This window comes from Theobroma umbraticum, unplaced genomic scaffold (genome assembly GCF_002168275.2).
Source record: "Theobroma umbraticum cultivar Fairchild unplaced genomic scaffold, ASM216827v3 scaffold_55.0, whole genome shotgun sequence".
Classification (NCBI taxonomy): domain Eukaryota; kingdom Viridiplantae; phylum Streptophyta; class Magnoliopsida; order Malvales; family Malvaceae; genus Theobroma; species Theobroma umbraticum.
This window is the reverse complement of record NW_018397270.1, coordinates 1947650-2018838: the sequence shown is the minus strand read 5'-3', so window position 1 is coordinate 2018838 and position 71189 is coordinate 1947650. Positions and strand designations below refer to the sequence as shown.

Below are 71189 nucleotides of genomic sequence, written 5' to 3'. Positions count from 1 at the left end.
ACCCTTTTTCAGTTTAAACATCTTCTATCTATATATTAGGCATATCTATTGATAGATTTGATTATCTATCGATAGATGTTCATCAAATTTTAAATGTTTGGGTTTCTAGGTTGATCTATCGATACATGAAGAACATATATCGATAGATACACTCCAAAATACAATTTTAAGTCCAAAAATAATCCTTTTGACCCTAAAAAGACTTCAACTCCAAAATGAATTTTTGTGTTCAATAAAATATTGATTCCTAAAGTTAAAGTGCTTTTATAAACACGTCTAGAAACATTAAATCACTAGCTTACCAACTCGGGTTACGATTCTAACCTTTATCTAAGAATGAGGTTTTACATCATGTCACATTAACATACTACATTATCATCTACTAGGAAATGTCAACATGATGCATTAGCATAATGTAACATAAAATCACAAGTAACATTTTGGCTAATAACAATTAATCACCAATTGTTATAAAGGCTTGTTTGATTCAAAGTGAAAGTATAAAAACTTGATAGAAGATAATAAAAGAATAAACATTTATTTGAATTTTTTTAACTCGTTGAACGGCTCTTTTAGGTATTATGCTTTTATCTTCTTATTTTTTCTTCCATATGATTGTGATTTTAGGTTAATTTCTTTTTACTATTTTTTTGGAAATTATGTTTATTTTTAATTTTTAATTTTTATTCTAATGAAATGGTATAAGTAAACTGGTTTTATTTTAGAGAAACGTTTGAATTTGAAAAGCTATTTGTATATATACATATATATATATATATTGTTTGTGCTATACAATATGTATGTTTTTTATATAAATTATCTTTGATAAAATAAAAGTTAATCATGCAAAGCACTGACCCATAAAAATGTGGTGATTTTTAAAACTAAATGTAAATTTAAGGATAAAAATATATTATAATTCACCCAAACTTTAAAGCATGACCCATGACATGTGCATTCTACTCATTCTTTTTTTTTGTAATTAAGAGAAGGGAGATTCGAACCTTATTCTTTAGACACTGGGATAATGCACCAACTAATGAGCCAAATGCTCGGATGCATTTTACTCATTATTTATGCTTGAAAAATTCCACATTAAATAATTAATTTATGACATACTGTTTAAAAAAACCTCAAAATTATTAAAAAAATTTAAATAAATCTTTATTTTTTATTACATTTAATCTAATCCTTATACTTTTATTATTAAATAATTACCATTAGTTAAAAAATAACTTTTCATTTTATATCCATATGATACTGACGTAACATTGACGTGGAGGGTAAAAAATGCTACATAGACATGTTATCATGTTAAATTAGCTTATCATATCAGCATCAATTATAATATATCAATATATCACATCATTACCAATTATATTATGTTAATATATCACATTAGCATCGCGCAGCATAAAATGTCAAATGGTATTTTGATTAAGTCAATTATTAATTATAAAAATTTATTTGACTTAAAATAAAAGTATAAAGATTTATTTAAATTTTCTTAAATAGTTTAGGAACTTATTTGAGTATTATGCCTTAATTTATTTTCAATTTATAAAGATTAAAAATTATATATTTTTTTAATTTTTTAATTTTTTGAAAATATTTATTTGCTTTTATAGTTATTTTTTATTTTTTCTATTAAAGTAAAAAGTAAATAATACAAATAATAACCAAACATAATCATAATTATTTTTGGCCAATAAACATAATCCTAATTAACATTAGCATCGTAGCATTTGACTTTAAAGGAGGAATCCCTTTCAGTGTTGTACCATTGAAAAGCACAAAAGTTGGGACATGCACGGGAGACGGGGAGTGCCCAACACAAACCCAAGCATAAACCCCGGATATTCGGGAGCATGCGCTGGCTTTGGGCCAAAATTTTACACTTTAAATTATTATTGTCATAATTCTTGTTTATTTTGATTACTTTATGGTAAATCAATTAGGGTTTTTATAATAAGAAAAAAAATGCAAACCCTCTCCATATTTGATAGAAAATACACTTAATTACTAAGTTAATTTTAAATGACAAAACAAATATATCATTTGTTAATTATTTCCTTTTTTATTTCTTTTTTTCCTTTTATCCAAGATTTTTTAATTACAAACTTATGAAATTTAGTTATTTGTGATATTTAATTTGTTTTAAATTTTGATTAATTTATTTTCTAATTCAATTCCATTTTAAATAATTTACACTTATCTTTAATTCAATTATATATTAAGTTTAAGACATAGTGTTCAATTATGTTTAGTTACAAAAAGTTTATTATCATTAATTTGAAAAAAAAAAGGGTTTACTGGTAAAGAAATTGATTAAAACAAAAAAAAATTGAAATGAAAAAAAAAGGACATATTTTTCAAATTAATAGAGGTAAGTTTATTGAGAAAGAAAAGTTTATTATCAATAAAATCTCATATATCTTAATTGAATTATATATAATTTTATGTATTTAATACATAATTGATTAAAATTCAATTTGATAATTATTTAAGATGATATTGAAATGAATTAAATCTTTGAAACCAAAATTATAACTAAATAAATTTTACACTATTGTCTACTCGATCTAATTGAGGGCAAGAAAGATACTAAAAATAGTAACTTAACAATCCTCTTGTCCTTTTTTGGGTTGGTGATGATTTTGACCCATCAACAGCTTTGACCAAATGAAGCATGGCTTTTGCTGGTCTTTTGACTAGGATGGACACAAATCAGCAACAATGATATTATAAATATTAATATTTTTATAATATTTATAATTTTTTATTATAAATTTAAAAAATAAAACTATATTTTAAAAATATATATTTTAATTGAATCGTTTTAATTGTGTTAATCATGTAAATAAATCATGTCATATAAACCATGCATGTTTATTAAACTTACCATTAACATAATTAAATTAATCATGTTGTGTTCATAATTATCCGTATAATTTTTAATATCTTATTTATCCACATAACTTTTAATATCTTATGTTTGCTCCTCAAAATCAAAACACAAATTGCAAAGTCCAGTTACCCATATAAACTCTTAATATCAAGATTAAGATACAAAAACACAAATTCGAATTGCAAGATATAAATCAAAAACTAACCTTGGGATGATTGAAAGAAATAAACAGTATGTTAAACCAAAGAAGGCCCCCAGAAAATAAAATATTTAGACATTACTTCTCAGATAATTTCCACTACATCCAACATATCCTAAATACAACAAGCTAGCCACAATTCTGGTTCAATGGACTACTGCTACTAGGGAAAATACTGTAGAAAGCCCTCAACTTTCCATTCTCTTTTCCTAGTTCTAACTAAGAAAATTTTGTTAGGATGATAAACACACTGATTGAATCTGTATGTCATTGAGCAGATGAATCAGCTTCAAGTAATTTAATCAACAAACTGGAAAATGGCAATCAAGGCCATCAACCTAATCCAAACCATCTGCTATCATATCAGTCAATCAATAATTATAGAAAGCATGTTTTTATCATCCCAGATGAAAATTAGTAGCAACACTGAAGTTTTAATGAAAAATAGAGGGGTCTTTCTGCAGCTAACTGTCCATTAAACCAGCCTTGTTAACCATTCCCTACAGCTATCAACAAGGGAAAAGGATGGGCAATGGATCTCTTTGCAATTTCCCATCACATAAATCTAGTTTTTTCATCTTTTCTTCACACCAAAACAACTGCTCTTTACTCATCCTTGCCATTCTAAGAACCCTGGATACAATTTTGATGTCGATGAGGGCAAACAACAAAGGAACATCCTCACGTGTTTGTGGCCACGATTTCTTCTTCCACCCTCTTCTTTTTTTACGCAATTCCTTTAGCTTCATCCCTTTCTGCAGATAGAAATGAAAACATTGTAGAACATCAACCAATCATCAGAAGTCACAATGAGCAGATCCATATGGACAGTTTTTTGAACAGTACACAGCAGGCCATCCTATCTAGTAAATAGTGGGAGATATGAGATCACCATCTTTAAGTCAATACTTAACAAAAAAGAGATCGCTATCTTTAAGTCAATACATAACAAAAAAACATGAACATCTTCAAAGAGTAGCAAGTGTGATCTAAGATTAGCCTCCAAGAGTTCAACAGTAATATAGCAGGTGACAATTGGTAAGAGTGATGTTTGTATCAAACAAGACATGATTATTGTGCCAACTTGGAATCCAAATATTATTGGTTTAAAATAAAGCTTAAATGTAATTGAAAGTTTAGTCCTTTCTTATTGGAAACAGAAGGTAGAAAATTAAGACATTCTAGTAGTCTAGCATAATTGGTTAACTTTTTTTTTATAGGTTTTCATCACCTCAAGTAATGCAGCTAATAGGCAATAACCAGCCAATCCAACAACATACTAAAATGTTCAAATAGCTTTATGATTTCAAATAAAATAGCATTTTCTGTATACTCATTAGATTATCAAAGCAAGCCAAGCAAATGAGCTATTAATAATCAAGGGGCAGGAATCCATTTGCAACTCTTATAGAGCAAAATAATCAACAGAACTAGTGAAAAGTGCCGTAATGTGGGCAATCATGCATATCAAAGATAATGCCATATAATCAAGTTGTAACCTATAAAGTTGAAATGGTTAGTATAGCATAAGGTTACCTTCATTAATAAAGATTGAACTTGTTGAAGAGGAGTAGCCATTGGGTTCTGGTTTCCAAACAAGTTAAGAACGCTACTATGTTTTTTCTTGTCCATTTTTACAAACAGCTGGAATGTCAGGATTGAGCTCTCAATAATCCTGATGATATCAGGGGCATGGACCAAATAATTTGATTCCTCTTCCACCTTTTCCTTATGATCTGAACCTGAAAAGATTCATGGAAGATATGACCTTTAAAGTAAAAGCAAATAGAACCAATCCCAGTAAGTACTTCATTGTTCAGTTAAACAGAAAAAATAAAGAAGATTTATTCACAGAACTTGAACTGAGCCTAGTTTCAGTGCGTTAACTGAAAAATAAAACCATTATTAAGCCACAAAAAAAAAAAAATTAGTAAAGAATATCCAAGTTTCCTTATTTTCCCTCCATCAATCCTCTATGATATACCTTGTATGTTTGGAATTTGAAGCAGCTTAGGCAAAATATTCCTAGCACGGGCATAAATTTCAGCTCTGAGACCTTCCTGAAAAGGTTCATTTTCAATGAACCTTTGCAATAAGACCTGGAACTGTTGGAGGTGCTGGGCACTCTGGTTGTAACAGGTGGGATTCTCCGGTTGGCGTAAAACTATCTGGCAGAGTTGAGTGTATTGGCAATGAAGTGCCTCCCAAGTTAAGCAAATTTGAGCTACATATGCTGTTTCAAGATCCTGATATGGGTTATTCATTCGCTGCTGCAGGTGCTCAGTTTCTTCATCAGGTTCTTCAATCTTCTTCAAGGAAAGGCATCGCAGGGGGGATGCAAGCTTCTTAGATGCAGATTTAGGTGATGGAGTTGAATGATTTGTGAAGCCTGTAAGACAATTGATTATTTGCCTTAAAAATTAAGATTAAATTGTAACAAGGAGACTACAAAGCCAACACTAAAGGAAAGGTGACAATGTTTCAAACAACAATACCTCTACCCACCCACCAACAACAAAAAGAAATAATGTTTAAGCCCCAACGATCCTACAGATAGTACTTAGTCCTTTAGCACCTAAGAGCAAAATTGGGACACCAAGAAAGCTGTTAAGGCAGATTTGTTCAGCAGTGGGCTAGCCTGAATTTCCAAGTTCTCCTCTTATGTCTGAAACAGTCATTTGCTCCTTTCTGCCATCATACACTGATAACTTGCCCATTTATGGCAAAACGCAAAAAAAGGATTCTCTCCTTTCAAAGAGATGGCACTTCTTAAGAGTGGAAATATTATATTCCAAAGCAGTAGCCCACTCTTCCTTAATATGGAATTATATTATAGCCATGGGCAGAACAAATCACCTTCTAGTTCTGCATATTTGGAATAAGCTTCCCTAGATAAGAACAGAGAAGATTTACCCTGTCAAACCAAATTCTTTCCAACATTAAATTACTGCACTTAAAACTTGAAAGTATACAGCACAAACTAGTTAAGGGAGATAATGTCCTTAGATTTATAAAGTGGAGACGTTAAAAGAGTAATCTTTCCATTATAAACACAAAATGATACACCCTCTTCTTAAGTGTTTTAACTAAATTATTTGGTTCCCATCAAGTTCAACCAAGACCATGTTGAACAAGCATCAAAACTGCGGAAAACATCAAACTAGGAGCCCTAGGATGGGTGCTTGACAGCAAGAGGTGAAACATGAAGGTCTAGGAGGGAAAAATAAAAAATACGGCCAGCAAATGGTATTCATCATTTAATGCATCAACCGGTGCTGTATGATTACTTGAACAGAACAACATCTCACATTTTACTATCATCAATAAACTTAAAGCCTGTAGGAAAGGAGAAAAGAGGGAGAACAGTGGAAACCTCTGTAAGGACAGAAAAAAGACTCCCAACTAAAATCTTGCACCTATCCCTACTCACAACACTTGAGTGAAGCATCAAAAAGCATACGCATTGAGTTCCAGGAAAACTCTTTTTGATCAAAGGAAATAGAAATCAACAACTCACCAATCAGGTCAAGAAGCCTGATTCTGAGTCCAATCACGTAGCATTGACTAACACTCAATCTAATTGCATACCTCAAAAGTTCATTCGGTTCAATATTTGGATTTTTTTTTTCTCAAGTAACTTGAAGGAGACTCAAATCACAAACAGATGAGATATATAAACCCTGAGTCACAGCCCCATTTCCCACTAAGACTCCCTAAATTGCTAATCGTGCAAGGGAAGTGCAAAAGAAAGACACTTCTAACTAAAAATTTCAGAACCCAATCAGGCAACGATATGTCTCCTTAAAATGCAGCTAACAGGATTCCCCCGTTGAATCCAAAAGCACTAAAAGCTCGCAAAGCAACAGCTTCCTCACGGTGCAAAATTTGACAATGCAAGAGAGATGATGAAAACATTTACCAGCTTCCTTGAGCTGCTGTGCAATCATCCGATCAAAGAAAAGCATACGCTCACCGTACTTTTCATAAACAGCATCAAAACCACCCCACCATTGTCTACCTTCTGCTTCCACATCCCTCCACTCACTAGAGCTAGTCTCACCAGCCTCCTCTTCCTCGTCCTCAGGGAACGACTCCTCTTCTTCTTCAGGAATCAACACCATAAAACTGTTTCTTCTTAGTTCTTTCAATCTCCTTTTCACCTCATTTGTTATAAATTCGTCATCATCATCCTCAACTTCAGCTGCAGCGTCAGCTTCAGATGATTTATTTAAGTCATTGTCACCAGCAGCAGCACCCTCAGTAGCAACATTCTCATTCTTCAGTTCTTCTGGATGCGGCACAGGCTTATCCTCCAAATCCTTTTCAGGGTCTGGCTTGTGGGCTTTCCTAAACTTCTTAACTTTCAAGAAATCCATCTGCTACACTTTTTCTGCTGCCAAATAAGCTTTTCTTTCCTCACTTTAGAAATTAGATTCTTTGATATATTAAATTAGACTTGTAGATCCCACAATCAAACCAAGATCTTCAGAAAGTAACTTTCAACTAGTGAACAATATTCTTATTCCAGCAAATGTACCTTCTTTTGTCTCAAAATTTTTGGCTAGACAAATGGCAGATCTCCAAGCAAAATGCCAAGAGCAGAACCAGTAAATTGAGCCCAAAATCTCCTTCGATGGCGACTGTTAAAATCCAGGCCCTTTGAACCTATTTGAAGCAAGCATATGATGCACAAGACATCCGGAAGATCTAACCTTACACAAGAAAAAAAAAATCTGACTGGAGCAGCCCAAGTTTTCAACCGGAGAGGTGCTTTCAATGCAATGGACACATAACCAGAAGCTCTAAACAGGAAAAAGTAGGATCATTTCTCCCTCAAAACCTACTAAAGCAGCACTGCAGCAGAAAGTGAACAAAATCCTTAACAGTGAGGCCATTGAAAGTACATTTCTTTCCAGAACCATTCACTTCAAAACTTGGACTAAACCCTTAAAAACTCCCAAGGATTTGTGATCCCCTTACCATTTAAGCATGCCAAAACAGATTACCAGGCAACAAACCCAAGACTCTTCTAAGATGGCTCTTTTACTAAAACCTCAGCAAGAACATGTACAGTGATCAAAACCCCTCCGAAAAAGGCAAACACTGCCTCACAAGTTTTTTTTTATTTCAGCATTTCACTACTTAAAAAAAAAGAAAGCAGATTTCTATAACCGACATTACACTTGTAGAAGAAAGTGTCGAAATGGGAAAAACCCCACAAGGTCTACCAAAACAAAAGATGCTTAAAAAAGCAACCAAATCAACTAGCGTTTTTAACTTTTTAAACTACCCAAAAGCTCATTTTCCATTAAAATAAGCAAGACCCAAAAGAAATCTGTTAACAGTTAGACAATTTTTCAAGAATGTGAATGATTCAACCAAAGGTTTCTTCAGTGCAATGTAAGGGGAAACCCTGCCTGGTTGAAAGAAATGAAAAAAAGAAACACCCTTCTTGACTGCTGAGGACAGAAGAGTGACTTTGTTGGGAATAATGAAAGGTCTAATAAATGTCAAGCATTCAAATATTAATTAATTAATTATAAAAATTAATGTTATTTTGCCCTTTTTAAGAAAAACAAAAGATTTGGGCTTATTGAAAAATTAATAGAAAAAAAAGAAAGAAAGAGAGAGATAGCACGAGAACCAATGGAAACAGTAAGCATCGTACAGAGAATATTGTCAGAAGTGAGAAGGCAAAGCACTTACTTCCTCCGTCTCTGCAAACAAAACCAAACCAAACCCCGCCAAATATGGGGTTTTTGATTTGTGCGCTTCTGTTTTTTTCACTTTTTCCCCATTTTGCCCTTCCATTTCTTTTTTTTTGAAAATCTTTTCTTCCTTCTCTGTTCCCTTTAATTTTTATTATTTTTAAATTCAATAACTCGTACTTGATTAAAAGATTTTGTGTTCGTTTAACGTGCCAGCTCGACGCGCTACGCCTACCCCTGCACAGCCCGTGGAGTCAGGGGGGTATGGCCTAACCTGACCCATCGACGACCCTCGTCTGCGGTCACGTGCCAAGCCAGGCTCATATTTGTGTGGAAATTTAAACGGGTCGGACACTAAGATTCAGGTAGGAAATTTTAAAACTAGTCCGTTAGCCCGTTGACAGCCTTATTTATCATATATAATTTGTTCATTTTAGTTCATTTAAATTTAATAATTGACCATTCAAGTAGAAATTTCAACAAGGAAATTATTAGAACAAAATGGATTTCACCGTTTTGAGGATGTTAATGGCACAAGTATCACCTCTAATTTCTATGAGTCCAAATTTTAATCAAACTCAAATGTTTTTGCCATTTAAGACAAAATGTGGAGTTGTCACTCAATTTTTATATCGAAATTGAGTATCGGTTATATAAGTTTTAAGGTTACAAGTACATTGTTACTAGAAAACTTAGATCAAAGATTTAAATACCAAGTAAAAAAAAAAAGAATTAAAGATTCTAACCTTATCTAAAATAATAGAGTTTTTACTGTTTCACTTTGGATTGACTCAATTCGAAATCAAAATCAAATAGTACATCTCGCATTTAAATAATATGTCATGCAATTATGAATAAATGGTATCTCATATTATCATGCATGCATCTAATATGATATCTGAGCCGACAATCTTGGATGACTTATTGACCATTAGAATGATGCAAAAATAATAAAATGAAATATGTTATAAAACATTAAATAGTTAGCTATACTAATAAAAATAATTTGAAAAAAAAATCCAAATATACAAATTGGACATGGCATACAAAATTATAAAAATATTCTTAGAGTTGCATGGCAGACCAGAAAGCAAAAATGTACTTAGAATTTCACAGCATATTTGATGATATAACTAAATATATATATGACATAATGAAATCATTACTAGAACTATATGACATAGCATACATGTTTCTTGAATTATATGATATGGTGTAGACATTTCCTAAACTACATGGCATAGTATAGATATTTCCTAAGTTATATGGCATGTTTTATGTCATGGCATTGCAAACTTTGATACCAACATTATTAAAATAGTCTTAAAAAAAACATTATTAAAAATAGCCCTATTATCATACAAGCTATATGATATCCTATTTATATGGCATACCATTATTATGGTGGTCCTAACCACAATATGCCTTTTTTTGTTTTTGAAAAGCCTAACCTTGCTACGATATTATGCAAATTATGCGTTTATGTGATAAATGACCATATGGACAAATTGTGTCCTAGATTTTCATGATATAGTGTGGATTTTACTAGGATAAATATGCTACTATTATGAATTTCACATCAATAAGAGATAGAATAAGTTTTGTATTAATAAATAAGGACCTTCTTTTAACTAACACATATATCTTTTAAATTGAAAATATAAGTAATATCAAAACAGACTCAAATATTCAATAATGTGAAATTCTCATGAGAGATATCAGAATCTCACATAAATAAAAAATAAAATAAAATATTTTTTTATTTTTTGGATTAGAAAAATAGATTCATAACACAACAAATTAACCCTTTATCAAAGATCATTCCACTTGTATATTTTGAATTAAAGAAACAACTCATAAACTAGTAATTCGAAGGATGAAGGGGATTTTTTGTGCCCATCCTCCACCTTCACATGTACAAATTCTCCATGCAAAACCCTTTGAGCCTATACATTTAAGCCTTCTCTTCACCAAGCTTTTAGACTAAATACATTGTGCACTATCATAGCTCATTGTAGATTCATCCTGTTTTTTTATCAGATCATCAAGTTTATTGAAAAGAAAGGATTAAATATTCTTTGTTGTCAAAGGACAAGTTGCAACATGTGCACAATACATTAGCTGGATAAATATTATTTTAAATTTATTCTTTTTGTTTTTATTAGTATTATATATAATATTGTTCAACTAAAAGTTATTTGGAAAAAAAGGTGATCTTATTAGCAGAGGTGAGCAATTAAATGATCTGATGATCGATTCGATATATCATATTTAAATTGAAAAAATCAATCAAAATTGATTAAATATAAAAAAAGATTGAATCAACCACACATAAACATAGATAAAAAAGGATCAAAATTTTATTTTATTTATGTAAATCACAACATTAAAATTGCTAAACTTTATTTATAATTATAAAATATGAAATAAAAATTAATAATAAAAATATATATTTTCTATAAATTTAAAAATAAAAACTAGAATTCCAACAAACGCCATACCTGTAGTTTCAAGATTGGGAAGGTGCAAATCAACTCTTGCTAATTCAAATATATATAATAATAAAACAGCTCTTTCAATTGTGTTAAAACAATAAAAAAATTACATGACAAAGAACGATTGGTACACCATATCGGCAACTTCTGTTAAGGTGATATATACTTTTTAAGTTTCACTTTTATCAATCACAAAAGGCCAAGGATACAAAACACTATTTAAGGGAAATGGTAGGCTACACAGATATGGATTACAACTTCAAAGCAGCAATTGCTTCAGGTTTAAAATCAACCCTTAGACTCAAAACTCTCCTAACCTCGGCAGGGGTCAATCTCCAGGTCATAGGTCCAGAGTTCTCACCCCAGAAATCCAGGATCTCCGAAACCTTTTCCAAGTTGAGGATGGTTGCCATTTGAGTAAGACGAGCAAATTTGTCTCTCACAGTCCGCTGCGTCATCCCAGAGAAATGGCTCACCAAAGCTCTTGTATCCCTGTCAAGCTGAAGGCCTCCAAGCTGACTAAACTTTTTCTGCATCATAATCACTTCCAGCCTCTTCACAATGAAGTCGATCACCAAATGAACAAATGAATCATAGTTGTTAGCAGTCATTAGGGATTGGATCCAAGCCACGTTGATTTCAACAGCATGAAGAAGCCTCTGTACCCATGGATCATTCACCTCATTATCAGCATATTCAGACTCTGATAGTTCATAGCTGATGGTTGCTGCATTGTCTAATACAGAACGGATTCGAGGTGTTACAGTTGCCACAAGTTGTTCCATACCAGCATTCAGGGCTTGCTTGAAAGTGTTGCTCAAGTCAGCCAACTCAGACAAACAAGATTTCACCTTTTCCCTCACAGCTGGTGCAGGAAACACCTGAGGAGAATGAACACTGCATATTTAACACTTGGGTAACAGGATATGTACAGAGAACAGATTACAACACATACGCAGCACCAGGAGAAGCCAAGTTGAGTGTACTAGTAGCAGCAAAAACTACTACAGAAATTTACACACTACTATGGCAGGAGCGGCCAAGAAAGCCAAGCAAATTATTAAAAGACGCTTTAGGTTTTAAACAGAAAATGACAGAAAGAAAGCAGGCATCGTAAAAAGAAAATAATATTTTTTTTTTCAAAAAAGGAACAAAGGACAATGACTTTTAGCAGAGTGCAGTTGTTACTAAAAGAATGAAATACTTACGGGAAAAGAGAGGCAAATTCTTTTATGAGAAACCCTGAATTAATCATGAGAAAGTATTACAGTAACTGGATAATCCTTATCATGTTATAGTGATTACTTTTAGTACAATAAAATGAATACAACTTCTACCTAAGCTAGAAATAAGACCAATCTGAATACCTCTATTCCCAAATTAAACATAAGGACTGCAGGACTATCAAATAGGAATGATCAATCAGTTAGATAATTGTTTATGGTAACTTGTTCAATAATTATAGATCTGAGGTTGTTTCTTTGAGGGTATTAGGTTGTCTTCTAAGAAAATTTTCTCTAGAAACTAAAAGAGGGGAAAAGGGGAAACCCGCGACATGTGAAAGCAACGGTCGAAGACCACTAATGTCATGAGGGACTGCTAAACTGTTTTATTGCAGCCGTTCATGCCACTCACAGCCTATTTGCATTGGAGAAACGTGATTTGCAAAAGGAAGGATGGAGTGAGAAATCAATTGAGAGAGAGGGGTATTTTCTGAAAAGTTGGCATGCTTTTAAAAAAAGAGAAGAGAAAGCTCCTCTCTAGAACTTTTCTTTTAGGTTTTTTTTTTTTTAATTTTGTTCTTTAAAAACCAACTACTTATTTTTTGTAAGAGCTTCTCAAAATCCTGTTTGGTCTCATTTCTGCTTTTAAGAGGTGGATAAGCTGAAATAAAGCCAAGCCAAATAGTTACTAAGAATGTAATTCAATTTCATAGAGAGATAATGAGTAAAAACAGATGCAGAAGCTGCCACTTCTGTGAAATAGGTGATGCTCCTGTTATTTAATAGCGTGGTTAAAACTATAGATAGTAACTTTGATGATTGAGATATTGAGAATTTCTTCAGCCTACCAAACTTGAGAATTGCACTCTGTAGTTGACTGAGATATTTCAAAAATCTGTGTTACAGAGTTGAGTAATAGAATTTAAATCTTAATTAGTTTTCTGCAATAGCGTTTAGAAACCTTCTATATTTCACACCACTCAATGGCAGGTACGATGCCTCAAAAGCCTGTGAGGTGTAACAATCTCTAATTGAATTCCTATATGCAACTGAGAACTTCATGGGAGGAGGATCAGCAATATAGACCACAAATGGCAATAAACTGTACCAGGCTACCAGCTTGTTTATGCAGAAATCTGTCATCTTCCACTGATTCCAGAGACTTAGGAATCCATAATTTTGTTAGGATGGCTGAGGTAGTTTTGCTCCAAGATCATTCTATAAAGAGTGTATGAATGGTCTAACCTAGGGCTTGGTTCTGATGGTTCACCCACCCCACTTCGGCGGAGAACTTCCCGCAAGGGCTGGGGCTCTAGGCCCAGCTCCTGCATATCCCCAGATGTCAGCCTAGCACTTAACATAGCAAACTCCCTACGCATTCCGTTCATTTTCTCAAAACATCAGTTCCTACAAACACAACAAAATCCCTCTATTTGCTGCTAAGTGATGTAAATCTTAATTCATTAAGGGAGGAATAATAATGATCCTCCATGAATTTTATTTTAACAGTTCTTTTCCTCTTTTTTCTGCCTGTCTGAGTCTCTAAGAACCTAGTCTCTTAATCTTAGCCTTCTTAAACTGTAATGCTTCTATGCATTATGGAGAACCATCAATGTTGCACAACTCCTAAAACTGGAAAGAAATAAGCTATTTACTTTTAAAAAAAAAAGTAAACAACAATCTAGGAAATTCCCTACCATGCAGCAGGTAATAAAAATATAAGCATTTTGATGCATGAGCAAAAAACATCAACGAAAAGCAACTAAACCACTGACCTCAGCACACTGCTCTTCAATTTCATGTTTTAGTTTCAGAACATACTCACTGCTCAGATCTATATTATTCAGGGCTGTAGCTATCTCGGTCCCAGTCTTTTGAACAGCAACACCACCCAAGAACAACCTTGCCCCAAGATTCGGTTCTCTTATTTTCTGTTGCAAAGCTTCATAGTATTCATTATTCAGCAAACTACTAGCACCACTCAGTACTGCAACCACAGAGCTAATACTTGAAGTAGAAATTGCCCTTCGCAAACAGCTTTGCAAAACATAAAACACATCATCCACCATTGAAGTAGTAAGGCTATCAGGTACATGCTCATCTATCCGTATCGCTTTCCTCACATTTTCCACCATAAAGAATCCCTCTAAAATCACATAAAACCCAGTAACATCTTGAGCAACTTTGCTAAAGCTTCCAGTCCGAAAAGCTTTTGTGGCCCGTGGGACTAAATCCGGCTCCACAGTAGTCATCCCCTTGATCTTCGAAACCATATATTCTGTGTAATCTTCACCAAGTTGCATCAACGACAATATTTCTTCTAAATACAACTCAATCTCTCTGGGATTGGGTCCTTCCGGTGCTCCAACAGCTAACAAATTATTATTCTGGGCATTGATCTCAGACGACAACTTAGCCAATTTTCTATATTCCATATATTTTTTCAAGATCAAAGAACCCCTTGAATCACATTCCTCTTGTAACTCAAAAATAGCATACACCACTCCATCTTCTCCACAGAGACTCCTTAAAATCTCATCATTTTCCTCAACAGCCAACACGATATCTTTAAACAAATTAGTCAAACACCCAACAAAATTGACCTGATTATTCTGATTCTGTCCATGACCTTGTTCCATCAACTCAACCAAATGCTCATACTCTGACCTAGATCTCATCCCAATCACTTTCTTCAAATACCCAACATAAACTTGCAACCCTTCTTCCTCAAGCCCCAACGGCGAATAAAGCTTTATAAATCTGACAATTGTAGGATGATCCCTCTGATCCACTGCTGCCATTAATTTTTTCTTTACGATCCCTTCCAGTTGCTTCTTTGACGCTAACAACTGTTCCCTTTGGTCCGATCCGGAATCCTTAAACTTATTATCAATCTCCAAAAATGTCCTCACACACTCGGTGGCTGACTCGTAATCTTCAGCGTCGAGAGCGCTTTTCACGCCGTCGATGCAATTTCCTCTCTCTACAATGGCGTCAATGCGGAGGAGCGTGGAGTTGACGCGTGACTGAGCGAGGTCGAGCTCGCGGACCTTGCTGCTGACTTGGTCGGCGAGGTCGCAGGAGGAGGTTATGTTGGAGAGCATGTGGTCGGATTCGGCCTTGACAATGTCGAGAACGTCGGCGGATCTTTGGAGGTTGTTGAGGTTCTTGTCGAGGTCAGAGCGTTGGGAGAGGAGGGTGTCGAGGTCGACATCGAGGGCCCGTTGGTAAGCGATGCACTCGTGGAGGAGACGCGTCATGGCTCCGACGTCGGTAAGGGAGCGGACATGGTCGAGCGCCTCGGGAGTCCCGAATTTGATGGACGATGTGAAGGTGTCATCGTGCTGCTCCGTTGATTCCGGGGTTTTGGGGACGGAGCCGTTCGGGGTCGACGGCATTTCCTTCTTTAAAAAAGAATAATTGCAAGCAAACAGAGATTCAGATTCAGATTCAGATTTAAGGTTTTAGCGGTTTTAAAGATTTTTCACGGCGAGCGAGAGCAACTCGAAGAGAGGCAGACTTATGCAGCACTCACCTCCTGCCAAAATTAAAATGAAAATAATTTTGTTTTAATATTTTTATATATTATTTATTCTCTCATTCTATTCTATTAATATTTAATATAACAATTTTATGTTTTATATTTAGTTTTCACTTGGCCTAACTTATTAAAAAAAATTTCAAAAAATTACTAAATTAGATTTTTCTATACTCACATTTTACCTTTCGATAACACAAAAAGCTATAAGAACAATTACATTTTTTTTCAAAGTCATCTTTTTATTTGGTTTAATTTTTTTCTTTTTTTTTCCTTTCTTTAGATTGCTGGCTATGGAGGATGGGGTGAATTTTTTTTCTATTTATTTAATTTATTTTATTACTTTTACTTAGTATAAAATTATTTTATTGATACCTTTCATAATAATAGTTATAATTTTATTTAGTAAAATTGAATCTTTATTTTTTTGTCTTTTATTTATTAAAAAAATTAAAATATTATCAAATAGTTTTTTACTTCTTACAAAATTTATGTACTAAAATTTACAAAGACTATTTTAAATTTTTAGCTCTACTTAACAACATTTAAGTTAGGGATAAGAAATCAGAAGAGAAGATGAAACAAAGTAGGTCACTTAATTTAATTGAGCAAATCTCTTGTGATAGATGGCCCAACTTCCCTTAGAAAGAGTAAGCAACGAGAAACTCCAAGTCCGAGCTAAGGACCAAATGGAAATTAGGTGAAATGATATAGGAAGTCATCTGAATCAGCTTAGAAATTTGCTTTTAAGTTGTTTACCCAATGTAGAGGTTCTTCTAATAAAGAGAAAGGAATTGTTGCAATAAGCATAAACTAAGATGCATTAGAGGTGGTAGAAAAGAAGATTGGAATAGTCATTAAGTGTTAAGTACTTTGTGCTATGAGATAAGGGGTACAAGTTAGGTAAAAGGTAGAGAAAGTGTGATGGTGGAGCTCGAGAATATGATTAAATGTGATGGTGGAGCTCGAGAATATGATAGCGAAAAAGTGAGAATGAGAGTATTTGGGAAGTGTAGACACTATCTATTCTATCTTTATCTTTATTTTTATTTTTATTTATTTATTCTGTTTATTTTATTTTATAGGCTTTTTGGGTTATTTTACTCTGTTGGTGTCATGGTTCATAACCCAATGAGAACTTGGGTTTGGACCTTTGGTTGAGGTCTAAAAAACAGATCTGATGAACATTAAAATTACAAATTCAGATCAAACTAAACAAATACATTTAGATTTAATAAATTGGGATTAAGACTAGATAAGCTTCAGAACATTCTAGATTCAAAAGAACAAAAAATTCAAAAAATAATAATAAAATTGAAAAAACACAAAATAATGAAAACGGTTCAGCAGGGTGCATTTTGCATCGTGCTTAGAACCAACCACCCTAGCATATGCTGAGCATAAGTGGCACCCTGGAAGAAAATAAAAGGGGCAAATTCGAGAAAAAGAAGGAAAAGAAGCAAAAAAATATATAGGAAAAAATAACAAGGACAAAGGGGAGATTTAGGGGGAAGAGGAGCTGTAGTAAAAAAAAAAACCCTAAAAGAAAAAAATTCTAGCTCTCTAGCAATCATCTACCTTAGCCATAAGAGAAAAACAAAAGAGAAAAAAATCAATAAAAATGGAGAATTTCTAACCTTCAACAATAGATAAATCCTTTTAGATAGTATTTTGTTGTTGTATTATGTGGCATGTTTCTCCTCCGATCTATTGGGAATCCATCTACATTGATTGTAGTTCTTGTCTGAAAGCATTTTAGATAGTATTTTGAACAAAATCCTTTAACCATGCATGAAGAATTTGACCATGCAGGATCACATGGTCTATGGATCATAAATTTTTCTACAACTAGGTAGACAACAACGTCTGCAAGTTTGTCAGGCAACTCGATTGATATAATTTTGTCAACATTTTCAGATAATGAGCTTTTATGATCATGATGAAGCCAAAGGAGGATATGCACATGTGGGAACTCTCGTTTTTGGAATTCAATGGTATAAATAACTGGATTATGAAAAGTTAATAATTATTAATTAGTATACAAACATTTAAAGTTGTGCAAGCAGTGTTAAATGTTTGACTGATATAAAATTTTAAATAAAAGTTGAATAGAGTTATCTTACTAGTTATGGCAAGACCAAAATGTTTGTTCTTCATCAAATCATCAATTAAATAAAGGAGTTTCAGCTTGAAAACTTTTGATCTTATATCAAGTCTATCTTTTGGTTTTTTATTTAGAATTAAGCTTAATGTAGCTTGAATTTCTTTCCATTTAGCATTTCATGTGAATGTGATAAAAAGATCAAGACAACTATAATATTTACAGATAGCCATGGAATCCTAGTAATCTTGCAATAAATATCTAGTACCATTAGTAAAACTTGAAGGTAGTATTACATGTTTACCTATAGTGTTTGCATTATTATCTCCTATACAATTTAGATTTTAAATTTTTCTGATTATTTCTTTTGTATAGCAATCTTTCTTCTTCTATAATTGCATATGCATCAACTATAAATTGTTTGAATAGCCTACCACCTTTCAACAGTGTATTTCTAAAAGTTGATCGTTGTTTAACTGGTTGTTTCCTTACTATTGAATGCACATAACTTATATCAATTATACAACCATCTTCGCCATAAGGGAAAAAAAGAAGATATTGCATAGCCATAAAATAAAGGTGTAATTCGCTTATTCATTTAAAGCCTTCAACAATATGATCAACTATTATGTCTCAATAGTGATCATATTCTCCTAAATCACTTATTATAAAAGCAACAGTTTCAGAAGCTGTGGGTGGTTTATAGTTTAGCTGTGAATCATTTCGAGATGCTATAAATCTAAGTTGAAGGGAGGCAAAATTCGTGGTTGTTAATTTATCCCTAACCATTCTAAAGACTTTCACAATTTGATTATTACCATCAAGTATTTTCGTGAAACCTTTGACAATAGATAAATCGACGGTATTGTTGTTGTTATCATTTTGAAAAATTTCTAACCTATATGAGATTTCATTTTCAGGATCATAAAAGTATAGTTAAGCAAACTTAGGTTTCTTGCCAAGTATGTGTAATAGAGAACCTATCTTATGATGAATTTGACCATTGATTTTAAAGATGTAAAAACCTGGTCTATTGTTTATTGACTTGTAGACTTGACCTCCTAATGAAGTCAATTGAAACATACTATTATACATTATGTTAACCTTAAATTTAAGTCCTTTTGAATTTGCATTATCATTAAGCAAATTATCTAAAAAGAAGGTGTTTCCCTAGAAACAAGTATTTGTACTATGCCTTCTTAGTAATAAAGACTAAAAGTTAGAATTTATTTTCATTTGAAATATTAGTCCTTTCTTCATACCACATGTAAGCCAAGCAAAAAGGACATATATAATTAGATCTTCTGAAGTAAATAGCGGTGTAACAATTTCCTATTATATGCATCATGAACAAAATTGAAGATTTGTCAATACTCATATTCGTAAAAACATATTAGAATGATTTATTACATAGTCTTAGTCATTTCTTTAAACTTATGAAATTGTATATTGTTGTTTCTGTTAGGCGGTAAGTGAGTTTGGCCCATATAGTCATCAAATTGCTAAGCAAGATCTTTGATGTGATCTTCATAAATTAGTGCACAGGACATCTTAATCGAATATTAGGTACATTATAATTGTTGATTTAATTAACAATCAAGTAAATGAATGATAACACATTATTTGTAATTTAAAAGAAGAAAAGTTTACCAATAATATTGGCATTAAAAGGAATTGTTAAACCAATTGGGGAAAATAAAAAATCAGTAGGTTGATAAGTTAAAGAGAAATTGTTAGTAATCAACCCAACATTACGTGGAAGATAATTATTGGAACTGATTGCAAAATTGATTTGTCTTGGATTGGAAACAATGTTTGGTGAACCCAGATCGAAGCCAATTCTAATAAGTTCAGCTAAAGTTATTTCAAACTCACCCTCAACATTTGTAGTTGAGTGAACTATCACATGCTTGCCAATTGGCACATTAATAGCATTGAATGTGTGATTAAATTGTTGGGAATGAGAAGATGATTGAGAATTTTTAGTTGTCACAATACTTATTTCATTTGGTTGAGGTAAACAATGACTACCTTGCCCAGTAGATGGAATGTTATGGTCAAATATAAATCTATAAGAGTTAAAATCTTTTTTGAGTTTTGAAATTTTTTTAGCTCTCAATATTTTTAACTTATTATCTATATTTTGCTTGACTTGATTCACTTTTTCTATCACTACAAATCAACCTTAAATTGAATTGTCAAACGAAAATACATAAAATAATGTAGGAAAGAACTATAGATAACCAATTAAGTAAACATGTATTTTCACCAAATAGAAAATTGTAACAAAAATTATAATAACTTGCAATAAGTAAAGCAAGCAATTAAAAAGAAAATTAATAAATGAATTGAACGGAGGAGAGAATAATATGTTATAAGTAAAAAGGAAAGTAAACGAAAGTACTTTACAATATGTGCTGCTAATCTATACTGACGTTGGATACTAAATGAACAAACTGACTAGAACACAATAAACAAAAACCAAATCACATTAAGATGAAGATAGGAGCATTTGAGTTTAAGCAACCTTTTTAAAAAAATTGTGAGAAGTGTGAAATTTTAGTCAAATAATATTTTCATATTACATCAAAGGCTAGTAGTGTTGTATAAAATACATAAAAGTAGATATACAGATATTAAATGTCAATTAGTTAGATTGGTTCAATTAAAGTATTACATACGAATTGACATGGAATTCTTAACATGTAATTTCTTTGATTCAATGCTAATTGGTTTAATTACGACCAATAATTACTAAAGTTCAGTAAACAAACTTAAAGAGATTAAATATAGAAACAAAAATTTTATGCCTTTCTAATGAGAACCTTTTTAAAGGTTCAATTACAAAATATATCATGAGAATAAATAAATAATATATAATAAGCACTAAACAAAAAATTTCAAGAGTAAGCAAAATACATAGCTTTTGTCATATTAATAATCAAAATATAGTGTTTGGAAATGAACATGAAAACTTTAATGAGTAGTTAGGTAATTCATTTATTTTGTTATACATCACAATTATAATAGGGTTTTATAGTGTTTTGTAACATTTAGGGTTTTGAGTTAGTATAAATTGTATTTAAAAAAAAATTCATACATGATGTGAACAAAACAGATACAAAACAAAAAATGTAAAATGAGACACAAACTTTCAAGAAATCATAAAACATTATGTTATGTGTAATAGTTGATTATTTACATATAAATTAAAGTAGGAATTGAGCATGTTGCCTAAAAGAGCAAATTCAAAAGTAACAAAAATATAGCTCAATTTTAATAGACATATAGAACAAACATAAATAGTTATACAAATTTAAAAAAAATTAAATGATGAAGCAAGTATTTTCTGCTTTGACAAATAGATCCATTTTGAAGGGTCAGTTAATATAAAAAAATTATAAAAATAAATAAATATTACATAGTAAACAGTAAACATAAATTTTCAATAGCAACAAAGAACGAGTGATTAAACATAAACCTTTAGTCATATGCATTATTTATAACTTTGAAAATATGTACAAAAAGTTTGACAAGTACCTAGGTAATCTATTATTTATAACTTTTTATTGATTAAGGCTACTAATGTGATAAGACAATCAAATAACAAAAAGTTTTACCATTTTGGTCTTCTCTTTTGGTTAAGTTGTCATTGTCAATTGAAATTGGCAATTTTCTACCATGAATGAATGACATAAAAAAAAATCTAAAGACTTGATTACATGATAACATGCTTTGCTTTTCAAATAATCTAACATCAAACACTCAATATATAGTCACCTCTACTTTTATTCTATTATAGATAAAAACTAAAATTTCACTTTATCTTATCTTATAGAATTTAGGGTTTAGGATTAAGGGTAATTTGAATATTTTAAAATAAAGATAATCAATCATGGAACGCATGAAACACAAACTTCAAGAAAACATGTATGTTCATTAAAAAGAAATTTCCCACCAATATCATAATAATTTGCATAAGAAAAATCTATAAACATTGATTTCAAAAATGGAAATCAATAAAGTTTCAAAACATTAAAGGCAAATAATACATTGCAATCAAAAAGGAAAATGACAAAAAACCTTTACAAAATCTGTTGATAGCTTATCTCAATGTTGAATCATAAATCATAGGAGTTGTTGCCAAATAATAAACACAAACACAAAAGACATTGAACTGAAAATTCATGTTAGAGGCATTATTTGTGTCACCAAGACATTTAATCAAAATAGGATTCTAGCAGACATTGTGAATGTTATCTGACTAAGGAATAGTATCATATTTTCCATCCATGTTAAAACAAATGGTTCTATATAGCACATTTGGACTATTGATACATATGCAATATAATTACTGTATGTGAGACAAACAAAATGTTTGGATATGATATGCAAAACAATTTGCATATCAAAAGCATAAAGACGTTTTACAAATACAAAAGATACAATCGAATGATTAAATAAAGCATGAAACAAACATATCTAAAAAAAGCAAACAATTAAATTTAAAAGTCAACGTGGTTACTTTTATAAGGCAAAATGATCAATTTTGGATAAAATCTAGTGCCAAAGTTAAGTTCACTTGAATAAGCAATTGCTTTATCCAAGTTCGCTATAGAAGAAAAATGAGAAATAAATTAATGACAAAACACATAAAAATTAAGAAGGCATAATAGATAAACCAAATCAATAATAATTGCTGTGCAAAAGAACACCATCCCATGTTGCCATTCAATATCGTAATAACCACATTGACAATAACAAACCAACGGCTACCCTAAACCCAATCTAATACATTTTAATGTACTTTATTTAAAAATTTCTTTCATCAAATATCTCCACACATGTATAACACAAGCAAAATAAAATTTGTACCTATAAAAAGAAAATGTGTTTCTATTTATTTATTTGTATGCACCAATTTAGTTAAGTCATTAATCATACTATTATATTTATATGCTTACAGATTAAAAAGTTATATGCATAAATAAAAAATGTGCATTAGCCATCATTGAAGAAAATAAAAAATATTGGTTAGTGACAATGTCCATGTCTCATGATGTCCATTCACACTTAATTTGGCAAATAAATTGTTTCTACTCCGTCAATGTTTATCACATCTATCCAAAGGTTCGCTTTTCTATTGGCTTTCAAAATTAAAACATGTTCACACTTACATAGATAAATTCTTCTAACTTGATAATTCAAAATTCTTACACAGTCGACTTCACTAAATCAACAATTTCCATTTATTAGATCACATAGATAAACCCACAACAAATATTTTTTATTTATGAAAAACCTTGAATTGACAATGAAACTAATTACAAAACCTACTAATATTGAAAAAGAAAAAAACAAAAAAAAAGACAAATATGACAAATAAAGAATAACAAAGGAAATAATGAAAATAAGAATGCAATAAATGTTACAAACCAAACTAATCTATCTACAACTATGACTTAAAACACACACTAAAGGGAAAACTATGTGAAACAGAACTAAATCACCCAAGAGAAAAGAAGCAACGTCCACCTCTAAAACATAAAACTAATAAGATAAACATACAAATGGTGGACAACTTAAGATATAGAGGAGCAAGGAGAGAAAGAAACGAATCCTGTAAATGGGGTTCTTGTAATGAGAATAGGAAGTGTTGCAAACAAGTAAGGGAAGTACCAGAGGTGACAGAGAGGAAGATTGGAATAGTTCCTGAAGCACTAAATGTTGTGGTAGGTGGAAGAGAATAAGAAGAAAATAAGTGTTTTGAGTGAAAATGGGCTAAGGAGAAAAACAATGAGTCTGAGTCCAGTAGTTCTGAAAGTCTCCTTTTTGAGTTGTGAAGGCTCTATATATATAATGTCAAAAATAAAAGTTATAAGAAAAAGTTTTAATACACATAATGAATGATATCATTAAGGAGAGTTTTAATATTAGGTAACCGTTACTGAGAGTTAATGTTGAATAATGGTTAAAAACTTATTATATGACCATTGAAATAATTATATTTAATAAAACTTGTTCTCAAGTAGGAGCTAATAAAGAAAAGATATACGTGAACAAGTACAAGAGAGGAAGCTATACATGAACAGGTACAAGAGAAAAAGTTGTACGTAAACAAGTATAAGAGAACAAGAAAAAAGTAAAAAACACTTGTACTCCAGGAAAAGGTTAAGAGAGATCTCTTAACTACCTCCATATCTGAACCATCAAGCCAAACTCTCTGAAACATCTTAATACGAAAGCAACTTATAAATCCTGCCACCCATTCCGGATTACTTTCACTGTTATCTGTATGAAATTGTTACTTTATACAAAATAGTTATTCTACTTGTATTAATTGTTCTACATAGAGTAATGCTCTACTTATTATAGTTGTTCTGCGTGAAGTAGCGCTTCCCTTATAATGGTTGTTCTCATTATTCTTTATATAATGTTATGCGATAAAATAATTTTTTAGAGAATAAGTATTAACCAAAATCGACTATCTACATTTTACCTCATGTATAAGAATTCATTGTTAAAATTAATTCTTATGTATTAATTTAAAAAGTTTTATTTTGTACTATAACGTATTATACTTTATCACTTTGAGTAATAATGCCATTTGAGCAATATCACCTTAGACAGTAACACCCTAGCCACTAATGCTTTAGGTAATAACATATTACTGTTTTGTGTAAGATGTAATGTCAATATTTTTTTTGTAATATTTGATTGATTACGTAATAATTTTCCATATAAATAAGATTTTCAAGATATATTTTTTTGTAGTATTTGATTGATTACATAATAATAATTTTTCATATAAATAAGATTTTCAAGATACAAATAATAATAGTCAATCTTTTTCATAAAAAACCCTGATTCTTTGTGCTTTATAAATATGAAACTACTATGAACAGTTTTCTACATTCAGATTCAAAGTAAAGCAAAATAAAATTCAGAACAAAATTGGTTCTTTTGAGAAAAATTCAGCAAGTAAGTTTTTCTTCTTCTTATAATTTCTTGTTTGATTTGTTCTCTTTTTTTTTTCAAGAAAAATGAATTTCTTTTACTTGTCGCCCCCTGCATGAATATTTTTTAATTAAAATACAAGAGAAAAAAATTATGTATGAGATGATTATATATATATATATATACATTGAAACAAATAAATAAATTATTTGGTTGTAGAACAAAAATCACAACGCAAAAATATTTATATTTCAAAGGAAAAAAAACTGTTGAGTTTTTTATTTATGCAAGTTGCAGTTTTTAGTTTTTTATACAAAAAAAGACAGTTTTTTTTTTGTTTGTAGCAAAAGGTGTAAGTCGTAATTATTTTTTTTAAATTGTGCCTCTATTATATTATTCTATTTTTTTTAGTGAAGCTCGCGGCGCTTTGTCGCAAGCTTTTTTTAGTGTGGTGAGCTTTTTTTGAATGAAGCTCACGGCACATGCCGTGAGCCTTTTTAAGTAAAGTGCCGCGAGCTTCTTTTCTTTTTACTTTATAATTATTATATATATTTTTAAATATTATGTATATATTATTTTTATTTGTTTTATTATTATTTTTATTTGTTTTATTATTATTTTTTTAGTTTTATTCATTGATTTTATTATATATTAATAATATGTCATTTTGTTATTTCATTTTGTTATGTTTTATTATTATTATATATATTTTTTAATTGACAAATATATAAATAATAAAGTTTATTGCACATGAATACTTATCTATTTTCTTATGATCATGTTTGTAGGCTTTTTTTCCATCTTCCCTTATGCTTAGGATGCGTTTTCCTCCGAAGATCCATTATGGTGAGCTTGGAAAAGCTGCAACAAGGAAGAAGACCACTGCACATAAAAGAAAGAATAATGATTCCAAATTAGTTGCTCCTAAGAAAATTAGAGTAGGAAAGAGTGGTGAAGTTTCTTTTATCCCTAAAATTAGGAAGATAAAATTATTAAAGAACAAGGAGAAGATTGTTGACAAACATCCTCTGGGCCTGTTGGATATGATTGGGATCGTCTATGCTCAGAAACACCTCATCATAAAAGAAGTGGTATTCTAGGACTATCTATTATGAAGTTCAGATTTGAACGTGGTGAGTTTCCCCTTTCTGCTACTAAGTTAGGCTATAATTCTCAATTTGTTTATGGTTGGGATGAGTGAGTAAATAAGGTGTTAAAGAATCCTATTTATGTTAAACTTCTCTCGTTTGTTGGGATACTTGATGCTATACGTATCGCTTCTAAGCTCAATATTCCTAAAGAAAAGAGGATGGATGTATGGCATGCTATTTTTGCAAGGTGGAGCACTTTTTCTCATACTATGATTACAGCATGGGAGGAATTTACCTTCACTTTGGAAGATGTCTGTGTTCTCTTGGAACTTCCTTGTATAGGAAAGCATGATTTTTACTCTATTAAACTTTCTAAAGAAGAGGTATGTATTCGAGACTTTTTCTTTGATCTCTTTAAAAGTTCGAGTAAAACTTCGAAGGTTGCACGATTCTCCAACTGGATAGAGATTTTTTATAAAAAATTCAATACTAAATGAATTGAAATTGGTTCTCTTGAGTACCCAGACCATAAGCATGAGTAAGTAGCTTTAGTAATTTTTTGGTTAGCACGACACATATTCCTAAGGTGTCCATATCATGGTATTTCTTCAGTAGTTGTTCTTTTAGCAATAAAAATTGTTACTGGAATACGTTTTCCTCTTGCTCCACTTTATTTAGGATCTCTATATAAGAGATTAGACTTGTACCAACTAAAAACTGTTGAGTTAGCTGGGCGTTACAGAGTTTTGACTTATGTGAATGCTTCCTTCATTCAGATGTACTTATAGGAAAGGTTTGGTACTTGCGCTCCTATGCCTAATGCATATCCTTTTGCATCTTTTTCTGTGATTAATCCTTTATTCAGAAACAACTATAGAGCTTAGGCATGGCATGATCGACTACCAAGAGGTAATGTTCTTGAAGTGATGCATGTTACAAAAGAATTCAATCCCAGATCTTATGTGCAGCCTATAAATGGATTTGGTGATCTGGCAATTTATTATGACCTTTATCCTGTACAGTCTAGAAGAATGAGCTTACAAGGTGTCAACTTTTATATATGGGTTCATAGCTCCTAATTGCCTTCTACGATTGAGAGTTCTAGTGCTAGTGGAGATAGAAACTTTGTTCTGTCGAAGTGTATTCTCCTTATAGAGTGGCACGTCAATTTGGATTTGACCAACCAGCTCCACCTAACTTTTTTCATCTATTAGCTTTTCTTCTTGTGTTTTTTCATTTCTCACGAGAAGACTTCTACTCCATTCAGATAAACTTAAGAATTGTACTATCCTACCTTTTGATAGAGTTGGTATCCATACTTCTGGATGGTTTGCTTATTGGAGAGAGTGTCTTAAAGCATGAAAATTTTTTATTGTGCCATTAACTAATCCTATAGCTCATCTTTACACTCATCATGTGAGGAATAATGATATACCTTGTGCTTGATTCATCTTAAAAAAAAGAAATGTATAACTAAAGAAGAAGATACTGCACCTTGTGTTTCTACTCGTCCAACAAAAGGTAAACACGTCTATCAAAAAGTAAGTTTATTTTTTTTACATTTTTTTATTTTTTTATTTTATTTTTTTATAAATAAATTTTTATATTTTCTCATTTATTTTATTTAAGGAGAATCAACTACACGAATAGAACCTAATTTAGTTGAAGAGGAAGAAACTTCTAAAGTAGAGATTGAGGAAGAATCATGTAACTCTGAATGTAGTGATGAATCTGATGATGAATCAGTTGATGTTGATAATGTTGAAGTTGAGAGTGAGTTAACTCCTTTTGAAGATTTCATTGATTTGGATGTTCTATTTCCAAATCATGTTCAGAGCTCCACTATGAACCAGGTATAAACATATCACTAATTGATTTTGTTCCATTTTTTTTCTTTTTGAAATTAAGATTGTTCTTACTCTTCAGGCTATTCGAGACGAGGTTGTTCCTGACACTGAGACTATTTTGCCGTTGAAGTTGTTCTTGAGGCTACTTCAAATGTTGAGGTTATTTATGCTGTTGGAGTTGATACTGATGGTGCTAAAGCTACTCTAATTAATCCTTATGCTAATGGTGCTAGAGCTACTCTATTAATCCTCATGCTTCCTCCTCCCAGGTTCCAGAACACAGAGATGCCGGTAGTGCTTTTAGCACTCAAGTAGCACATACTGAACAAAGTGGTAAGAAAGTTGTCTTTCATGGTTTTCAAGTTTCATTAGAGTACGTGGAATACTTGGAGCATGTTTTCAACATAGAGGGAGAGTTTTGGAGTACTTCCTTTATGAAGAATATAGACGTCATTTGCTTAATGATGGAAGTGTTGGATAGAGCTTTAGCCATTTTCCATGCTCCATTAATGAATACTTCTTCAAAGGAATTGCAACAGATGTTACAGGATATTGATGATGCTTGTAACTTTGGATTCAAGCTTGACTGCCTCAGTGATTATAGATCTAAAGCCAAGAATTTCCTCAATAAGTCTTTTTTAGAAAATGAGCTAAAAGATATTGCAGCCAAGATAGCTTCCCTGAAAGAATGTGAAACTGAAGTACGAGAACAATTAAATATATTTACTAATAATAACTCTTCGTTATGGAGCATGTAATTGGCTAGTCTTTTGCTTTTCCTTTATTATTTTTTTTTGAAAACTCATTCGAGCTAGTACTTCACTATTAATATGTCATATTTCTTTTTCTTTTGCAATAATAATAATAATGTTATACACTTGTTGCGTACTTATTCACATTTCATATTATTGTATGTGGCCAAAGGATAACTCTCAACTTTTCATCAAGGAGACTAACTCTAACTTGATATGAAAGAGATTATTTCATTCTTTTAAATAAGCAAGCGTAAGAGCTGCGACCAATTTATGAGTATTAACCTAAGGCCAAAGATGAGCGATGAAGCTTGCGATCAATAACATAATATCATTACAGCCAAATCATGAGTGATAAAGCTAGTGGCTGAAACGTTAATGATAAATTATGGTCAAAGATTGAGCGATATAGCTTGCAACTAATAATATAATATCATTACAGCCAAATCATGAGAGATAAAGCTAGTGGCTGAAACGTTAATGATAAATTATGGTCAAAGATTGAGCGATATAGCTTGCAACTAATAATATAATATCATTACAGCCAAATCATGAGAGATAAAGCTAGTGGCTGAAATGTTAATGATAAATTATGGTCAAAGATTGAGCAATATAGCTTACGACCAATAATATAATATAATTGCAGCCAAGATATAAGCAATGAAGCTAGCAGTTAAAATAGTAAAACTCAACAAATATAAAGGCGGTGATGCTGCGGCTATAATGCTTTTCATTACGAAGAAGTAAAACATGTATTTTGTATATAACAAAGAGTGGAGTTAGAATCTCATACATGATATTTCTTTATATATTGAAAATTGATTGGAGTAGTGATGGCATTGTTTTTGGGATTTATTAATTTGCAATATCCACTCTCATTCACCTCGTGGACAATATATGGTCCTTCCCATTTTGGACTGAATTTAGAAGTTGGGGTTCCTCTTGTAATATGTTTAGCTACACAAAGTACTAGATCACCCTTTTCAAAATTTCTCTTTTTCAATAGCTTGTCATAAGCTCTACTCAACCTCCTTTGATAAACTGATAAGTTCTTCTTTGCTTTATCTCTTCTTTCCTCTAGCGCTTCCAATTCTAACATCCGTAAACTATCATTATCCAATTCAGCATCTAAAGCTAATCTTGTAGATGGAGCTAGAATTTTCGCAGGTAGTACAGCCTCTCTCCCATATATTAGTGAAAAAGGATTTGCTTTAGTAGGTCCATACTTGGAAGTCCTATATGCCCATAATGCTACTGGAAGTGCATCATGCCACATCTTTGGTTTTTCATGCACCATTTTACTAAGCATTTTAAGTAAAGTCTTATTAGTAGCTTTAGCTTGACTATTTCCTTTCGGGTAGTAAAGAGTAGACTTCACATGATCCACATTGTAAAGGGTAAGTAATTCCTTTACGCTAGCATTAATGAATGGAGTACCATTATTTGAAAGAATACGTCTAGGTATGCCAAACCTGCAAATGATGTTTTCCTTGATAAAATTTGCCACCGCTGGACCAGTCGCATTTTTCAAAGAAATAGCTTTCATAGTAAAGCACTCTATTGCTGTTAATATCCAAGTATATCATTTAGAAGGAGGATTGATAGGTCCAATCAAATCAAATGCCCAAGTATGGAATGTCCAAGGAGTAGTGATGCTATGAAGTTATACAATTAGAGCATGTATAGCATTCCCATAAATCTGACACGGCTAGCACTTCCTTGCATAATTCACTGCATCCACTTCCATAGTAGGCCAATGATACCCAAGATCCAAAAGCTTCTGATAAAGCTTCCTTCCACATTTATGTTCTGCACTGCTACTTGCATGCATTTCTTCTAACAATGGATTTACATCAGCTGGGAAAACACATTTCAATGGTGTTCTTGAAAATGAGAGTCTAAACAAATCATTTCCTTTGAGGAAGAAACATTGAGCTTTTCTCTTTAGTTTTCTTGCATCTTGAAAGTTAGCTGGTAAAATTCCATCTTGGAGAAAATCAATATATGGCCTACGCTAATCACCAGCACTTCCCACAAAATTGCATTCTTGTACATCTAATGGTTTAGAACATTTGGGTCTAATGGAAGAGCCTTTCCATTAAATCCTAATAGCCTTTAATGGAGTATATCCAACACTTTAGAGATTTTGAAACTATCTTCCAAGATCAACAAGAGTAACCTTCTCTTGAGTAAAGAAGAACTCTTCCCCAAACATCCTACACATCTGATTCTAAGATTGAACAGACTTAGGAGTGAGGTTAACGTACCATGTATAAGCCTTCTTAGTGAGAGACTTGGAGAACTCCTTCAACTCCAAGTCATCATCCAATTCAGCAACTCCAAGAGTCTCCACAAATTTCATGACATATTCGCGTGCATCTCTAGTCTTTCCATTGAATTGTTTGAACTTGGGGGGCTAGTATAGTCTTTAAGGTATGGCTTTGCTGCTACATTGGCAGGGTAAGGTAACTTAAGATCAAACTTAGAAAAATTCAAGCTTTTGTTTTTTTGATCTAATAGCCTTTGGAGCTCTTCCATTGTCACAAATCCTTGAGTAGGAACAGGTGGGATTATCGCAGTAGAGGTAGTTTCTAAGGTAACTGCAGTAGTAGTGTTGGTAGGATTAGGATTTGTAGTGACTACTACATCAGTGGCACTTTCTGTATTTCCTCCATTCCCTTCAATGTTTGTAACTATATGAGTGACTCCCTCAGGTGTACTCTCATTAAGGTTCACAGGCAGGGCTTGAGAAGTGGAGATAGTAACAGACGCGAGTTGAGATATAGTGTCCATCATTCGCTTATGATTGTCATCTAATGTTTGCATCCTCTCTTGAGAAGCTTGGATCATTCTTATTAGATCCTGAATGTAAGAAGGAACAAGTGCATCTTGGTTGCTAGTGGAACTTTCCATCTTTTTTGATAACAAGAAATTGTAACAGTAAAAGCCTTACTTAATGCAATCACTCCTCCCCAGTGGAGTCGCTAAAATGTAAATGGGGTTCTTGTGTTGAAAAGAAAAAGTGTTACAAACAAGTAAAGGAAGTACTGGAGGTGACGGAGAGGAAGATTAGAGCAGTTCCTAAAGCACTAAATGTCGTGGCAGGTGGAAGAGAATAAGAATAAGTGTTTTAAGTGAGAATATTCTAAGGAGAAAAGCTATGAGTCCGAGTCCAGTAGTTCTAAAAGTTCCCTTTTTGAGTTCTGAAGGCTATATATATATAGTGTCAAAAATAACAATTACAAGAAAAGGTTTTAATACATATAATGAATGATATCATTAAGGAGAGTTTTAATGTTAGGTATCCGTTACTGAGAGTTAATGTTGAATAACGGTTAAAAACTTATTATGTGACCATTGAAATAATTATATTTAATAAGACTTGTTCTTGAGTAGGAGCTAATAAAGATAAACTGTACATGAACAAGTACAAGAGAGGAAGTTGTACATGAACAAGTACAAGAGAAAAAGTTGTATGTGAACAAGTATAAGAGAATAAGAAAAAAGCAAAAAATATTTGTACTTTAGGAAAAGGTTAAGAGAGACCTCTTAGCTACTTTCATATTTGAGCCACTAAGCCAAACTCTTCGAAACATCCCAATACGAAAGTAACCCATAAACCTTGCCACCTATTCCGGATTACTTTCACTATCATCTGTGTGAAATTATTATTTTGTACAAAATAGTTGTTCTACTTGTGTTAATTATTCCACATGGAGTAATACTCCACTTATTCTAGTTGTTCTGCGTGAAGTAGTACTTCACTTATAATGGTTGTTCTCATTATTCTTTATATAATGTTAAGTAATAAAATAATTTTTTAGAGAATAAGTATTAACCAAAATTGACTATCTACAAATCAAAACTAAACCTAGAAGCAAAATCGTTCTAAGAAAAAAATTGAGACTGAAAAACACTACAAGGAAGGTTTCAAAACCCAAACAACACCCAACAATGATCATAGAAAACCAATGATGGACATCAAGAAGACAGCTTGAAGAACCCACACATGGAAACCGTTTCAAGCAAGCCACATTTCTCAATCGTACAACTTCCAACGGCTAGCTCCAAATCCCAATAAACCAAAACACACTCACTTGACTCTATAAATAAGTATGCAAACAGAGGAAAGTCATGAAGGTAAGAAAAGCTAAGGGAAAAATAAAAGAACGCGGGCATGCGACCCACCCAAGGTGGCCCGAAGCCAAAATCCATTTGTAACATGAACAAACCTAAGGAAAAAATCCTCCTGGGAACGCCAAATGTCAAACAAATAGGGTGCCACTTGTCAACCTCTAAGGTGAATAAGAATATATATATATATAATATTTACCGATTTATTAATCTATGTATGTATTTTGTTGTAACAAAAAGACATAAGAATAAATATGCAAAAGAGTTGTGAAGAATTATTGTAGTATAATTTAAAAGTTTAATAGTGTGTCTAGATAGTAATGATAATACATATGAGTACTTATCTTGTTGTTGGCTTTCATACGTGCAGGAATCTTTGGTCTTCTTTTCCATAAATAAAACCTGTTTTACGTCAACGGTCTATTATGGTGATCCTAACAAAGCTACTTTTAGGAAGTAAAGGAAAGAACTATTATGGCTTATCCTTTTAAGAGATTGCGAGTAGGGAATATTGGTAAAGTTCCCCTTATGCTTGAAAATTGAGAGGATGACATCATTAGGTAATAGGGAGAGGATTGTTTTTGCAAAGAATTACGTGTAAGGCAAGTGGATGAGCATTTGTGTGAGACTATTGGATATTATTGGAATTGAATTTGGATTGAAGTCGTTCTAAATAAAAGGTGTTCCATCCCAAGATCATTCATGTTGAAGTTTAAATTTGGGCATGGTGAATTCATATTTTTTGTTACTAAGTTTGGTTTCAACTCACAATAGGACTAAGGTTGGGACAAAGTGTTGAAAAACTCTACTCATGTGATTACATTTACCAACACAAGAGTACTTGATGTTGAAAGGCGACTTGGTCATTTTACCAAGGAGACAATACTCACACATTCTATTAGATTCATAATTATATAGATCGATATAACCTTGTTTGTTTAACTTGGTTACACTAGTCTCATTGATGTGTCCAAGCTTATAATGGTAGATGTAAGATAGTTTTGGATCATCTTTATTTGTTTTGGTGACCTCTATATCGAGTTTGGGTCTTTTAGGATCAAGAATATAGAGACCATTTGAATGTTTCCCTACACCGTAGTGCATTTGTCCTTTAGAGAAAAAACAATAATTGCCCTTAATGCTAAATTCAAAATCATCATATAGTGCCATGTATGACATAGAGATGATGTTTCAAGATATGGAAGGAACATAGTAGCATTCTCTTAATTCCAAGATTAACCTAGAAGGTAAAAGTATGGTAACTGTCCCTACAATTAATGCAGCAACCTTTGCTTCATTCCTTACTCTTAAGACCACTTCTCCCTTTGTTCATATTTTAATTGTTTCTAGCACTTTTATGTCATTACATAAGTGTGACCCACATCTAGTATCTAATGCCCATGATGATGGTTCAATGATAAACAAATTTACTTCAATCATATATGGTCAAATGTGAAACTTTTACAAGCTTTTCATTCTTTGACCTTGTCAAGAAAGTTAGCATATATCCCTTAATTACATTTATTCTTAATAAATATTTGAGAACATTTTTCAACTTGATATACCAGTCCAAACATTTTGGCCTAGATTTCATGATGGCATCAAATATGCCTCGAAAAGTGATGTATATTCGCATTTTAACAACCTAGAAGTTTAAAGAACATTTATGAGTAATCATGTGTTATACTCAATTAAGATGAGATAGTAACTTTTAAATTGATTGTTCTCATTATTTTCTTTAAGATGATAACCCTCTATAATATCTCGAGAGATCTCTACAAGGATTGTCTTAGTGGGTTAGGATTTCTATCTATTCTAATCATGACTTTGAATGTGCTCAATTAACCATGATAGGTGGATTAGGTAGGTAATTAAGCTTACTAATTGTATCTCTATACAATTCATAGATCAGCTAGGTGACAACACACTGCCTAAACATATCATCTATGTTTCGTGTAGCCATTGCCTCTAGTTTCCATAATAATCCAATTTCCAAGGATTTGGGTTTTAAAAAACTAGTTGAGTAAGAGTCACCAATAGCTCAAATATACTCATGTAAAAGTGTGACCTTGAGTGTGTTCAACAAGTTTCTGATTAAAAGAACAGTTGGATTACCTTGTTATATGGTGGAAGGTAACTTAATCATGCGTGGCATGCGACTCAATATTTACTGAGAAATTTCGTTATTTGTTTTTATTAAAGTCTCATCTTTACATGCGTAATATTTATTAATTGTATAAAATAAATCTATCTCATGCACACTATTTTGGATGATTATGGACTTTATCTATACAAGTTTCCTTGGGTCATTGAAGGAAATTAGCTTGGTCAAACTAAAGGGATAATATACAACATACTGTAATATTTCTCATTGTATTTTCATGGCACCTTTAGGTCTTTATCTTTGAATTGTAAAATAACTCCTAAACTAATCCTAATTCTACACTTAGATGTAACTAATTTCATTTTAGTAAGGTGAGGAGAGAATTTTAAGATCCCTAAAAATCAAGAGAAAAGCGAGGTGCGCAGACCTTATTTAATAAATAAATATCATGATAAATTTAACCATACATCCATAATCACATTAGGCCTAGTCTATAATCATCCATATACATTCATCTACATGAACATGAAATTAAATAAATTTCTTGTTCTAATTATTAATCCTATCATCAATTTGAAATTAGTTACATTCAACTCTTGAATTAACTTATTTCAAATATTCAGGTTTCAATTTAATTCTACATATGGAAACAATTTTCATATGTAGAGATCTTTACTAATGAATATAAATAATTTTGTCCATTCCTAATCTTGTTAGGATAGGAACTATTGCAAATTAAAGAAAGGATAAGAGTTATTACAAATTAAAACAATTTTTATTTTTATTGTCTAAACCTTTTAGATAATCCTTTTCTTATTCGAAAATAAAGATTATGTGTTTTAAATTACCAAATCTTATTTTGTAATTATAAAACCATTAAATCTTTATTTATCTATTGTCAAATCCGAATCCATAAGCTAAAATCACGGAGATATTTGTTTGGTTTTAAATTACCAATTTATCCTTTAACTTACATAAAATTTAGGAATCAAATTCCTTGATTTATGGAGGTTATTCAAAACAATTTCTGACCACCATTAAATTAAGAATCAGATTGTTGAATTTAATGTGTCAAACTTGTCAAGCTCTCATAATTTTAAATTGTCAATTGCTTAGTTTCCATAACTTATAGGAATTAAATTCCTTAATTTATGGAAACATACAACCATCTTTAATATCCTTTATTTAAGAGGTCATATTACTTAATTTTAACATCAAAATTACTGATTTTATGGAACTATTTCCATAAAACATCAAACAACCAATTGACTCTTAGAATTGCACCAATTGAAGGTGCTAGTTAAGGCAATTTAACAAGCCAAAACCGTGGCATTCAAAATATGGGATTTAATCCTTTAGCCTTAATTTCTGGTTAGCCCTTATCTTGAACATTTCCTATAATATTTTGCATCAATTCATTACTCCTTGAATTTGAATGCTTTTTTGCTGAATTTGTTTGTGCATCTTATGCACACTTTAATCTTTGCAAAAAGTTGACCCCATACCAAGATTAACATTCATCGATAAGAATTTAAAAATTACAAAATGAAATTGTTCAGAAATTTGCGAACAACTTCAAAGCAAAATTGTAAATTTCAAACCTCCTAATTTGATCCCCGAACACCTCATATCTATGTCAAACACAAAATTAACAATAACAAGACATTAGTTTGCATCAAAATGAACTAAGAGAGGCGTTGATACCACTATTAGGAATGGCATGATCAACATACAATGCAGCGGAATAATCAAGATAAAACAAAAAATTAAAATCATGTGTCCTACCTCGGATTGCCTTGGAGTTTTGAGCAAACAAAGATCATCATAGAAAATCGGAAAAAGGTATTACCTTTGCCAATTGATATCGTAATCAAATGGCTCCTCTTGTTGTTGATAAACTGTCACACTTTGAGTTTGAAAGAATCCCAGCTAACCAATTGCTTAATCTCCAATGTTGCACACATGATTACAATTGAACCTTCACCAAAGAGAAAACTTTTAACCACGGACTTGTGCTAGCTAGTGGACAATGTTTTGTCCTCTTTTCTTCTTTGATTTCTAATTGAGAACCAAAAAGAAGTTCTTCTCAATTCCTCTCAATGGTGACGGCACATAAAGAAAAACTCTCAATTTTGTTTTTATTTTTCCAATAAAAAAATTGACTTAGAAAAGAGTGGTTGTAAAGTGACTTTTATATCTAGGTTTTTCAACTTATTAAATATGCAAAATAAACTCTTCAATGTTATAACATTTATAATATTGAACTAGTGCCTAATTAAACTATTTTAATTAGGTCCCTAAAAACCTAGTATATGATTTAAGCTAGACTTAAATCATCACACTTTCAATTTAATCCATATTGTAACCTTTTGTGTGTGACCCATTAAGTTCTTAATATATTGACAATAGAATTGAATTATAATTTTATTTATTAATTAATTTAAATGAATCATATTCAATTTAAATTAACTAATTTAATTTTATAGACTAAGATTGACATCTAACAATGCATCATGACCACCAAATTGTTAGGAGAGTCAAAGGATTCTTTGACAACCTTTTAGTGTACAGTCTATTAATGTAGTTCATTCTTTTATCATATATTTTAGAGATGATCAAAGTTTTGTATGGTGTCTATTCTTATTGACTCCCATATTTGTTCCCACAATCAGATAATTAGTTTTATAGAGATTTATGAAACTCATTTCATAATATTCTCATGCGTTAATATCAATCAAGAACTGATGAGATATTTTCCCTTGAACCACTTGGAGTGATGATTCCTATCTTAATAATTTATTTGCCTTCATATGTTTCATATTACACTCAAAAGCATCTTGTTTTGGCATCCTTAATTAGACACCTATAGAGACAAATGTTTCAAATAGAAAGAATAATTACATAACTGACACATGAGAAGAATTGTATAAACATTAGAGTGAAATTTCAAATGCATTTCTCATGTCGGGTCACGTTCAGTGAACTTACTTATCCATGACAAACACTCACATGCTAGTTTCAAATATTTCTATACTTCTTCTACCCATAAAAGTGACTGCTTACTTCACAAGTAAAGATTATTGATGCCTTGTCTGAATAATACAACGATTAAAAACTTTAAGAATAATGCTTTAATACATAAGGATTTTATAATTATATCCAAATACAATTCTTTTAATAACATTGTGTAATAATGTTATTTTTAAGAATTTATAAATTAAAAGTTTTTTTTTTTGAAAAAAAGTACTAATGTGTAATAACAAATATTTAATGAGACTTTTCTATATTCTCACTTTTATCTTTTAATAAGTCAAAAAGTTAATAACATTGTAACTAATAATAGTTAATCCTCAAAATCTATTTGATTAAAAAAATATAATAAAAAAATATAAATTTATTTAAAATTTTTTAATTAAGTCTAAAAAATAAAAATAAAGCTGAGGGATTAGACTACTGGTTTTACCCTTTTTTTTATGAGACATTAGAACACCATTAACACTATAACAATTAAAATGGGTAGATAGGATCACAAAATTTTAAATAATAAAAGTAGAATGAACAATGAAAATAATTTACTTGTGAATGGAAATTTCTAAGAAAAAATAGAGACAATTTCATGAGAAAATCTTCCAAAGCAGCTAAAAACAAAAAAGTCTTGAAAATGATTTTTACATGCGCGGCAATCATCTACGATCCTGCAAGCTCAGCACCTCAGCTGAAACTCTCTTCAATGAGGAACATGCCTTGCGCAGGTCAGATTCTATGTGGGCGGCAGAAACAAACAGTCTAATTCCCACAGGCAGGGGGCATTTATCAAGCGTTGATCTTTTTGAAACCACTACAAATATAGAATCTTCTTTCAAGGCCTGCAAATGTTTCAAATCAGCAGATAAAACTCCATTCAGGCATCCACCAATCACAGGACTCTACTAAGATGGAGCAAAAGAATTGTGAACTTACACGATCGGCAATCTCTTCCAGGAGCTGGAGGTCACTTTTCACCGAACCTGTTGATTTTTCAAGTCGAAGGAAAACAACGGGTGATTCCGGATTGCTTGCTACTGAAAGCCCCTGGATATCTGACAGGCCTGCATTTTCACAACAGGTTCAGAGCCAGGAATGGTTTGTGTCAGTTACACAATAATCACCAAACATTGTTTGCACTCTCAGCAATTATCTACCACCAAAGGAAGGCTTGTACTACAAAATGTTTGATTTTTAAAAACTAAACAATATTAAATGAGTATACAATGAAGTAAATAACCGAGGCACTTACCGATGTTTTCAAAGTTAATAAGAAAATATCAGGGTGTCTCATATGAAAATGTTTCTTTTCGCAAGGAAAATAATAAGGAAGACATTTTTTTAACAAATACACCCTGCAAGGTGCTTTCTGATCCGATGTTGGCATGTTACATATGTTAATGAGAAAATATCAACTTCTAGTCACCACGGTGCTGACATAAGCTCCATATGGATCTCAGAAAATGGAGAATTCAATGTTGAGAAAACACTCACAACCATGTATCCAATGTACCCTATTCTCTTTTCCGCACTATAATATGTGTAGGGGTTAGGGTGGGGTGGAAGGGGAGGTGCCCTAGTTTGACAGTGACATTTTTAGGTCAAATAATCAACTACACAAGTTAAATTCTTTTTCAAGTGTTGTGATACTTTTAGATCAAATAATCAACAGTTTAAGGTTTGATTTGCATACTTTAAATGGTCTTAAAACTTTTCTGCAACTCTTGGCCAAAAAAAAAAAACTTCTCTGTAGCTCAAGTAACTTCATATTCAGCATTGCTAGGCTGATATGATTACAATTCCTAGGCACTCCAAACTAACATTTCAACACCAATCAAACTTAGGTTCCACTACTCTTACTTTGTTGCTCACAGACCTTAAAGCACTCACACCTTTTTAGTGTACTTTAATTGTCCTAATTCTCAACTAAGCAGGCACATTTCAAGCCCTAAACAAGCATAAAAATCAGATTCTATTCTATTCTGCTTCCTAATAGCACCAGGACTTTGGATTTTGCTCCAAATCTCCAAGTATTTTCCTTTGTCTGATTTTGTTTTTAAATTAGCTCTTAGCAGTCCTAGAGCTAGGCCTATATCATAGATTACTTGAAATCACAACATGTGTATTATCACAGAAACAAAGGACTTTGAAGTCAATCCCTAAAACCATACAGAAAAGTTAAATGCATGCTCAAACCAACCTTTCCATAAAATGGCAACGTTTTCCTTCAGCTTTGATGTCAACTCAGGATTTTGTTCTAGGACATCAATAGCAGTAATTGCAGCACTAGCCAAATATGGGGGCAAAGATGCAGAGAAGACATACCCAGAACTACTCAACCGCTGCCACAGATCAGAAAAACATTAGCCTTTTAAAAGAGAAATAGGAAGGCTATCTGTTAAAATAATGGTAATAAAGGGTAAGACTAGGCAGAACTTCCATTATTCAGTAATACAAAAAGGTCTTAGCGTAAAGTGTACAAACTTGGTGATCAATGACTCTAGCACTTCCAGTGCAGAATCCTCCTTCTGTCGCCAATGCATGCCCCATAGCAGCAGTAACAATGTCTATCTTCTCTATCTGCAATATGCGCAACCATTAATCACTAACAGAATCAACGCAACAATAAGAATGTAACAAATTTTATGAACACACCAAAAAAAAAAAAACTTTATAAACACACCGGAACCCCACAGTATTCAGTGAGACCCCTTCCTGTACGGCCAAGTACACCAAATGAATTACTCTCATCCAATACAACACGGAAGCGATACTTCTCTTTCAGCCTGATGATGTTGTCCAAAGGTGCTATTTGACCAGAATTCTACATATTTAACAATCAAAGGGTTAGATCCAGTACGTCAAATTTACATTCAGGAAAGAAAGAAACAATCTAATGACCTGAACCAACCACTACAAGGTATCATCCACTTTGACCCATTGGGCCTCATGATTTTTTCCAGAAAAGCAGCCTTGCAAGGTTGGTTCCAGGTCTCATCATATGTACCAAAGTCTTTTTACAAACTCTGCTTTGAGATGGGTGTGAGAAACAAATGCACATCAAGGAAAGTACCACAGATGGGACGATTAACAAAATCTATAACTGCTCTTAGACCTTGTAAGTGTTAAGTGCGTTAGTAGATTGAAGATTGCTGCTTTTCAGCAATTCGATTAAAGGAAAATAACCAACCAAGCACATATGAAAGCAAGCCATTGCAACAATAAAACAGGTCATTACTATTGATTGATTTTGCAATTAGTAAACTTCAAATAGTGAAAAAATTGTTTTAAGACTACAAAATGAAACATGACGTTCTGACATGCACTTCAGGTGAAACATCTTTCATATAGAACCTCAATTCCATAACATCACAGTTGCAGAGTTTGACAGCTTAGTACTCCGCATTCCTCAACAGGGGAAAAGAAGCTTCCTAAGGAATACATAGACATATGATAAATGCATGTACATGTATGCATGCAGAAAACTACAAAAATGGAAAGTTCCAGTTAAGAAAAAGAAAATGAACACTAAAACTTCCATAGATTGAAGATTACCGCTTTACAGCAATTCCATAAAAGGAAAATATCCAACTAAACACATATAAAAGTACACCATCGCAACAGCAAAACAGGTCACGACTATTTATTGGTTACGCAATTAGTGCACTTTGAATAGTGAGAAAATAGTTAATGACTACAAATATGAAACATGATGTTACACATGCACTTCAGGTGAAACATCTTGGGCGTGGAACCTCAGTTTCCATGACATCAAAATTGCAAAATTTGACAGCTCAAGTAATCCTCAACAGGGAAGAAGAAGCTTCCTAAGGAGTACATATACATATAATAAATGCATGTACAAGTGGTGTGCATGCATACAGAAAGAAAAAAAAAATGAAAGCTCAAGTGAAGAAAAGGAATTGGAACACTGAACCATCTTATTCACTACTCACTGAAAGCTAATAATAAATTCAACCTTGGTCTTGGTCTTATCCCATATGATTGGAATCTGAAGAGCATTGAAGATTCTATAAAGAAGCCCCATCCAACATTATTGCTGTCACTTTTTTATATTCCTCATCCATGAAATCTGTCTAACTAGTCTTCTATTCATCAACTTACTCAAACTTCTAAAGATAACCACTCTTAACAAGATACAAATCTTGGATGCTCCAAAAACATATCAACATATAAAAGACTTCAAAATGTTGGGGTATGGCCCTTTTAAGGTATATTTACCAAAAAAAAAAAAGAAGATGAAAAAGAAAAAGTAAAGATGACTATATGGTGTGAATGATTCGCTAGGACAATCAAATAATGATATTTGCATTTTGCAAGAATCTAGGCCTAAGCAAGTTTGTTAAGCAGTGATAGGTATATTTCTTTTTACTTGACTGAAATTTTTTGTTACTGAAAGGTCATGTCGGCTTCTGGTGTTAAAAAAAAAACATTATGTTCTTCACATAATTAATGATTTAAGGCTACACTCTCTAGCACTCATTCATCCTACTTTGCTCCTAATTTGATATACCAACAAAAGATGAGCATGGTGCAGACGAGAATGTAATTAATGGATCACAAAATCCACTGAAATGACATGCAATACCCACAAAATGTTAACTTTATGAACTAACCCTATGCATTTTTCTTGTCTGAAACATTTTAAAAATAATCTAATGCTAACACTGAAAAAACATTTTAAAAGCCAAAGGCATTATCATAAACTAATAAGGAACTTGAGTGTGAATTTTCATCTAAATACCACTAGACTTATTTATACCAATGACTCTTGTGCAGCAATTCAAGGCAACAGCTAATTTACCATTCAAATCCTAGAGATACGGCTATTTATGGACAACGGGGGCACACCAAAGATACAAATCGTTAAAGCTTATATGCACATCTGACATAACATACCTGATACACAGCTTCTACCACAATGTAGCGCCGCAATTTCTTAGCCCGCTGATTCTCTGCAGTAATTTTCTCAAGAGTTTTTTCTAGAGATTTCATATCATTGTGTTTGAAATAAACAATGGTGCTTCTAGAAAGGTAGAGGCCATTTTGTATTCCCCAGTGTACTCCCTCATCGCTGGATAACCAAACACAAACATAATATATAAAATAATGAGATATAAATCTACGCCTAAAAGATTCTAAAAAGGTATTAAAAGCAAAGACACAAACTTATGCTAAGATAAGCAAGGAATGATAGAACAGGACACATGGACTGGAAAGATCATACACGCGCATATACCATTGCACAAAGATCAGAAAATAAACAAGAAAAATGAAAAGCTGGAACAACTCAAAAAGCAATTTGGGCCTCTGAATACAAGCTTTATCCCTTTAAAATTGCAGCAGTTCCTTTCTGCCCAAATACACAAATCAAACAAAGGGAATTAAAACCCAATCTTCATATGGATTCCTCCAAATTTCCTTTCCAAGGTTACAACAATGCAGTCTATCAGTAATTAGATAGGACACACCCAAAAAAGAAGATACTACTACCACAACTCCCTCGATACCAAATAGTAAAGAAAAAAATGATCCACTGTCTTAGCATTATTCATACACATAATTTAATTACTTTGTTTTATAATTCTAAACCATACAATAATTGATTAGTTTAGTTTTAACAATCCTGTAAACAGCTGGGGCGTCACTTATCAGCAGGCCCATTGCAAGACATATTATAATCTGGCTTGTGAAACCATCTAGCAATGAGTCAATCCAGTTGTTAATTCAGTAAAAGAAGCTCCAGTGGGATACAAGGAAGAAACAAATTTCCATTGCCATGCTTGGGAATTTCAGTTGCATTAAGCAATAAATTCTATCTCACGATGCAAAAATTGAGAGAGGATTAGCAAGAGCATAACAAAATAAGGAGAAAGAAAGAGTAAATCAATCAATTTCACAAGTTATCCATTCCACAGCTTACCATATCAAATTCTGGCTAATAGCCATATATTTAACCAATTAAAGCAGTAAAAAGTATTTTACTTACACAACTATTATGTCGCCCTTTTTACAAAAACATGGGATTGTGCTGAACATGGTGGAAAGCCCATAAGAATAGAGGATGGAATCAGGTGTTCCCAAAAACTTTGCTATTCTGGCCTCGCAATCAAGGTGGACATCTGAACAACAGAAGGTTGTCACAATCCGAATCTTGTTCTTATAGAAGTTTAGGAAGAGACCTCCAAAGTGCAAAATTTAAAGATGCTTTGTTATTGATGCTTACCAATTGTTCCATAGAATCCACGAGGACCACAAGAACCAACACCATATTTCTCCAATGCAGAGGTACATGATTCCTGAAATAACACATTTTATTAATTCATATTTTCATATCTTAGTTACAAAAATCCCCTTGAAAACATGGTCTGGTTATAACTTCCACCAAGTTTTTAAAAATATACACTTCTACTTTGAGAAGCCAGCTTTTTTAATAATATTCAACAGCTTTCATAAACAAATTTAAGACAAGGTAAATGTATATTCTTAGGAAACATCAAGAGGGAGAGTGTATTTTTTAAAGAAAATTTGGAGAGGATAGTCATTATGCTATCTTGATATAGGGTTTTTGTAATTTATTCTCTGGTCCTTAATCTGTTAACAAAATAGAAGAATAAATATATAATAGCGATAGAATCCTCACAAGTAACTTCTCATGCCCTATAAATCCAAGATAATTTGCAGAAGCAAAGTTCACAACTTCTTTGCCATTGATTATCGTATGGGGCCCTGCAGCACTGCATAAGGATAGACTCATAAGCTAGGACACCTTTGGAAAAGAATTCACTTTGAGTATTTTAACTAATATAACAATTCATGAGTAGTTACCAAAATTCTATAAAGTTCCCATGCAAAGGCATACACTAATAAAAATAACATACAGAAATACTTATATAATTATGATTCCAGATGAAAACAAAATTAGGGAAGAAATTAAATGACAGAAAAAAGAAAAAAAAAAGCACACATTATTTGGAAACAAAATCCATTCAGTTTGGGAGAGAAAAAACATGGAAATAATACTTGGACAAAACGCATATCTCCCAAATCTTCAAAATGGAGGAGGAAAGGAATAAATGTAAGTAGAACCAAAATTTTTCAAGAGTCAAATGCAATTCAAATAATGCAAAGATAACAATTATATTCACCTTTCCAACACGGGGGGTTCACTCTGCATCTCTTCAGTAATAGGAGGAATAAGAGATTCTGGAACCCATTCATCACATAGCTCATCTATTTCCTACAGACATTTGGGAGACTTCTCGGAATGTTAGGCTAACGCAAAAGCACCGACATCAAAAAGAATAATAAGGAAACTGCAATATACAAGCATGAAACTAAAAGCATATCAATCATAGAACAGTATAAGATTACAATCTGACACAGATGCACCATTTAGATAAGTTAGTATAATAGTAAAAACATATCAATTGTTAGAACACCAAGGGACTTGATCCAACACACATCACCAAACCCTTCAGCAGAAACTTTTATGCTTAAACATAAAGGTACAAGTGTATATGGCTACCTTGCGACAATCCAATGATGATATGCACATGTGAACTTGAAACGTTTTTATTCAATAAAATTCACCGCAGAATGCAAGAACAGTTTGACTCAAGCAAAAAGAACAAAAAGAGGTGAAGCTAGGACGCAGATTACACATGGAAAAGGAGTAAAGAATGGCTTGCTATTGTTGGACCTTTCAAAGATATAGTCCTTCATCAAATGGAGTTGAAAAAGGATATGATTTGAAAAGCTGTCAAACAATTTTCAATGGTAGTATGGCTTCAAATATGCAGCACAAATCATACTACAACCATGAAAGAAAATTCTTTTAATCATTAAACATTCTGGTCCAAATAAAATGATCAGCCAAATCCTAGCTATGAAATATTGAATACACATAGCACATTAATAGATTCACAGAACTGTGATCCCCACCACATAAACATGAAGTAGTACGTACCCAAGGGGGAAATCAAAATTTAAAAGTAGAATTGCAAAACACACCTTCTTTGTTAACGGTCGCTTAGGAGGCTTGTAACTTTTCTGGGAAAGCAGAAAAAGAATGACCACCAAAAGAAGCACCTCCACAAACAAATGCCCTATAAACAAACTTGAAAACGTTAATGATAAACGCGTAAAGCATGAATAGGAGAAAAGATAGAGTCATGTAATTAAGATTTTTGTGAGGGTACCTCCTATGTGGACTCCAAACACTACAGCTCGTGCAGAAGGGGCATCCAAAGCCAAAGTGACCCAGTTTAAAGTGGCATTAACTAAGTTTAAAGCAGCTGATTCCATTGCAGTTGGCAAACAAAAGGATCCAATCATGAACCCTTTTTGTTCTAAAACATTGAGGAATACTGCCCACTGACCTCAACCCTGCAGCTATTAATTAACAGCTTAAGTTCCAGAAAAAGTAAAAGCAAAAGGATAGAAAGCAAAATCATGATGCATTGATTAGAAACGAATAAAAGTCTAAACTACACCACTAATTCCAACATAATTGTTCTATATAAAAGTAAAATACTTTTTTTTAAAAAAAAAAAAAAAGCACTTTTAACGTTAATTCTTCAAAATTATCATCGAACTTTCATATCCAAATGCTTTTTTTTTTTTCTAAAAAGTACGTCGTCATAAAAGTTACAACCAAACAGTACCTAAGCTAATCCAAATGAACCAAAAGCTGAATACTGCTCTTAATAAAAATTAACACCATCAATCACACAAATACAAACCGAAAATTGAAACCAATATGGATGGATTAATAAATTATAAATACAAACTTCTATACTTTTAAATGTTGACATAGAGAAGAAAAAGTAAAGAATTTATAAATTTCCAAGGAATGATCTGCTAGAAAATTAAAAAAACCTAACCCTAATTATAAAAATAAAAATCCAACGATGAAGATTTGCCGGTAATTTCAATGGAAAATTAAGATGAAATTCGGAAGAAAGAAAAAAAAAAAAACAAGCAAATTGTCGCAGAAGGGAGAAGCGAGAACCTGATGCCGGCACCGGCACACCTCTTGCTTCGGTTGATTTGATTTGATTTGATTTGATATTTGTGTCTGACAAGAGTTGGCTTGGCCTTGGGATTGAAATCAAATGTGTTTAAGGCAGCCAAGAAGAAAAAGAAGAGGAGGCTTGGTATTTGATGAAGGAAATGCTAATGGGAATGCAAACGAAAGAAAGAAATACACATGCTAATAGGAAATGGTCAACCCCCGGGTCCAAACACGTCCAATTTTTTTATTTGATTTTTCTTTCATTTACCTTTTTTTTTTTTAATTTGATTTTTCTTTTTTTCTTACAAAACAAAGCCGAAAAGTACACAAAATTGCCCTTCTAATTTACAGCAATATCCCAAAATTATTATTTTTAGACAATTTTATCCTTCTATGCTCCCGCGTTATTCCCAATCCACACACCAAAGAATAAAAGGATTTATTATTGAATTAACAGGTCATCATGTTGATATCCTCCTCTCCTTTCGGTCCGTACAACCCAATTGGGTTGAAATAAATTTAAAATCAAATTTTACGTATATGATTAATAAAAATTTAATTAATAAATTAAAGTTAATTTACAAAAAAATAATGTTTAAAATTATATTTAAAATAATTAATAAATTTTAATAAGTACTGCATTGATTATAAGAAATTTATAAATAATAAATTATATATATAACTAAAAATTAATTATTTATAATTGACTTTGAATAATAAGCATCCTAAGACCACTTACCGAATCTATGACGGATAATAGTTTCATTATTGCTTTCCTACCTGAACCCTACTCGAACTTAATTATAAATTAAGTTAATCAACATCCGTGCTCATAAACATACTGTAATTGAATTTGCTTTTTAACAGTGTAGCTTCAACGAATTTACCTGCTACTTCACATGAAGATAAGATAAGAGTTGCCAAACAATTTGCCAGAAAATCTGCATCTCAGGAAAACCCTAAAATCATGACTATCTTGTTGTATATGCATGTAGCTACAAGAGAATAATATCAAATACTTGTTACAAGTAGGATGGCTTTACTGATAATTGCATGCTGAAGAAGAAATACAAAAGTAATCCTATTGAAAATGCCATGTGATATGTATCAAGTTTCTTTCACAATATGACATGTAAATGTGTTCTGTACCATGTGCAACTGTAAGTCTAAGAATTACTTCTTTTTTATTTATTTTTATTTGAAAAATATAAACTAACCGGTATGGGAATTTACATAAGTTTGTGGTATTCAACAGTTTTTAACAATTGTTGATTCATAGAACACAATGTACACTTTGTTTATGGAACAGGGCAATGACATCTTTTACCCAATGATGGTACCTAGTAATGCAGCAGGGCTGGAGGTAAATACTTTGTGTTCATATGCACAAATTGGCTTGCCTAATCCATGATATACTCCTTCTCCTTTTCTGGATAAATTGATCCACCGCATAGTTTTGAAACACTAGTAACCTAGCCATGCAGACGGTATTGGTTGAAACTTGTTCTTTGCCATTGCCAGCACGTCATAGTAATCTGCACGGTTGAGACAGTCACGGAAATCGGTGAAAAGCTTCTCAAACACCTTCCATTGGACTTCAATTGATCTAGAGTATGGGTATGGAAGAAAAACCTGCAGAAAATGAAAAGAGGAATCAGAAAAAAATAGTACACCTGCATGTCAATTTTTTAAATATTTGGAAGCTGATGAGATTTCAAACAGATTGTTATTGTCAAAAGAACTTTAAATCAAATTGCAGACACCATATCATCATCAAACTCCTCCTCGTCCCCCTCCTACCCCACCCTATATCATTTCCATTTTGCAAGTTTGGTGCCATGAACAGGTCAGTCTTGTCTTTTTTGTTGTTCCATGTGCAGCTTCTTGTTTGCCACATGTTCATGTACACACATATACAAATATCATATACACATTTATACAAAAATGGGCTCTATACAACAACTTACGTCCCCCTCCAGAGCAAGGTGCTTAAGTGAAAGAAATGTGTGCTGATTTTCCTCCAAATTATCAAGGACTGCCAGCCAAATCTGTGAAGCAAGCTTGTGGGCGATGTCTCTTGAGTTCCCACAAGCAATAAATTGATCTGCTAAAACAGAGAAAAATAAGAGGTAGTGATGGACTCATGTTTTTGTCATTCCAGAAAGAAGATACTGGTACTACATGACGAGATAAGATGCAAAAGATTAGAGCAGTCTAAATCTCAAATGCAGTTTCTAAGGATGGATAAGCAGACACTACAAACGGAATGCTATACTAGATTTTAAGCAGAAATCATTTTTATTTACCCAATCAAAACTCACTGACATAACATGAGAGATTGACATTCAAGATGCATTTATCATGAATGCATAATACAACATTTTGCTTACCATGAAAAGGAAAGGGATCATGCACGAAACAAGTATCCAGCAATAAGTCATGCTAATTTGTTATTATCATTCAACCTTTAGGAAGAACAATTGCTTCTTAAAAATTAAAATGGTACAAAGAATAAAACATATTAAAGCATTAATAGAAGAATGAAGCATTCCGATAACAGAAAGCAGACATTTAACATAGATGCCCATGAAACATCAATAGAAAATAAATCCATAAAACCTTCCACCTTTATAAAAGGAATCATATATCAACTTATGAAACATTAAAAAATTTGTAGGCGCAAGAACCAGAAGAGGATAGAAGCCACACCAATTATGGTTCCATGAAGTACCCCAGAAGGAGGTGGCATAGTTGAAAGTTCAAGCTGCTCTTTCAAAAATAAATATGTATGGCCCACAATCTCATCTATCTCATTTTCTAGAGCAAAGATGTGTTTACTAACATATAAAGCAGCAAACCTCCTGAAATATTAGGCAACACTGTTATAATCAAGTCAAGCTTAACAAAAAGGGTTAGAAGGAAACATTTTTGAACTACTTAAGAAACAGTTAATTATAATGTGATAAGACTTCAAAAAATGATTTTGTGATGTCCAAAAGCTGATTAATATTGTTTGCTTAGATTCTACCTTAAACAGAAAAGAAGAATGAAGATAGCAGTTACTCAAAGGAAATCAAATTCAATAATAATGTAGTCTGCTCAGTAGGTATTTTCTTTAGGATCTCACTTGCTACAAGTGATAGCACTGACTTCATCTTTCTGAAATCGGTAGCAAAACATAGGCTAAAGGATAAGTATGGCTGCTGTGTTCCTGGGTTAAAAAAGGAAGAATACTCCAGATTTTTTATTGCTTTAAATAGTTATGAATTTTATCGCTTGAAAAGACAAACAGAGCTTTATGAAAGGCTTCAAGGAATAGAAAGTAGGTATAAATGACAGGTAATTCTAAATCTCCAAGTTAAATGGAAGAAATATTATATCTTTAAGAAGCCAGTTGTCCTACAGCAATTTGCACAACCCACTAAGATTTGTTAAGTGTAAAAGAAAAATTAGGAAAAATTAAATTTCATTGAACAATTGCCTTATATATAGTACAGGAAAGAAAGGAATCACTAAACTTAGCCCAGAGGAAAAGAAGGGGGGTAGAGGGGGAGGAGAGAAAATCATGAGGGAAGAGGAAAAGGGCAGGGGGGAGGGGAGGGGAGAGGAAAAAAATATGAAGCATGAACAACTGGCATTGCTAGTCCATTCAACCTTTTGCTTAGTCCTTGAGGGATAGGTCCAGGCCACCTTTTAGCTTGGCTGGCCATAGGAAATGTTCTCATTAGAGCAGCTTGCCACAAGCATTCTCCACAAAACAATTTGGCCCACTGTTTTTTGACACAAGATAATTCTGCCCACTCTGAAACTGGCACTCTGATGAAAACTTCAATTAGGAGATGATCAGGAAGCTTTCCAAATGAATTATTAACCGATGTTGAAGTGTCATTATCCCTATTATTGGACATTACAATTCTGCAAAGAAAAAGCCAACTCTTGGAGATCAATTTTTTGCAAAAGAAAAGGGAGGAAAATGAACAGCAAATGAAATGAAATATTCTTCATGTTAAAATGTCCTAGACAAAATTTATGCTCAAATCGTGGAAGGCAGAAAAATAGTATTCTCAAGACAGGATAACGGTCAAGATGACAATATAAGATTTTGATGCCATAGAAAGTAGAGGCTCCATTTTAATTTTAATAAAATCATGTTAATATTTTCAGAATATAACTGAAAAGAGAGAAAAGAAGGTAATCAGATTAAAGATTAGAGAAAGAATACATAAAAATTCCTCCGAAACTAGCAATAATAAGATTAGATTATGAGAGCTTTAAAGACCCCCAGTAAAAGAAAAGGGAAAAAAAAAGAAAGAAAGACCTTTATGCTAAAAATGCATTCAAAGTGATTATGGTATAAATCATCTACCATAAGCAATCAAAAGCTTGACTACAATATTTTGCATCTTAACTGCCTATTTATAGAATCTATACCAGGGCCTAATAGTTTAAAAAAAAAAATTCCCTCAAGCAACACGGTAGGAAGCACTAAGATACAAGTGCCACAGATTCTCAACCAACTTCTCTAATCAGGAGATCTTAACACAACCTACTCCATTATACTGAAAATAGCTCCACTCATCAGAGTTTATTTGACCAAACTAGTCAACATGCATGCTGCCTAAGTTAAGTTTTGTTATTCCATGCAAATTTGATGTGTCCATTATATTACTCGTACCATTTGAACGAATAATTAACAAGAATATCAGAATTCAATGCGTGATGGGTGTGACAATAAAGCAATGAAGAAACCATATTGTTGTCAATTTCATAAACATTCTACAGCAAAACAACTAAATTTGGAAGCAACTTCCTATCACCATATGAAACATGAAGTGCCTAAGACAGAAGCAACATGGTACTAATGGGTATACATGAATAAATTGAACCAGAAATGAATCCATTTCAGGAAGATGGAGATGTAATAAATTGATTAAAATATGACAAGTCAATACATGCAACCTGAAAGCATTCTGATTAGAACAATGACATATAAAACAAAATAGTATGTGCTTGAAGCATACAGGATTCATAATCTCCATTAATTTAGGGTAGAAAACAGCCTAGGGAGAGCATGATGACTGCAAGAAAACATTAGATAATTTTTTCTTTCTTCACTAAGAAATTGCATCACTTGGATTGTTTACAGTAATCAGAGCAATCAAATTGAAGCTGTCTTTCTGTAAACGAACAAAAAAAGAAAGAAAGAAAGACAAATTCAAGATGTCCTGAAAGGAGGATTGGTGGAAATTGAATACAAAGAAAGAATCTTGATGACAAACTATATCAAATAAACATTCAAAACAGAATACAAAATCAGTCCATCACATAACAGAACAAGTTAATGGCAACAAAAATAAAAAAATTAAGAAACTGGCACGAAGCTCATGAAAATGAAGACAGCTTGTTAAGAAAACGAAGCCCAGAAAAGCCTTTCTAACAACCGGGCTGAATTATGATAAAAACCCAGCTTTTATTTGATTGTTAACTATTCAAATTTAGTCCCACAACCACATATTGCACTTTAAGCCGACCCATAAACACAATAATCATAAACTGAGGAAGAAAATAGACGTATAGTCGGTGTTCAGTGCATCAAGTAACTACTACCATTCAGTAGGAAGATGATTGAACCAAACTTAAAATAGTGCAAAAAATTAGACAGACGAAATGCATGAGAAATGAAAAGAAAATATCACCTGGGTTTTTTTGGTTTTCCCCTATTTCTTTTCACTCTTCAGCTGAGAAGGTTGAGCTTTGACGAGAGAGAGAGAGAGAGAGTAGCTGAGCTGAGATAGGAAAATTGTACGACGTGATCGTTTGAGGTGAGACTATAAAAGAAAATTACCGTATACAAAATGAATTTAAAAAGAACTGTTTTGACAAGAAGCGACGTCGTGTAACTATAGAGGTTAGGTTAACGTTGCTTTCCCTTTTGTTTTTTTCCTTCTTTTTTGTGGTTGAACGTTGCTTTCCTCACCAGCATGGTGATATTCTAGTTCTCTGTTCATCTGAGAATTCCAGAAAAAAAAAACCATGAATGTTGTCCGTACCAGAAGAGCTAAAGCCATCCACTTTCTTAACCGAACCCAACTCAGAGGCACGAAATCTTTGTGCAATAGAGGTGAAATTCAACAAGATTCCAAATTGATTCAATTGGATTCTTCCTTTTACATGAGAATTTTGCAGCTTTGCATCAATTCTAAAGCCAAAAGGCAAGCCCTTCTAGTTCACGGCCAAATTATAACAAATGGGTTTATTTCTAATGTCCATTTAGGTACTAAATTAATAATTTCTTATGCCAAAATTGGTGACATGATTGCTGCAAAGAAAGTGTTTGATAAAATGAGTGAAAGAACTATTGTGTCATGGACGGCTGTGATTTCAGGGTATTCCCAGAATGGGTTTTTTGAGAATGCCTTGATGGTATTTTCGGAGATGCGAAAAGGGGGTTTTAAGGGTAATCAGTTCAGCTATGGGAGTGCACTAAAAGCTTGTACTGGTTTGAGGTGTTTGGAAAGAGGGTTGCAAATTCAAGGGTGTGTTGAGAAAGGGAGGTTTGTCATGAACCTGTTTGTGCAGAGTGGGTTACTTGATTTGCACGCAAAGTGTGGAAACATGGAGGATGCTAGTCGGTTGTTTTATGGAATGGGAGGAAGGGATTTGGTATCCTGGAATGTGATGATTGGTGGATTTGCTGTTCAAGGATTCCCTGATGATGCATTTCAATTGTTTAGAGAAATGATGAGAGAAGGTTTGCTTTCACAACTTGTTTTAAATGCACATTTTAAGATATAACATTGATTAAATTCTTTATTTCAGGATTTTAACTTATTATTTTGTTCAAATTAAGATGTAATTTTTTAGCTTTTATCCATTTAAAGAAAATATGACCAAAGTTAACAAATACAAAGTTGACTCTATTAATTCTTTTAATGGTAATTTAATAACTTTTATCATCAATTTTCTTTAAATGGATAGATGGAAAAGGTTGCAACTTAATTTAATCGAAATAATAGGTTAAATTTTGCTATGAAAAATTTAACAATTATTAGATCTTAAAATGAGTATTTAGCCTTAGTTTTAGTTTTATAATATTAAAATGTATTTTCTTTGTAGCAATTACTATGTTTTTGTTTTATTTAATTAAATTTTTTTATTATTGTAATATTAACCTTGATGCATAACACATTCTGATATTAAATACTATTGACTTATAAGAAAAAGCTGTGGGGCATAAACTTCAAGAGTAGATTACTTTTTGGGTCACTGAACTTTTGAAAATTTTTGTTTTGGCCATCTAACATTAGAAAATAATATTTTGATCACCTGCATTTATAAGTGCTATTGTTTTGGTCCATCAGCTATTAAAGATAATAGGCTTTCCACTTGGCATTTCATGTTACCATACCATAACTAGTGGCATATCCATGTAGCTAAGTCCACGTGGTAATAATTTCTTTTAACAGGAATTTAAAAAATAAGGAATTATTTTTTTAAGGAAAAAAATTATATTACCATGTTGTATAGTGGCTGACTTGGATATGTCACCTAGCTAAGATATGTTGATGTAGAATGTGAGTTGGGAGGTCTGTTATATTTTATTGGTTGAGTGACCAAAACAATAATACTTATAAACATTGGTGACCAAAATATTCTTTTCAAAGTTGGGTGACAAAAATAAAAAGTCTCAAGATATTAGATGATCCAAAAATATAATTAACTCTAAATTTAATAGAGAGAAATAAATGTGATGTATAAGCTAATCCAGGCTTAGATCAATAGGAACACTTGGTCATTAAAGATAAATCTGAAACTTCCCATCCATATGTTAGTAACTAGTAAATCTTGCTCTCTCCATTAGAATATTCTTGACATTGTTGACAGTTTATCAATTGCCTTTATGACATTGTCTGATTTTGGCATCTCCTTGTTGCGTACTCTTTTTAACATAAAAAGATAAAAAAAAAGCAGTCTGAAATTATCTGAAACACTCTGCTTCAACAGGAAAGATCCCTGATTGCTTTACCTTTGGTAGTGTTTTAAGAGTCTCCTTTGGGGAGGGTGGCCTCATGAAGGTCAGCCAAGTACATGGACTGATCACCCGACTGGGGTTTGAATCATGTAATTTGTTGGCTGGATCACTAATTGATGCTTATTCTATATGTGGAAGTCTACAGTGTGCTTCTAGGTTATATAGGAATATGCCAAAGAAAGACATTATATCTTGCACAGCCTTGATCGCTAGCTTTGCACGTGAAGGCAAGCACAATAGGGATCCCTTGGATCTCTTTAAAGAAATAAACTCAATGCAAATGGGAATGGATAATATGATATTGTGCTCTATTCTTAACATATGTGCTAATGTAGCAGAACTGAGCTTGGGAAGACAGATCCATGCTTTTTCTTTGAAATGTCAACCAAGTAGTGATTTGGCAATGGGCAATGCTCTAATTGATATGTATGCAAAATCTGGACAAATAAAAGATGCTAATAAGGTATTTAATGAAATGGATGAGAGAAATGTGGTTTCGTGGACGTCACTTATTGCTGGATATGGAAGGCATGGATATGGACATGAGGCAATTGCATTATATGAGGAAATGGAGCATGAAGGGTTGAAGCCAAACGATGTAACTTTTTTGTCCCTTCTCTTTGCTTGTAGCCATACTGGGCTGGTTAATGAAGGTTTAGAATTACTTAATGCAATGGTTAGCAAATACAAGATATTACCCCGAGCTGAGCATCTTTCCTGTATGGTTGATCTCTTTGCACGTGGAGGGCAGTTAGAAGCTGCTTATAATCTGATACATGAGATGAACATTGAGCCTACAACATCACTTTGGGGTGCCATGCTTGGGGCTAGTAACATCTATGGCAACATGTCTATAGGAGAAGCAGCAGCAGCGCACCTTTTTAATATGGATCCAGAGAAGTCAGTTAACTACATTGCCTTAGCTGGAATATATGCAAGAGCTGGGGCATGGGAAAATGCTTGGGAGACACGTAAATTAATGGACAAAAGAAGTGCAGTAAAGGATCCAGCATACAGCCTTCTGAGCTCTACAGAGAAGAAAGGGGTGCTTTTGCAGCCACATTGAAAGGGTCAAGCTATCTTATTATATTGTTCATGTAGGAGATGCAGCATTATTTACAAATTACAAGAACTTTTCTAGACACTTAAATTTATGTTGATGGTACAGAAGAGTTGGAGTATTGGTTTTGTTTATTGTCATTCTACTCAAAAGGACATCAATCTGGTTGACTAACGTCCTTCTGATGCTGCACATCATCCTGGTATTTAACTAACTATAGTTTTTTGCATCGATTTTCTCGTCTCAAACAAGTATTAAGTAATTTAGATGTGTATTATGCATTTAGTTATGTATATTGATAACTGTTTGCAAGTATGAGCATATAAGAGGTTGATTTGTCTATGGAAAATATCTGCAGGCAAGGAGATTCTTTTATCTTGGGGAAATGAGGAATGATGATTGAGAGCATAGGCCTTCAATTTGGCTATTCTATGTTAAGTTGATGGTTTAAGTGAACACAGTGATCGGTTGTTGTAAATCTATGATTAACTTTGGTTGTATGTGGGTCTAACTAGCCCATTCAATCAGATAGATAGGTTGCTGATTTTAGACCTTTCGTATGCATTAACCGTGGTTCATGATGAAAGTCAAATTGGAGGTTTATTACATGTTTCCTTACTGAAACTGGATGATATGAGGGGTTCTATATGTGTTTATTTATATTGTTTCCGTTTAATATATTTGTAGAAGTGATGTCTTGTGTGTATATTTCCCTGAGATGTCAAATGTACATCAGATTCTTGCTTTCTTATAAGCTATATAAGTTCCCATTTGGTTTCAATGTTTTCTTGTCTTAAACTATGTGCCATCTGGGTTAGTGGTCAAATGACTGGTCTAGGGATTGTAGACATAATTCTATATGGTAATGAATAAACTAATTTCTAATTTACTATTTTTATTTTTGTTATGGATTTTAGCTGTATTTCCTCCCTCTTACTGTTGTCATAATCATTAATGGCATTCGTTTTTACTTACTCAGCTTGTCTTGTTGGTGGAATATCTTTGTTACGCACCAAGCTCATAGTTAAATAAACTCAAGGCTGGGGATGTCATCAAATCTTCAATAATGTGGTAAGAAGTGATAAATTTACATCTTTGTATTCCATAGATTTAAAGTTCAGGCAATTTATTAATGATAAACATTTTTATTTTACTCATTGTTGAATTGAATGATGTGAGAATCATCATATAGAACATCTTCAAATTGCAAGATCGTCAGACTTAGTATTCATATTAAGACTCGTAATGTTGCTTAGAAAAGAGTGCATTCATAGGAAGATAGGATATAAATAAAATAAAGGGATCAAGCCAGAATTTGAGGAAAAAGATCCTATCAATCCCATTGTATTAGAAGACAGAAAAACATCAATGTTATTTTTGCTGTTAATTTAGACCATCTTTATATCTTATCTCTAACATGATTTGTCAAAATTTAAGCTTATTTTTGCTGTTAATTTAGACCATCTTTATATCTTATCTCTAATATGATTTGTCAAAATTGAAGCATACTTTTCCTACAACTTTCTAGGATAGGTTTGACTCTATGTTATTTCTTGACACCATGCTAGGTCTTTTTACATGTTTATTAAACCTAGTCTTCAACTCCGTCGTTGAGTTATGTGCCTATGTCATCAGTTTTGGCTGTCACAAATAATATGCCTGGAGTAACCTTAATCACCACACAACCTTGATTGTTTTGAACATTTTAGCAAACATAGTATGTTCGTTGACTAGACAAATGGGAGGAGAATCTTAGTGCATCGAGTTGTAGCTCCCCCCTCTCTCTTTTTGCTAATACAAAAAAATTTTTCCATTGACATTATATGAATGAGTAAAATACACCCAAATCCTTAAGGTATTCCCCTGATTCAACTCAAGTCCATTAGTTTTTAAAATGGACACCCTACTCTAAAACACCAAATGGTGTTAATGGAGGTTGAAAAATCACTAAACTGCCTATGACTCTAAAACACCAAAAATCCTTCTTTGAAGACAGATTAGACGAGTCATTCACCTGTTAATCTTCATCTTCATCATCTCCATCCATCCTAAACCCAAAAGCCCAAGCTCATTTGTGTTGGATTTTTCTTGTTTCCAGACTGCTCCATTTTTTTCATCCACTCTACACCCAAAAATCACCGAAGAGATAAAAGCTGCAGCTGAACATGCAAATGCTGCTAAGTTCATTGACAAATTACCTCATGTTTTAATTTCTCATCCACAAGGTTATTTCTTATATTATATCTCAACTTTTATAATTATATTTGAATTGTACATTTGAACTTCGAACTCCATATATAGGGGGACACATACCACAACTCAACCATGTGTAATTGTAGAAAGCTATCCATTCTGGGTAATCACTTGTGTGGGATTTATTTAACTCAGCCCAAAGATGTCCCCTTACTACCTTTATATGGCTTTCAAAGTGCTTCCCAAAGTCCATAGCTTCCATCAGCCTATGTGTGTCTTGTCCATTGCTTTTCTTCTGCTCCGGAAATGGGAATGAAGAGGGACTGATCAGTTGAGTATTGAAATGTGGGTATTTTATTCAATCCAACCTTACTTTTCTTGGGTTAACCCCAAATAGGTGTTCTCACCAATAAGAAAGAAGGGATATGCTTTTCATTCAACCAGTCCCCTAACTCACATCGACTAAACTCACCTTGGCTGAGCTTCAGAGCTATGATCTTATGCTAAATGGGCTAATGCTACTTCCCCATTCAATAATTGAAGTCTGGTAGACAAAAGCAGAGTGTGGCAATAACAAAAGCAATTCTAAAGGACCCCCACATTTTGCTTTTAGATGAAGCTAAACAAGTGATTTCTCTCTCTGTTAGATTGTTTTCGTGTCCAAGTCATCAGCTGAGTCTTTCTTTCTTATATTTCTACATGAAGGGTAAAATGGGTATCATGTGATACCCACGTGAGTTAATTAACAGAAAGTCAAATGGTGGCTTAATCACAGGACTTATGAAACTTGTGAAGTATATTATTTTGAGATGAGGTGTCCATTTTGAAAACCAGTTGACTTGAGCTGAATTACTTATTTATATGCAATAGCTTTGGTTTATCTTGATTTTTAGGACAACAGCTGATATTTTCTTGTCTCTGCAAGCAGGACATAAGTAGGAATTCCAAGCAAAGCAACTCCAGGCATCAATTATAGCCCAGAGAAAATATGGAACTGCCACAAATTGCGGTGTAACCATGATACAGCAACTAAGTTCTAGCATTCTAAATGTTTTTGACCAGCTTGTTTAAGAAATTCAACTGGTGACCTTCAAACGGCCATGCTTTCCTCCATCGGGTGATGCTTGGAGAATCAAAGTATCAACTTAATTTGGTAAGTTGATGCTGCAAGATGATCATATCTTACTCAAACCAGAGAATGGTTTGTGGATATGCAAAGCCTGTCTGCTCCTGACTTGTAGATGTTTAATGCTAATTTATCCTTCAGTTAAACAAGGATGTTACAGACTTGCAGGGGGATCATCAGGAACAAAGTTGGATCTTGAGAAGAGCCATGTTGCTGTAGTGTTTCATGAACTGGATTGGCGGCTCCCAATTATTGTAGAGTTTTTTTCTCTCTTTTTATCTTTTCTTTTTCTGTCATTAATAGATAGAGACATTTGCTGCAAATAAGCTGTAAGAAATTTCGTTGAAAATGAAGAAAATTGTAGAAAACATTAGTAAAATGTTGTCTAAATTTCAGTTCGAAAGCGTAAGACCTGTGTAGCAGATTGTTAGGAAAGAGGAGGAAAAGAGGGAGGGGGTCAACACCATAACTCTGTGATGCCAATTTGTTCAGCCACTGTAGTTAAACTATCTTTGAATTCCTAGATTTCTTTCTAATAAATTGATACAACTTTGCCCATCCCGAGACCCCTGGAATTGCTGAAAAGGAAATATCATGGATGGATCACCAGAATCACCAATCACCAAGAACTTTGAGCAACATCCACATACATTGTAGAAATACATGGACAGCATTCTCAACTGTTAAAATGCATTCTGAAGGGGACACTACAAAAATCTTCTACGGTTGTTACGTACCTTCTTCAAGAGAGCTTCACGACCAGGAAATGGGTTGTAAATCTCCACCGTCCGATCTTTATCAGACCCTTGACTCCTGTCCAACCTGACACCACCATCAACCCCATGTCCGAAACTATCCCCACTTTTCTGCTTAATCTCCAACTTCACTTCTGTCTTCAACCTCACTCTCTCCCTTCTCTCCCTCCTCTTCTCTCCTAAAACCCCATCTCCAGGTTTCACTTCTTTTCCCTCTCTTCCACTCTTGCTTTCACCATCGTTCATATCCGCAACTCTCGGTATCCTGCCACCTTTACTAGTCCCAAGAACCTCGAAGTTAACCTTTCTCCAGCCAGCCTTATCTTCATTATCCCAACCGAATCTTTCACTTATCTCTAACAACATAGACACTGCGCTCTGGTTACCGGATAAGAAAGAGTCATTTGTTGTTAATTTTGCATTGTTTCCATGCAAAACATTCTCAGCGAACTCCCACTCTATTCTGTCCTGGTAAACAGGGTCTTGAAGCACTTGGTCAGCCAGGTTTGCCCAGTGTTCATAGTCACGGGCACGCAGGTTTTTGGACATCCATTTGAGATAGTTAGAAGGGAGGGTGCCTAGCATCTTGCCTTTGTGTTTGCCAAAGTCTATGACAAAGTCTGTTGCTGGAATTGTTCTGGGAGCCGAAGCTGATGAGGCTCTTCTGGGTTTCGGAGACGAAGGGAGTCTTAGACTTAGAGATATTGGGCTTGAAGAAGGAGCATTCAAGAGTCGGAAAGTCATGGATTGAGGTTCAAAATATTTGAAGCAACAGCAGAGATGCTACAGGGTAAAGAATATAGGTGGAAAGGCCAAGAGTCGCTTAAGGGAGTGGCGATGACGATATATAAGTAATATCTCGGGTCTAGCCCAATATTTGGTAAATCTGTACGGAAATTCAAGAAAATTAATGTATTTAAAAAGTTGGGATTTTTTCTTTTGCTGTAATTGAATTAGTGGGAAAATACTCTTTTCTTAATTTTTTCTTCTCATTTTCCTTGTCCCACTTCTTCGGGATGCATTCCAACATTTCTGATATTGTTAGCTTTGTTTTGTAAACAAATATAAATCATAATCACATATATCAAATTGTTAAAGGTTAAAAGATGTTAAATAAATAAATTTTAAAGGAAGAAACAAAGCCCAAATCTTCCTCATAGACCAGTTTTGATAGTTGGCTCAACATGTCCAAAGTTGTGTGCAAGAGGGTTCTTTTAATAAAAAGAGAGGACCTGTTGTAACAAGTAAAACAAAATGCATTAAAAGCAGTAGAGAGGAAGATTAGAACAATTCTTGAAGTGTAAGTGCTTTTAAGGTAGGCGATAAGAAATAATAAATCAAAGAATAGGTGGATAAGACGATGGATCATAGCAAATGAAAGAGTTTTTAAGAGTAATTTGATCAATTTCTAATCTATTTCCTAAATCACCAAGCCCCGTATTTATATTAAGTAGGAGCATATTTTTAGAAGCAGTTGGTAGAAAGGGAATATTTCTAAGAGAACATATTTTGTATGGAAGAACGTGTTCGTTATGAGAAAAGCACGTTTACTATGAAAAAAAATAACTTATTGGATGTTTTGGGAAGAACTAATAATTGGATAGTGCGTGAAAGTTTTGGATAGTGGAGTAATGATACTTAATAATGAACTAAATCGCAAACTCTTTTCTCATGAGGTTTTACGGCTCACGATAATGGGATTGTCTATTAAAGTTGCTTATGTTTGCTAAATTGAAGTGCCATTTCAATTTATCTCTTATTTACAAGCTCTTCCTTCTTCACACCTTCTAAGAACTTAATTTGTCATATTATAAGTTATTGCTTTGTGCTTTTTCCATAAATATAAATCTATTTCAATTCTTTTTTAGTTATGGACTTTGGTAAATTATATATAACAAGTCTTTTCTTTGAAACATGAAAAATTTAGAGTATTTCCTTTGATGCACTCTACATTTATCTTTAAGAATAATAATGATAATGGTGATAAAAGTTTATAAGAAAAAAGACTGAAAATGGTAATGAAAGTAGAGATATATGTATGAGAAATATAATAGAGAATTGAATTTGTGATGAAGAATGGTTATGTAGCTTTGCATTCACTATGAATTTATACTACATGGCAAGCCTTTTAGATAAGAGGATATAACTAGTATGAGATTACATCAAATCACAAGATAAAATAGGATAGGATTACATCAAAATATATGATAAGTATACAAGAGTTATCCTAGATTGAATTTTATATGTTGTGATTGAGAAAATTGGTTCAACTGTTTATCCTTGATTGATTTTGATGTTTGTGAAGATTGATTTAGCTCATTATCCATGATTGATTGTGATGATTTCAAGTTATTCTTATTAATGTGATCTTGTAGTACTTTATTCTATCCAATATGCTCTCGCAAGATGGTGGTTCCATTGGAAACATCGATCTTGGATAAAAGGTAATGAAATGTGGATTTGGATAATGGTTTGGTGAGGGCATCGACCAATTGTTGTGTAGTTGAGACATGTCTTACTTGAAGTTGCCTTTGGCTAACTTTTTCTTAGACAAAAAAAGAATTCAGTGCAAGATGTTTCATTCTAATATGGAATACTGGATTTGCATAAGTATATGTAGCACATAAGGTAAAATAAAGGATAATTGGAGCTATCATAAGTTTGCGTTGGAGTTCAAAGAGCAGAGATTGAATCCAAATTGTTTCTGAGACAACAGTGTCAATGGCTCAATATTCAGCTTCCGTTGAGGATCGAGCAACAATCTTTTGTTTCTAAAATCACCATAACATTGGAGAGCTAACAAGATAAATGATGTATGCTGAGGTTGAAGTTTTATCATCTAAATTACTGATTCGATCTTAATTTGAAAAGATAGTAAAGACAAGTTTAGGTTCACTTTTTATTAATAGGCCATGAAGCATGGTATCTATTAAGTATCTGAGTAATCTTTTAAGAGATGTTTGATGTTATTGAGTTTGTTTATACATGAATTAGGAAAGTTTGTTAATAACATAACTAATATCAAATCTTGTAGTAGACAAATATTGTAGAGCACAAATGGTTTTTCTAAATTGGTAGGATCGATTGCAACAGAACCATCATGTCTTAACCTAACAAAAATGGAGAATGGTGTGCTGGATTCTTTTGCATTAGACATATGTGTTCTTTGTAAAATATCATCGATATACTTGTCTTGATCAAAAAGAAAAAGCCTTTGGAATGAGGAATGACTTTAACACTCAAAAAATAGTTCAATGTACCTAAACCTTTAAAAGAAAAACTATTTGACAAGGCTTTAGCAAATTGTGATAGAAAAGAATTGACATTGCCTGTTAGAGTTATATCATCAATATATACCAACATAAAGATAGTAACGTGATCTCTGTGGATGGTAAACAGTGAGGTGATAACAATTGAATTCTAAAAGCCATAAGATAGTAGAAATGAGTTGAGAACTCCACACCACGCTTGAAGAGCTTGTCTAAGGCCATAAATGGCTTTCTTTAACTTGCAAACATAGTTAGGATGTGCTTTGTTTGCAAGAACAAGTGCTTGGTTCATGTATACTTCTTCATTGAGATCACTTTGAAGGAAACCAATGTTGACATCTAGTAGATGGAAGGGTCATTGTTTGGATAATGCCAAGCATAATACCAATCTAATTGTGACTAGTTTGACAATTAAGTTGAAGGTTTCAATGTAATCTAGTTCAGGCCTTTGATTAAAACCTTTGGCCATTAATCTTGCTTTATATGTGGATATTGAGCCATCAAGATGTTTTTTATCTTGAAGATCCATTTGTATCTTATCACAAGTCTTTTGACAAGGGGAGAAACAAGTTCCCAAGTACCATTTGCATTCAGCACCTTCAGTTCTTCAAGTATTGCATGTTTCCATTGAGAGTCTTTAATATCATGAGTGGCACAAATAGGTTTGATAACTTGGGGAAAGGGATATTTAGTAATCATGTTTATTTGTTTAGGTTTAAAGATATTGTTTTGTGACCTAGTAACCATAGGATAAGTTCTTTGTGGAATAAGATTTGAAATAATGTTTGTTGAGCTCAAAAGTGAAGATTGAGATAAAAAAGATGCTTGAGTTGATAATGATGATGAAGAAAACTCAATACATGAGTTTGCCCCTTGTGGATGAGCAATGTGAATTGGTGTCGCTGATGGAGTCAGTGCAAAATTTGTTGGGTAAACATGACACAAAAGTAGGAAAGCCAGAATCTGTTAAAGAAACAAAAGATGTGGCAAACAAATTCTTATCAATATATTTGATATTAGAGAAAGGACACTAAGACTCATGAATTAATAAAATAATTTCTTGATGTAAATATCTTGTTAGTGATAAGATCTAGGCATATGTAAGCACTTTGGAGTTTGGAATACCTTATGAAAACACAAGGTTTGGATTTTTGATCAAGTTTATACTTGGCATTTTGTTTTAACCATGAATAACAGAAACACCTAAACACTTTCAATTTATGGTGATTTGGTTGTTGGTTAAAAAGAATTTCATAAAGACTTTTACTAGCTAGAATTGAAGAAGGTAATCAATTCAATAGGTAGATCATAGCATCAAGGGCATAAAACTAATATTGAAGTGACATGGAAGCTTGATCAAGAAGGGTTAAGCTAGTTTCTACTATACTTTTGTGTCTCCTTTCAACAATGGCATTGTGTTATGGTGTATATGGAGGGATCTGAAGATGTTGAATACCAAATATTGAGACAAGACTTTAGCACTTCATATTCTCCTCCACAATATAAGCAAATAAAAACAATATAAAATAAAAAATAGTTTTCTACCATTTTTTAAAACTTAAGAAACAATAAATTGATATCAGATTTATATGTCAAAGAAAAATTCAAATGTATCACATCAAATGATCAATAAATGAAACATAATATTGAAAACAATTAATAGAAAGACCCTTAAAGATCCCTAAACAATAGTGAAAAGTATCTCAAGAGGTTTATTACTAACCAAATTAAACTTAGCAAAAGATAGCATATGAATCTCATTACAACAACAACAGTTGCATAAATTATTAGAAATAGAAGAAGAACAATGCAGAGATAAGTTTTTTTTATCATGAATTTTAAAGTGTGATTGGAGTGATGACAAAGCCTTTAATGTCATTTGATGAAACTAATTTTTGTTCCAATAAGTGTTAGAGCTTATGGAGTAATAAGTGGCTTGGTCGTTTGAATTTGTAAACACTTTTGCTATTTTGGCCTCTTACAAATGACTTCCTCGTGTATAAATCTTTCACCAAAAATGATGTGGGACAAATTCAATGGAAACAGAATTAGTTACATAGAATTTTGAAACATAGAGAAATTTTGTACTTCTATTAGGAGCACAAAAGACATCTTGTAAAGAAAATAAAAAAGAGTGAAAGGTAATAGATCTAGAACTAGTGTATGTAATGGATAAACTTGTACTAGTACCAATACAAAGTTCATCAAGCCTTCCATATGGTGAGTTAAGTGTCACATTCTATAAATTTGAAATAATATGGTGGGAAGCTCTAAAATCAACAATCTAAAAGAATTTTAATTATTTGCAATGGCATAATGTGTTATTGGTTGAGTAAAAGGTCGTTACAACTTGACCTTGAAATAGTTTTTTGTATGTAACTTGACTTGTCAGTAGTATCTAACTCATATATTGGACTAGTTGGTAAAACTTGTTTCTTTGAAAATGATTAAAAGCTATAGTTGTTATTTTGATTGTTATAACCTGAGGATTTAATAAGTTATTTGTATTTGTCAGATGTGGTAAAGAAGGCTTGGGTGGAAAGATGAGCAGATGAAGGAGTGTGATCTTGGACAAATTTAAATTTCTTAAAAAAAAATTTTCACATTCTTAAATTTTATTAAAGGAGTTTTTCAAATGAGACATAAGTTTCTTTAACTTTTATTGTTGTTGTTATTTCTTTGAACTCAACGCCAGTGCCATTCAAGGCATGAGTCATAAGGTCTTCTTCACTAATAGGGTGATTGATCAAGGTTAATTCATGGGTTATACTCTTTAAAATTTAAAAATATTTACTTATAGATTTGGTTCCTCTAGGTTGGGTGAGTTTTTCTCTTATGTTTATCATTCAAAATATTGATTTGTTGGTAAAAAGTTAATAGATTTTCTACTAAGCATCAAATGAGGTGTTGCAAATAAAAAAAAAGAATAATTGATTTAATGTAAGAGAAAATAATGGCATAAAGTAGTAATTGATCTTTATAAACCCAATGCTTCAAGTCAAGATTTGAAATCAATTGAGATATGTTTGAATATGATTTGATTATTACAGTTGGAGGATAAGGCTTGGAACTATCTATGTAGCTACATAACTTATAACCACGAAGTAAAGAGTTGAATTGGGCACATCAAAGGAGAAGTTGGATATGGTAAGTTGAAAAGTTAAGCTACTACATGTATGATTATTAATAGTGCCAGTTACTTGTTTAACATGGTTGATTTTAGATTTGAGAAGAGATTGAACCAATGATAGGTGAAGAGGAGAATATTTGAAAGGAAGATGATGTCATGGTAGTTTAAAGAGAAAATAGACTATGAAAAGATAAAAAAAATACTAAACTTATTAAAGCAAACGAGGCTCTGATACCATATAAGAAATATAAAAGAGAATTGAATTTATGATGAAGGATGGTTCTGTAGGTTTGCATTTATTGTGAACTTATAGTACATGACAAGTTTCTTTAAATAATAGAATATAACTAGTATAAGATTACATCAAATCCTAAGATAGGCTAAAATAGGATTACATCAAAGAACATGATAAGTATATAAAAATTATCCTAAATTGAATTATAAATATTGTGATTGTGAAGATTGGTTCAACTGCTTACCATTAATTGATTTTGATGATTATAAATATTGATTCAACTCTTTATCTTTGGTTGATTATTTCGACTTCAAGTTATCTTTATTAATGTAATCTTATTATACTTTATTCTATCCAATAATATGAAAGAACAATAATATAGAACCCTATAAAATATTGAGAAAAACTAAAAATGTTAGAATCCTATTAGAAAAATAATTCGTCTAAACCTATAAATAAGAAATAACTACTTTGTAACAATATATAATTAATTGCTATCAAAATTTCTCTCAAAGTTTTTTGAATCAGTAAGTGTTTTTTTTTACATAATATCCAACAAGACTCTTAAACTATTAAAGAAAATTTAAATAAGTTTTTGTATTTTTATTTGGAGTCAAATAAGCCTTTATGATTAATGACTGACTTAGTCAATGTTATTTATCATTTTATGTTGCGTGGCATTAATATGGCATGTTAAAATAGATGTCATGTTAAAATATTACAATTAACTATAATATGGCATATTGATGTATCATAACTGATAATGACATAACATACTAGTTGGGAATGATAACATGATTATATGATATTTTTTACTTACTGCATCAATGTCATATCAATGTCATATGGATATAAAATAATAAGTGACATTTTAAATAATAGTAATTAATTAATCATTAGTCATAAGGGCTTATTTGATCAAGAATAAAAATATATGATCTTGATTGAAAGCAATTAAAGAATAATGACTTATTTGAATTTTTCTGAATAGTTTAGGAGCTTATTTGAGCATTATGCCATTGTTTTTATGTTTTGTTAAATTTGTGTTTATTGTAAAGCCTTTTTATTATAGCCTTTTTATGGTTTTCATTTTTTTTAAAGAGAAGAAAATAGTTTTTTTTTATTACTGTTGCACTGTAGCTATTCACCAAAGAAAAGAGATTTTTTTTTTAGTTTACTACTACACCATAGCTTTTTAAAAGAGGAAAAATGATTGCAGTCATTCTTCAAAAAAAGGACTTTCTTTTTGTTTATTGTTGCAATGTAGTTTTTCTTAAAAAGAAAAACAATTTTAAAGAAAGTGTGGGATTCACATTTTTCTGCACAATACCTCAATCTAATTTTCTTTTTTAAAGTTTTTTCCTTTTTTGTACAATCTGAATACATGTATATGTTTAATGATTTATATATTTATTTATCTTTTTGTTTAAAACAAAGATAAAAAATAAATGAATAAACATGCAACATTATTATGATTTTAAAGGTCTAATAGTGTTTGTAATTAGTTATGATAGTGCATGAGTACTTATCTGATTATTTTCCTTTCACACTTGTAGGAATTTCATTTTTTTCATCTTATGGCTAAAACTCATTTTACGCCAAAAGTTCGTTATGGTGATCTTTACAGGTTTGCTCTTGGGAAAAAGAGGAAGAATACTAGTACAACGTTTTTCCTAAGAAAGTGAAAGTAGGTAGGATTAATGAAGTTCTTTCTGTAACTAAAAATTAGGATGGTGATGTCATTAGGAAAAGACGAGAGGATTGCTTCTAGGAAGTAATACATGCAAGACAAGTGGATAGGTAACCATATGGGTTTGTTGGATATCATTGGGATCATATTTTTACTGAATCGCTCCAGATAAAAGACATTCCAGCCCGAAAGCATCAGTGTTGAAATTCAAATTTAAGCATGGAAAATTCTCACTTTTTATCATTAAGTTTGATTTTAACTCACAATAAGTCCAAGGTTAGGATGAATGGTGGAAAAGGTGTTGAAGAACTCTTTCTACGTGACTGCTCTTAACAATGTCGTAGTACTTGATGTTGTAAAAGTTACCTCCAAGCTCCATATTTGTATGGAGAGATGAATTAAGGTCTGGTGTGTTGTTCTTGTGAGGTGGAGTACTTTTTCACATACTATGATTATTGCTTAAGGAGAGTTTACCTTCACTTTCAGAGATGTATGCATTCTTTTGAAACTTTTTAGTGATGGGCAAGACAATTTTCACTCCATCATACTTTCTAATAAAGAAGAAAGCATCAAGTGGTTCTTTGAAGTTTTGTTTAAAAGCCAAGTTCGAGACTTCTGAAGTGGCACGTTTCTCCAAGTGGTTAGGACTTTTTTATAAAAAGTTCAATATTAAGCATGAAAATAGTACTCTTGAGTATGCAGATCAAGCTCAAGAGTTAGAAGCTTTGTTAATCATGTGGTTGGCTTGATATGTTCCTTCAAGGTGTCCAAATGATGGAATTTTTATTCAGTTATTCTTTATGCAATCGAGATTGCTAAAGGTATGAGCTTCCTTCTTGCTCCACTATACTTAGGATCTCTGTATGGAAAGTTAGATTTATATTAATCTAAAACTACTAGATTAGTAGGATGATAATAAGTTTCGACTTATATAGATATATTATTCATCCAAATGTGTTTGTGGGAGAGATTTCGTGTTTGTGCCCCCACACTTAATGTGTATTAGTATTTTGTTTCTTCCTTTACAAGTAAAGCCTTGAGGGACAATTATAGGGGTTTGGCATGGCATGATAAGACTTCCAAAGACAAGAATCTTGAAGTATTGGATGTGATAAAAGAATTTACTTTAAGGCCTTATGTGCGATCGAACAACAACTTTGGTTATCTTACTGTTCATTATGACATAAAACCACTTCAAACTAAAAATTAAGCTCACGCATATTGAACTTTTTACTGTTCATTCATACTTCTCAATTGTTTTCCATGATTAAGAAGACTAGTTCAAGTATTAATAGTGATTCATTGCCTATCAAGGTATATTCTCTTTATAGAATGGCATGCCAATCTAGACATGATCAACCAGCTCCACCTAGACAGCCTTCACTCGAATACTTTTCCATTTATACCTCTTTATTTCTTATTGAAGCGCTTATGAATTATGTGACTAAGTTCAAGGACTGTATTGTCCCAACCTTTGATAAAGTAGGCATCTACATTGTTGGTTGGTTTTCCCGTTAGAAAGATTGTCTTAAATAATAGACTTCTTTTGTTATACTTGGTCTTAAGATGCAATTACATGCTCTCTCCATTAGTAGTAATAACGTGTCGTTTCACTTGATTCTTTTTAAGAGGAGTAAAACCTCTTGTCATGTAAGGTTGTTCTTTATTCTGCTCATCTTTTTTTTATTACATTCTTGATATGTTGTTAAAGTCTTTTACTTTATTTATCATTTTGAGAGAGTCAATTCCAAGTACATAGGTTAGTTCTCAAGTAAAAAGACAAGATATCTCAAAGTCTGAGAATAAAGAAGAGTCATGTGATTACATGAATGATTATGAGTCAGTTGAAAAGAGGTATTTTAGAAATGATTATGTGAGTTTGGGAAGAGGTATGAAAGGTAATACTACATCAAAGAGTATTCATTATTTGATAGATATTATTGATTTTCTTCCTTCTACTATGCAAAACATTGGTTATGTTGTGAATGCCATTACTAGAGTTAATAAAAATGTTTTTTGCATAGTTTATTTTTAATTAGGGAAAAAAGGATTCAAACCCTATCATTTAGACAAGGGTATCATGGATCAATTAATGAGCTAAATGTTCGAGTGTAATTGATATAATTTAAGGTAATTTGAGTTCTAATTTTAGCTTTGGAATAACTTAGCAAAACAATGAAAGTTCTATTACTAGTGGGACTTTTAGAGTTACTCATAGTATTCAAAACAACTTTGGAGTTTGCGCTACCCTTAGTGCTACTAAAAAGATTTTTTTTCTTGAGGTATTCAGAATATTGCTCGCCATGCTTCCTTATTTCTTGAAGGTATTCAAAATACTACTTGTAATGCTTTTTCTTCTTCTAGAAGTATTTAGAATACTACTCGCAATCCTTTTTCTTCTCTTAGAGGTATTTAGCATAATACTTGAAATGTTTTTTCTTCTCTTGTAAGTATTTAGAATAATACTTGCAATGCTTTTTCTTCTCTTGGACTTATTGAGAATACTACTTGAAATGCATTTTTTTTTCTCTCGGAGGTATAAAAAATAACTTAAGTAAAATTTCATTTTCTTTTACTACTC

The 71189-nt window shown here is 32.4% G+C and overlaps 7 protein-coding genes across 12 annotated transcripts; 1 reads left to right on the top strand and 6 right to left on the bottom strand.

Annotated features, from left to right (window-relative positions):
• Positions 1-3161: 3161 nt before the first annotated feature.
• On the bottom strand, positions 3162-8788 carry LOC110426359 (DUF1666 family protein (DUF1666)). Its single transcript, XM_021441578.1, has 4 exons — positions 7027-8788; positions 5092-5496; positions 4644-4849; positions 3162-3862 (listed from the first exon to the last, which is right to left on the bottom strand). The coding sequence occupies exons 1-4, from the start codon at positions 7481-7483 to the stop codon at positions 3617-3619; spliced, it is 1314 nt and encodes a 437-aa protein (XP_021297253.1). The 5' UTR covers positions 7484-8788; the 3' UTR covers positions 3162-3616.
• Positions 8789-11339: 2551 nt separating this feature from the next.
• Positions 11340-16068, bottom strand: LOC110426251 (conserved oligomeric Golgi complex subunit 4). Its single transcript, XM_021441427.1, has 2 exons — positions 14309-16068; positions 11340-12191 (listed from the first exon to the last, which is right to left on the bottom strand). Exons 1-2 carry the CDS (start codon positions 15929-15931, stop codon positions 11562-11564), a joined length of 2253 nt encoding a protein of 750 aa, XP_021297102.1. The 5' UTR covers positions 15932-16068; the 3' UTR covers positions 11340-11561.
• A 14459-nt stretch (positions 16069-30527) lies between these two features.
• On the bottom strand, positions 30528-31181 carry LOC149526538 (uncharacterized). Its single transcript, XM_089785283.1, has 2 exons — positions 31087-31181; positions 30528-30828 (listed from the first exon to the last, which is right to left on the bottom strand). Exons 1-2 carry the CDS (start codon positions 31179-31181, stop codon positions 30528-30530), a joined length of 396 nt encoding a protein of 131 aa, XP_089641409.1.
• A 7389-nt stretch (positions 31182-38570) lies between these two features.
• On the bottom strand, positions 38571-47331 carry LCB1 (long-chain base1). Of its 3 annotated transcripts, none has more exons than XM_021441494.2 (13): positions 47116-47331; positions 46304-46496; positions 46116-46210; positions 45251-45342; positions 44746-44839; positions 44329-44401; positions 44092-44224; positions 43002-43176; positions 40765-40905; positions 40566-40661; positions 40282-40423; positions 39018-39145; positions 38571-38923 (listed from the first exon to the last, which is right to left on the bottom strand). In XM_021441494.2, the coding sequence occupies exons 2-13, from the start codon at positions 46437-46439 to the stop codon at positions 38741-38743; spliced, it is 1488 nt and encodes a 495-aa protein (XP_021297169.1). In that variant the 5' UTR covers positions 46440-46496; positions 47116-47331; the 3' UTR covers positions 38571-38740. The 3 variants fall into 3 exon arrangements, with proteins under 3 accessions (XP_021297169.1, XP_021297168.1, XP_021297170.1); XM_021441493.2 differs by having other exon boundaries at positions 46304-46490; positions 47116-47330; XM_021441495.2 differs by lacking the exons at positions 46304-46496; positions 47116-47331 and having other exon boundaries at positions 45251-45360; positions 46116-46189.
• Positions 47332-48283: 952 nt separating this feature from the next.
• LOC110426297 (lipid-binding serum glycoprotein family protein) lies at positions 48284-52953 on the bottom strand. The gene is made up of 5 exons (XM_021441497.1): positions 52815-52953; positions 50773-51033; positions 49828-49979; positions 49086-49222; positions 48284-48750 (listed from the first exon to the last, which is right to left on the bottom strand). The coding sequence occupies exons 2-5, from the start codon at positions 51024-51026 to the stop codon at positions 48583-48585; spliced, it is 711 nt and encodes a 236-aa protein (XP_021297172.1). The 5' UTR covers positions 51027-51033; positions 52815-52953; the 3' UTR covers positions 48284-48582.
• An 84-nt stretch (positions 52954-53037) lies between these two features.
• LOC110426293 (pentatricopeptide repeat-containing protein At3g20730-like) lies at positions 53038-59997 on the top strand. 4 transcript variants are annotated; one of them, XM_021441490.1, is made up of 5 exons: positions 53038-53869; positions 55123-56412; positions 57190-57281; positions 59332-59556; positions 59690-59997. In XM_021441490.1, the coding sequence occupies exons 1-2, from the start codon at positions 53152-53154 to the stop codon at positions 56214-56216; spliced, it is 1812 nt and encodes a 603-aa protein (XP_021297165.1). In that variant the 5' UTR covers positions 53038-53151; the 3' UTR covers positions 56217-56412; positions 57190-57281; positions 59332-59556; positions 59690-59997. The 4 variants fall into 4 exon arrangements, with proteins under 4 accessions (XP_021297165.1, XP_021297166.1, XP_021297164.1 ...); XM_021441491.1 differs by having other exon boundaries at positions 59671-59997; XM_021441489.1 differs by having other exon boundaries at positions 59332-59997.
• Positions 59998-60178: 181 nt separating this feature from the next.
• Positions 60179-61205, bottom strand: LOC110426295 (golgin family A protein). The gene has a single exon (XM_021441496.1). The coding sequence runs from the start codon at positions 61026-61028 to the stop codon at positions 60237-60239; it is 792 nt and encodes a 263-aa protein (XP_021297171.1). The 5' UTR covers positions 61029-61205; the 3' UTR covers positions 60179-60236.
• Positions 61206-71189: the final 9984 nt, after the last annotated feature.

What these genes read in the sequence shown, in the direction of transcription:
- LOC110426297 (XM_021441497.1), bottom strand. Translation starts at nt 51,026, where the DNA reads ATGTCCAATAATAGGGATAATGACACTTCAACATCGGTTAATAATTCA. An exon ending in ACTTCATGGAACCATAATTG is followed by an intron (nt 49,223 to 49,827) that starts GTGTGGCTTCTA and finishes CTGTTTTAGCAG; the next exon opens with ATCAATTTATTGCTTGTGGG. An exon ending in ACCTTGCTCTGGAGGGGGAC is followed by an intron (nt 48,751 to 49,085) that starts GTAAGTTGTTGT and finishes CATTTTCTGCAG; the next exon opens with GTTTTTCTTCCATACCCATA.
- LOC149526538 (XM_089785283.1), bottom strand. Translation starts at nt 31,181, where the DNA reads ATGAAATTTGTGGAGACTCTTGGAGTTGCTGAATTGGATGATGACTTG. An exon ending in ACTAAGAAGGCTTATACATG is followed by an intron (nt 30,829 to 31,086) that starts GTACGTTAACCT and finishes TGATTAGCGTAG; the next exon opens with GCCATATATTGATTTTCTCC.
- LCB1 (XM_021441494.2), bottom strand. Translation starts at nt 46,439, where the DNA reads ATGATTGGATCCTTTTGTTTGCCAACTGCAATGGAATCAGCTGCTTTA. An exon ending in TGGTAGAAGCTGTGTATCAG is followed by an intron (nt 40,906 to 43,001) that starts GTATGTTATGTC and finishes TTAAATATGTAG; the next exon opens with AATTCTGGTCAAATAGCACC. An exon ending in CGTTGCCATTTTATGGAAAG is followed by an intron (nt 39,146 to 40,281) that starts GTTGGTTTGAGC and finishes GTGAAAATGCAG; the next exon opens with GCCTGTCAGATATCCAGGGG.
- LOC110426251 (XM_021441427.1), bottom strand. Translation starts at nt 15,931, where the DNA reads ATGCCGTCGACCCCGAACGGCTCCGTCCCCAAAACCCCGGAATCAACG. An exon ending in TTGAAGAGCAGTGTGCTGAG is followed by an intron (nt 12,192 to 14,308) that starts GTCAGTGGTTTA and finishes CATTCTCCTCAG; the next exon opens with GTGTTTCCTGCACCAGCTGT.
- LOC110426293 (XM_021441490.1), top strand. Translation starts at nt 53,152, where the DNA reads ATGAATGTTGTCCGTACCAGAAGAGCTAAAGCCATCCACTTTCTTAAC. An exon ending in TAGAGAAATGATGAGAGAAG is followed by an intron (nt 53,870 to 55,122) that starts GTTTGCTTTCAC and finishes CTGCTTCAACAG; the next exon opens with GAAAGATCCCTGATTGCTTT.
- LOC110426359 (XM_021441578.1), bottom strand. Translation starts at nt 7,483, where the DNA reads ATGGATTTCTTGAAAGTTAAGAAGTTTAGGAAAGCCCACAAGCCAGAC. An exon ending in ACAGCAGCTCAAGGAAGCTG is followed by an intron (nt 5,497 to 7,026) that starts GTAAATGTTTTC and finishes ATTGTCTTACAG; the next exon opens with GCTTCACAAATCATTCAACT. An exon ending in TCAAATTCCAAACATACAAG is followed by an intron (nt 4,850 to 5,091) that starts GTATATCATAGA and finishes GAATCTTTTCAG; the next exon opens with GTTCAGATCATAAGGAAAAG.
- LOC110426295 (XM_021441496.1), bottom strand. Translation starts at nt 61,028, where the DNA reads ATGACTTTCCGACTCTTGAATGCTCCTTCTTCAAGCCCAATATCTCTA.